This window comes from Setaria italica, chromosome VII (genome assembly GCF_000263155.2).
Source record: "Setaria italica strain Yugu1 chromosome VII, Setaria_italica_v2.0, whole genome shotgun sequence".
NCBI lineage: Eukaryota > Viridiplantae > Streptophyta > Magnoliopsida > Poales > Poaceae > Setaria > Setaria italica.
In genome coordinates this window covers 30,856,914-30,925,793 of record NC_028456.1, presented here as the reverse complement: position 1 = coordinate 30,925,793, position 68,880 = coordinate 30,856,914, and the positions used below count along the sequence as shown (strand labels likewise).

At 48.0% G+C, this 68,880-nt stretch overlaps 8 protein-coding genes and 1 pseudogene across 8 annotated transcripts; 4 read left to right on the top strand and 5 right to left on the bottom strand.

The window, feature by feature from the left end:
• Positions 1-17,478: 17,478 nt before the first annotated feature.
• Positions 17,479-19,095, bottom strand: LOC101754420 (S-locus-specific glycoprotein S6-like). Its single transcript, XM_022828559.1, has one exon. The coding sequence runs from the start codon at positions 19,063-19,065 to the stop codon at positions 17,479-17,481; it is 1,587 nt and encodes a 528-aa protein (XP_022684294.1). The 5' UTR covers positions 19,066-19,095.
• A 1,580-nt stretch (positions 19,096-20,675) lies between these two features.
• On the bottom strand, positions 20,676-24,078 carry LOC101754027 (receptor-like serine/threonine-protein kinase SD1-8). The gene is made up of 6 exons (XM_004978206.4): positions 22,669-24,078; positions 22,358-22,509; positions 21,894-22,110; positions 21,559-21,790; positions 21,207-21,339; positions 20,676-21,117 (listed from the first exon to the last, which is right to left on the bottom strand). The coding sequence occupies exons 1-6, from the start codon at positions 24,074-24,076 to the stop codon at positions 20,797-20,799; spliced, it is 2,463 nt and encodes an 820-aa protein (XP_004978263.4). The 5' UTR covers positions 24,077-24,078; the 3' UTR covers positions 20,676-20,796.
• Positions 24,079-26,254: 2,176 nt separating this feature from the next.
• LOC101753609 (receptor-like serine/threonine-protein kinase SD1-8) lies at positions 26,255-29,706 on the top strand. Its single transcript, XM_022828679.1, has 7 exons — positions 26,255-27,542; positions 27,668-27,805; positions 27,928-28,058; positions 28,144-28,366; positions 28,471-28,705; positions 28,822-28,954; positions 29,039-29,706. Exons 1-7 carry the CDS (start codon positions 26,255-26,257, stop codon positions 29,351-29,353), a joined length of 2,463 nt encoding a protein of 820 aa, XP_022684414.1. The 3' UTR covers positions 29,354-29,706.
• A 5,004-nt stretch (positions 29,707-34,710) lies between these two features.
• On the top strand, positions 34,711-38,061 carry LOC101768203 (receptor-like serine/threonine-protein kinase SD1-8). Its single transcript, XM_004976883.3, has 7 exons — positions 34,711-36,096; positions 36,201-36,308; positions 36,403-36,584; positions 36,668-36,878; positions 36,967-37,204; positions 37,305-37,452; positions 37,538-38,061. The coding sequence occupies exons 1-7, from the start codon at positions 34,758-34,760 to the stop codon at positions 37,838-37,840; spliced, it is 2,529 nt and encodes an 842-aa protein (XP_004976940.1). The 5' UTR covers positions 34,711-34,757; the 3' UTR covers positions 37,841-38,061.
• A 4,249-nt stretch (positions 38,062-42,310) lies between these two features.
• On the top strand, positions 42,311-46,687 carry LOC101753200 (receptor-like serine/threonine-protein kinase SD1-8). Its single transcript, XM_022828558.1, has 3 exons — positions 42,311-43,606; positions 43,719-43,859; positions 46,644-46,687. Exons 1-3 carry the CDS (start codon positions 42,322-42,324, stop codon positions 46,685-46,687), a joined length of 1,470 nt encoding a protein of 489 aa, XP_022684293.1. The 5' UTR covers positions 42,311-42,321.
• Positions 46,688-47,358: 671 nt separating this feature from the next.
• On the top strand, positions 47,359-48,604 carry LOC111258049 (cysteine-rich receptor-like protein kinase 10). Its single transcript, XM_022828776.1, has 3 exons — positions 47,359-47,579; positions 47,727-47,865; positions 48,089-48,604. The coding sequence occupies exons 2-3, from the start codon at positions 47,734-47,736 to the stop codon at positions 48,461-48,463; spliced, it is 507 nt and encodes a 168-aa protein (XP_022684511.1). The 5' UTR covers positions 47,359-47,579; positions 47,727-47,733; the 3' UTR covers positions 48,464-48,604.
• A 428-nt stretch (positions 48,605-49,032) lies between these two features.
• On the bottom strand, positions 49,033-52,173 carry LOC101752787 (G-type lectin S-receptor-like serine/threonine-protein kinase At4g27290). The gene is made up of 6 exons (XM_004978203.3): positions 50,862-52,173; positions 50,465-50,775; positions 50,163-50,373; positions 49,828-50,065; positions 49,584-49,731; positions 49,033-49,502 (listed from the first exon to the last, which is right to left on the bottom strand). Exons 1-6 carry the CDS (start codon positions 52,159-52,161, stop codon positions 49,200-49,202), a joined length of 2,511 nt encoding a protein of 836 aa, XP_004978260.2. The 5' UTR covers positions 52,162-52,173; the 3' UTR covers positions 49,033-49,199.
• A 4,414-nt stretch (positions 52,174-56,587) lies between these two features.
• Positions 56,588-59,828, bottom strand: LOC101767534 (G-type lectin S-receptor-like serine/threonine-protein kinase At4g27290). Its single transcript, XM_022828778.1, has 7 exons — positions 58,483-59,828; positions 58,271-58,378; positions 58,004-58,185; positions 57,707-57,917; positions 57,381-57,618; positions 57,151-57,298; positions 56,588-57,062 (listed from the first exon to the last, which is right to left on the bottom strand). The coding sequence occupies exons 1-7, from the start codon at positions 59,822-59,824 to the stop codon at positions 56,760-56,762; spliced, it is 2,532 nt and encodes an 843-aa protein (XP_022684513.1). The 5' UTR covers positions 59,825-59,828; the 3' UTR covers positions 56,588-56,759.
• A 5,031-nt stretch (positions 59,829-64,859) lies between these two features.
• LOC111255703 lies at positions 64,860-68,153 on the bottom strand (annotated as a pseudogene).
• Positions 68,154-68,880: the final 727 nt, after the last annotated feature.

The window sequence follows — 68,880 nt, the reverse complement described above, 5'->3', positions numbered from 1 at the left end:
TTGAGGATGGCGACACCCCTTCTCCGACTCACAGTGTACCCTCATAGGTTGAAAGCTGTAGGAATATAATCTTTTGTTGTACTCCTCGGTAACCTAAGTTTTGGATAGTGATGTAATAAGTTAGCCTTGAGTTGAGTATTCCTCCTGTGTTTTGGGGAACAACAATGCAATGACTTCAGTGAAATCAGATCTTAACTTGACCTTTGACTCTTTTTGCGACACGCTTTGGATGCCAGGTTGTGTGAGTTTGTGCTGTGACCACACACCCCTTTCTGTGGGTCTGTCCAAAGCTTGGCTGACCCCGAGTCGCAAGGTCGGATGCGCTCGACCCCTCGAGGCAGTTCTCCACCTCGCCCGAGCCCTTGTTGTGCAGTTCGCTTCGCCCGACCACTAGTTTCACTGTTTCGCTTAGCCCGACCCTGTCGGGGATACATCCCCAGTACCCGCAAGGAAGGAAGAAGTCAGACTCCTACTAGGATTCCCCTGTAATCCGACTAGGACTAGTCCCGAGTACTCCTACTAGGACTCCTCCTTGTAATCCGACTAGTACTCTGCCCCCTGGACTATATAAAGGAGGGCAGGAGTACCTAGCTCGGCAGGTCAGACCTCAAGGTCATACCTCAACACCCAAGCCCAAGACACACAACAACAACTCTAGAGGATCAATCCCTAAGATCAATACAAACCAACACAAAGGACGTAGGGTATTACGCGATCTAGCGGCCCGAACCTGTCTAAATCGTGTTCCTTGCGTCACCATTGATTCCTTGATTCTCGACGACCCTTACCGCATAAAAGACCACCTAGGGTACTGTGCCGGATCCACTTCGAATTTGCTTGATTAAGCATGATTCAGCCGCATGATACGCGACACTCACGCCTAAACCAAGTAAACACGAAGTGCCGTCGGATTTCATCCGATTTAACCACTTGAACAGGACCGAATAGCAAACCCACACGAAGGTGAGCGGTTCCAGAGAATACAACAAGTCCACCGAGTTAACAAATTAACCATTTAGTTTGGTTATGAAACAACATCAGAGTTTACAAGATTAGAAGAAAAACCACAAAAGGTAAAACCACTAGCGGAAGCTAACTCGTCGAGGTCGGACATCCCTGGTGAGGCCAACCAGGATATCAGTGATCCCTCTCCTCGCCGTCCGAGGAGGGATCCCACTCAACCGTCCAACCCGGAGGGAGTTGGGGCGGCCAAGTGCCAGCAAAAGGAGGCTCAGAGGCAGCAACTTCACCTGAAAAAGAAGAGCCACAACAAGGCTGAGCTACTAAGCTCAACAAGACTTAACCGACAGGGAGCGCGCTAAACTACCTCTTCTAGACATGCAAGGCTTTTTGGCTAAGGGGTTTGTTTGCCAAAAGCGCTAGGTGTATCCCTACTTTCAAGTTTTAGCTCCGGTTCTAAGTTCATTATCCGGTCTAAGTTTGCAACCTATTCCAAACAAACATAGAACCAACAAAAGGGTATATACATCATCAACAAGATCATGTCATCATCAGATTCCTTTTTTTTTTACTCAGGGTGACATAGCGATCAAGCAGTCTCAAACTGTGAGAGTCAGACGAATCGATTCGAGTTTCTTAACCATGCATGGCGAACCTAATCTCACGACATCCGCGCACCACAAGGGTCGCTTCCTGTGTCGACCGTCCCCATCAATTCCCAGGCGCGTGTCAGGTCCAAACTTCCCTTGGCATGCAATGCTCCACAGTCTCGGTCTCTACCGTACTGTGACCGCACCTGCACCCACATGATGCACCATGGGAACCTCGTTCCAGGGACAACAGGGGTATAAGCCACGCCCTAGTTCAATCAGGTACTAGTATTCCCTATCCCATACTAGGTATGAGATTAGTACTTTCAAACACTTGATCACGAACACCACCACTGTCGGGCCTTAGCGTTTCATAGACAGACGGGGCGATCAACCGACCACCAAAGAGTTACCCAAAACCCTGCCCCGTCCATCGTCCTTATAGTTGTAACAGAAGGGTAAACAACCAACTCCTACAGCTCGCGAGTGACAGGACATCACTCGGCTTTTACCGTTTCCTATTTAAGCAAGCATCTACTCGGTCCAACAGCTAGTGTTCAGATCAAGGGAGCTAGGTTATGCATCTACGGTTCCAAACAATTCCTATACGTAAATGCACAAGCATGTAAAGAAGGCATGTGCAAGTTTGGTAAAACATAACATAGGGGATTCATGCATCCGGGGCTTGCCTTCAAGCAAGGAGGAGGGGAACTGCTCTTTAGCTTGGGCAGCTTCGGCTTCTGGAGGCAGGAGCTCAGCTACACCTCCGCTTCTGGCGCCGGGTGCAACTCGTAGAAGCCGTCGGCGAGACGCAGCTCTACACGAATGCAATGCATGGATTAGCATTTAGACGGTTATTTCAACAGCAACACTTGCAAGTTTGAGCCCAGAAACTTGCGGCAAGTTACAGGAGGGTGGGGAGATTCAAAGGAGTCGATGGAGATCAAGGTATAAGGGTCGGATGGGGAGGAACTTACGATCTGACCCTTAATCTAGAGAAACAGATGTGCTAGGGGTTCTCAGACTCAACGCTGAAAAGTCTCCAAGTTTTACACATACACCCTCGGTTCAAAGAAAAAGATACAGCCGAGCCCTCGGGCGAGGCGGAGAAGGGTCGGTGGAACAGACAGGGTCGGGCGAGACGGAACCGGGATCGGGCGGATAGGAGGGGTCGGACGAGGCGAACAAGGGTCGGCAGCCTACCTTCGTCTTACAGAGAAGGCTTGGGCGGAAAGACTAAGGCTCGGGACAGCGGCGAGGATGTCCGGCGGTGTTCCGGCGGTGGCGGTGCTTCTTGTGGATCACAAGCAAAGTCTTGGGCAGCACTGCAGCAGTGGCTGGTGGATTGAGGAAAGGTGGTGTTTGAGCAGAGAGGAGAGTTCCTCAGATTCTGGTGGTGGCGCTGTGAGCACGAACAGGGAGCAAGAGAGAGGGCAACGATGGCAAAGGGGAACTCCGGCGGGGCTTCTGCATCCCATTTTATAGCTGCGCAGAAGAGGGAAGGGGGAGCGGCTCGAAGGCCGGGGAAGAAACGATGGAGTGCTCTGCCGGGGTGGCGATTGAGCGACGAGGGCGGTGGAGCAGGACTTCGGGGATGACACCGGCGGTCATTGGGCACCGACGTCAGGGCGGCGCAGGCGCGGGTTTGCCGGTGGTTGAGATTTGGCGGAGGTGGGCGTCGTCGTGCGGTGGATCTGATGGAAGTGATCGGGAAAATGGCGCTAGAAATGAGGGCGCACAGGTGAGAAGACAGGCGGCTGCGGTCGCGCGGGCAAGCACGGAGCAACAGATTGTCGGGGCGGAGCTTCTGACAAGGCGGAAAAGGAGCTGTCGCTGCCGCGGTCTGGGTTGGCGGGGGAGGAATCGTCGCGTAGCGAGGACCGTTGCGGCGCGACTGTGGCAAGGTGACGGAAAAGATGGGCGGCATCGGGCTCTGCAGCCGGGATCTGGCGATGTGATGATGGGCGTGGGCGGCGAGGTGCTGCAGAAAGGGTAGCAGAGGAGCTTCCATCGCGATTGGGGAAGGGGCGCGAGAATCCATCCGGTCGTGGCCGGCGACGAGGCGGAGCGGCGGACATCGGAGGAGTTGAGCCACGCGGCTGGGGAACTCTGAAGCGGGCATGCAACTCGAGTGCGCCTGTCACGGGAGATCTGGGGGAAAAAGATCTCGTGGGCCCACCGGTCAGTCTCGGTGGTCCACGGCTTGAACTGAAGGGCGACGCTGTGGGATGGCTTAGAAAGATCTGACGGTGGGTTGGGGGTCGGCGGGGTCGGAACTGGGGAGACCATGGCGAGGGGTCATATTGAAGGGTCGGAAGATCTGGAGGCTGAACACTTAGGCTTGGAAACTGAGACAGGGGATCAGGGACTCGAATTAAGATTGACGCGAAGGATTTTCGTCCGAGGCCGTTATAGGTACCTCCTAGGCGGGTTGCCGGTCTAAAACACCGACAGCTGGCACGCCAGGTAGGGGAACTCGTCGAGTTTCTCAGCACGAACTCAATGGCACGGTCGTCATCAAGCCCGTCTTCGCTATCGAAGCGGGCGCAACCTTCGTTTTTGGATCCTGGCTCTGCATCGCAGACGGCGCCGGATCATTCCAGTGCCAGATCGTCAACTCCGACGGCGACCTCGGGTTCCACCGCGATTCGAACTCGAACTCCAACGGTGACTCTGGGTCCGACTACAACTCGGAGTCCGACGGCGACTCTGGGTCCAACAACGACTCGAAGTCCGACAGCGACTCTAAGTTTGACTACAACTTGAAAGTCTGACTACATCGCAAGCTCGCCGACGACTACGGGCGGCTCACTGATGATTTCATCGACTATGTCGTAAGCACGCCGACTACTCCAGCCAAGCATGGTCTACGCTCAAAACGCATCCATGTCTCGAGGTCTTGGATTAGTCCGACCCTCTAAGCCGGGGGTCGAGCGATTCGAAGCCTTGCGGAAAGGGGTCGGGCGCATCCGATCCCGGGACCAAGGGTCGGGCGAGGCGGAGTTCCACCCTCAAGGGGTCGGGCGCATCCGACCCCGGGACCAAGGGTCGGGCGAGGCGAAGTTCCACCCTCAAGGGGTCGGGCGCATCCGACCCCGAGACCAAGGGTCGGGCGAGGCGGAGTTCCATCCTCAAAGGGTCGGGCATGTCCGACCCCAGGACCTTGGGTCGGGCGAGACGGAATGAACTACTCCTCGCCCACGACAAGACAACCACGATCAGCTTACCGACCACTCCGTCAGCTACGGGCAGCTCGTCGACTTCAACTCGTCTCGACTAAAAATTAGTCGGGGCAGACTTTGCATCACCAACAACTAGTCAGAATCGCCTCCGACTAGTCGACTTCGTCAACGACCGTCACAACTTCGTCAACAATCATCCACGAATCAAGCTAAGTCACTTTTCTAAATTATTTTCTGGCTTATTTTCCATTTGCGCGCAACACGCGCTCTACTCGCCGGGAACTCTTGCGCGCAACGCGCGCTCTATTCGCCGGAGGGCAGCAAACTCTTTCGCGCTACCGCGCTCTCTTTTTATCGCAACAGCGAATTTTCCTTATCTTCTCTTGAGGTCACTACTCTTCTCGAGTAGTACACGCCTTAACTCGTGAAAGCCTCAGGCGCATCTGTCACGCCTAAGCCCATACGCGTATATGAGGCCGATCTCACACACGCAGCGGCAACGGCTACCCAGAGATTGAGAGCCTAAGCGTAACAGGCTAACTACTCGGGAAGAGTATGACTGAAACAAGAGCTTGACTCGCAATCGTGCAGTCTCTTTCTTGTCGCAGCAGCGACTCCTCTCACTTTTGTCTTCTCTTAAGGTCACTACTCTTCTCGAGTAGTACACGCCTTAACTCGTGAAAGCCTCAGGCACATCTGTCACGCCTAAGCCCATACGCGTATACGAGGCCGATCTCACACACGCAGCGGCAACAGCTACCCAGAAACTGAGAGCCTAAGCGTAACAGGCTAACTACTCGGGAAGAGTATGACCGGAATAAGAGCATGACACAACTTTCATACTGATCACTGGATAAATTTCAGCAGTTTCAAAATTCTACAAATATGCTACATAATGTACGTATTTTTTCTTTCAGGTCAAGCTTTGGCGACGATGCTCGTCGCGACGCCCACTAAGCATGCCTCCAACGGCACAGGCTAGTTCCCGAACTCGGGGGATAAGCACCAATCAGTACTCGGAATATCTCCAATGGCTCAGCTAGCTCCCAAGCTCGGGGGCTGAACGCTGCAAAGCTACTCAACGTGGCTCCAACAACTTACCTGGCGCATAAGCATGGGGGCTGGACGCCACAAGACTACTCGAATGATGACCTGAGTGAAGACTCAAGACCCTCGGGTTGATTATTCAATCAATCCAAGGCTCGGGGGCTGATAAGCTACACCCAACAATCGACTTTTTCAAGTCAAAAGAGGAAGATTCAAGATTTTGACCCTCAGCCTGATTCTACGATTCAACCTAAGGCTCGGGGGCTACTCCATATGGAGTGAGACTTTCACCGCCCTCCATACACGAAGACTACAAAATCATGTTGATCAAGACTTTGAGCGCACCATAGCCTCATGGCAGCTTTGAGAAGCATTGAAAGATTCAGCCTGACAAAGTACTCGAAGAGCACCAAGACTACTCGGCGAATATCTCAAGACTACTCGAAGACTGCTGCATTCGACTATGAAGCGCTCGGGGGCTTGTCGGGGATACATCCCCAGTACCCGCAAGGAAGAAAGAAGTCAGACTCCTACTAGGATTCCCCTGTAATCCGACTAGGACTAGTCCCGAGTACTCCTACTAGGACTCCTCCTTGTAATCCGACTAGTACTCTGCCCCCTGGACTATATAAAGGAGGGCAGGGGTACCTAGCTCGGCAGGTCAGACCTCAAGGTCATACCTCAACACCCAAGCCCAGGACACACAACAACAACTCTAGAGGATCAATCCCCAAGATCAATACAAACCAACACACAGGACGTAGGGTATTACGCGATCTAGCGGCCTGAACCTGTCTAAATCGTGTTCCTTGCGTCACCATTGATTCCTTGATTCTCGACGACCCTTACCGCATAAAAGACCACCTAGGGTACCCCTAGGCGGGTTGCCGGTCTAAAACACCGACAGACCCCTTGGTCTAAGGTCGGATATAGTGGAACTCCTGGGATATGGTTATGGTTCGCCTGAAGTTGTGCGCAGAACTAAGATAGTTGCTAACTAAGATGGCGAGAAGAAGTGTGTATCTCTTTAATAAAGACATGTTGTTGTGTTGCAGTATCGGCAAGAGTCGCAATTGCGGATTCAACATATGCGCTCCCACATAATTGGAATACTTCTGAGGATATGGAATTAATGGAACGTTGACTCTTGCAGATGGCGCATCGTACCCGATCTGGCTCTGTGCCCAGCAGTAGCGAGCAGAGGCAGGAGCTTCCTCCGCCTCCGCCCCCACCTTCGCTGGAAGCCCTCCTAGCGGCTCAAACTGAGCTGCTAAGGCATATTGTATAGGGACAACAATAGCAGCCCCATGGAGGGAGAGCCCATCAACAACCCCAAGTTGCTCGTTATGAGGATTTCTTGAGCACACAACCCCCTTTGTTCCAGAAGACACAAGACCCGCTCGACACTGACGCCTGGATTCGTGCCATCGAATCCAAGTTCTCCCTCCTCACCGCCTATTGCCCGAAGGAGAACAAGGCTCGGTTCGCCGCGCAGCAACTGCGTGGTTCTGCCCTCCTTTGGTGGGATCACTACCACGCCATGCAGCCGGCCGACCACGTCATCAGCTGGGAGGAGTTTAAGACGGCGTTCAGGGGCCATCATATCCCTGAAGGTCTCCTGGAGCGTAAGCTCAACGAGTTCCTGGCCCTTACCCAGGGAAATTGAGATGTCCTGCACTATGCGCAGGCCTTCAATGATCTGTGTCGGTACGCTGGATACCATGCGGACACAGATGAGAAGAAGCAGGACAGGTTTCGTAGAGGGCTAAGCTTGGAGCTCAGAGAGAGATTAAACCCGATAAGGGTGAATACGTACAACGAGTTGGTCAACTTGGCCATCTCACAAGAGGACTGCATGAAGGCTCTGGCAGCCGAGAGGAAGAGGAAGGCTCCACTGCCAACGCCCAGCCCACCTACACAACGTTTCAGAATGGTTCTACCACAGGCGCCCAGCCGACCCCAGCAGCCGGGAAGATGGGTTGCCCGACCCCCACCATCGGCAGCACTTCGTTTTTCAGGATTTCAACCTCAAGCACTGCGGCCGACCCTACCGCCACCACCGCGCCCTGCAAATGGTAACCACTGCTTCACCTGTGGCAATGTGGGGCATTTCGCCAAGGACTGCCCCAGGAATAAGAATCAGCGCCAAGGGCAAAGCAATGCGATGCTCAATAAAGGGAAGAGGCCCAAGATGCAAGTTCACCAAGGTCGGATGAACTTCACCAACGCAGCAGAGCTTCCTGAAGGTGCATCGATAATGACAGGTACCTTTCTTATTCACAGTCTTTCAGCTTTGCTTTTGTTTGACTCAGGAGCCTCACATAATTTTATTGGAAGAAAGACTAGTGACAAATATGGGTTAAAGGAATGCCAAATAAGAGGATCTTTTAGGATATCCACCCCGGGTGGGGTAATCACATCTGATAGGATGAGTGTCAATGTGCCTATCCGGCTAGGTTGAACCCTTTTTAAGGAGAATCTTGTTATTCTCGATCTGGAGGGGATTGATGTCATCCTAGGAATGGATTGGATGACTAGGCACCAGGTTGTGCTAGATATTCCAGCCCGAGCTATCCATGTCAACTCACCCCACCAAGGCCCCTCTGTTGTCCAATTGCCTCGCCGAGAAGATGTGAATTCTTGTGCGTATCCCGCAATTGAGACCCGACTGAAGGACATCCCTGTAGTCTGTGAGTACCCCGACGTGTTTCCCGATGTTTTGCCGAGCATGCCGCCCGATAGAGATGTGAAGTTTTCCATAAAGTTGATCCCCGGCACCGTCCCCATCTCCAAAAGACCTTATCGGATGCTACCCGCTGAGCTAGCCGAGTTAAAAACCCAGTTGAAGGATCTATTGGAAAAAGGCTTTATCCGACCCAGCACTTCACCTTGGGGTTGCCCAGCCCTGTTTGTGAAGAAGAAGGATGGGAGTCTACGCATGTGTGTGGACTACCGACCTCTCAATGCGGTGACTGTCAAGAACAAGTATCCACTTCCCCGCATTGATGTTCCGTTTGATTAGTTAGTTGGAGCAAGAGTATTCTCCAAGATTGATCTTCGCTCCGGTTATCACCAAATCAAGATCAAACCCTGTGACATTCCCAAAACTGCCTTCTCCACAAGATATGGACTCTACGATACCTGGTTATGTCTTTTGGACTCACCAATGCACCCGCTTACTTCATGTATCTCATGAATTCGGTGTTCATGCCCGAGTTGGACAAGTTTGTGGTGGTGTTCATTGATGATATCCTAGTGTACTCGAAGAACGAAAAAGAACATGCCGATCATCTTCATGTGGTTCTTCAACGGTTGAAGGATCATCAGCTTTATGCCAAGTTCGCCAATTGTGAATTTTGGTTAGATAGTGTCAAGTTCTTGGGACACACTATCTCTCGGAATGCCATAGCCGTTGACCCCAGCAAGGTACAGGAAGTCATGGACTGGAAGCATCCCACTTCAGTTCACCAGATCCGAAGTTTTCTTGGATTGGCATGCTACTATCGGCGCTTCATTCCAGATTTCTCCAAGATAGCTAAGCCGATGATTGAGCTGCTGAAGAAAGAGGTCAAATTTGTGTGGAACGACAAGTGTGAAGAAGCTTTCAACACCTTGAAACACTTGCTGACCTCAGGCCCGGTTTTGGCTCAACCTGACCCTTCTAGGTCATTTTGACGTATACTGTGACGCCTCTGGCACTGGACTTGGGTGTGTTCTTATGCAAGACAACCGAGTCATTGCCTATGCCTCACGGGCGTTACGACCTCATGAGCTGAACTATCCGACCCATGATCTTGAGTTGGCAGCAGTGATTCATGCCTTAAAAATATGGAGACACTATCTGATGGGCACCCACTATAACATCTACACCGATCACAAGAGCCTCAAGTACATCTTCACTCAAGCCGACCTCAACATGCGCAAAAGAAGATGGTTGGAGTTGATAAAGAATTACGATTTGGAGGTGCATTATCACCCCGGCAAGGCCAACGTAGTGGCAGATGCTCTTAGCCGCAAGACCCATTGCAATTGCTTGTCGGCAACCAACTTCGCAGAGACTCTGTGCCATGAGGTGGGAAAACTTAGGACACATCTCCCTTGAGTATGCTTTGGAGGACCAAATTGGGACGGCACAGTTAGAGGATGAGGAAGTAAGGCGAATCAAAAGGAAGATTTCATGGAAGGATGAGGGGTATAAGCAATTCCGATAGGATGAGAATGGGAGAGTGTACTTTGAGAACCGACTCGTTGTTCCGTCCGACCCCACCCTTAGGAAACAACTCCTAGATGAAGCTCATTTCTCCAAGTTCTCAATCCATCCTGGCAGCAATAAGATGTATCATGATCTCCGTCAAATCTTCTGGTGGAGTGGAATGAAACCAGAGATTGCACCGTATATTTCAGAATGCGACACCTGTCAATGTGTCAAAGCCAGCCATTTAAGGGTAGCAGGTACCCTGCAGCCCCTACCTATTCCCCCTTGGAAATTGGAAGACATCAGCATGGACTTCATTGTTGGACTACCCCTTACATCGTAGCGGCATGACTCCATTTGGGTGATTGTGGATCGTCTTACCAAGACTGCCCACTTTCTTTCGGTTCACACCACCTACACAGCCAAGAAATATGCGGAGTTGTATCTTGACCGCATTATTTCCCTGCACGGTGTGCCTAGGATGATCATATCTGATCGAGAAGCTCAGTTTGTAGCGCGTTTTTGGGAACATCTACAAGCATCAATGGGCACCAAGCTCATTCGTAGCTCGACTTACCACCCTCAAACCGATGGTCAACCCGAAAGGGTAAATCAGATCCTTGAAGACATGTTGAGAGCTTGTGTCATCCATTATGACAAAAATTGGGATAAGTGCTTACCATTACCAGACTAGCTTGAAGATGGCACCATTTGAAGCCCTATATGGTCGGAAATGTCGGACACCGCTGAACTGGTCACAAGTTGGCGAAAGATAGACCTATGGCCCTGACTTAGTAGTAGAAGCAGAAGAACAAGTGAAGATAATTCAAGCAAATCTCAAGGCCGCCCAATCTCGACAGAAGAGTTACTCCGATAAGAGAAGAAGACCCCTGCAGTTTGATATTGGTGATCATGTGTATCTTCGAGTCTCCCCGACCAAAGGAGTGCAACGGTTTGGAGTAAAAGGGAAAATTGGCTCCCCGTTACATTGGCCCTTATGAGATTGTGGAAATTTGCGGACCCGTTGCTTACCGGATCCAACTACCCGGGCAGCTCTCGGCCATTCATGATGTTTTCTATGTCTCCCAACTGAAGAAATGTGTCCAAGTCCCAACTGAGATCTTACGGCAGGAGCAGCTTCAAATCGAACCCGACCTGACCTATGCTGAGTACCCGGCCAAAGTTATTGACCGTAAGGAGAGGCGCACCCGACGACAAGTGATGAAAATGTACAAAATCCTATGGAATAACCACACAGAGGATGAAGCAACATGGGAAAATGAAGAGTATCTGAACAAGCATTTCCAAGGTTTTCTTTCCAGCCAAGGAGGTAACAACTGCCCACCCCCATTGGTCGCTCTTACACCCGAATCTCGGGACGAGATTCTTTTTAAGGGGTGTAGGCTGTAACGACTCTGGTCAAATCCTTCGAATTAATCTTAATCCGAGTCCCAAATTCCTCTGTCTCAGCTCTTCCCGAGCAGGAGTGTTCCACTCCAGTTCCCAGTCCCGACCCCTGAGAACCCAACCAACCCCGTCGGTTCCTTCTGAGTTCCCCAAGGCAGTGCTCCTTTCAATCTTGGAGCTGTGGAACAACCGAGACTGACCGGTGGACCCGCAAATCTTTTCCCCGGATCTCCCGAGGCAAGCGCACTCGAGCGGCCTGCGCCACTTCAGAGCTCCCCCGCCGCCTGGCTCAACTTCTCCGACGCCCGCCGCTTCGCCCAGTCGCCGGTCGCGACAGGATGGATTCCCGCGCCCTCCTCCCCAATCGCAGTGGAAGCCCCTCTGCAACCCTTTCTGCAGCGCCTCATCTCGCTCGCGCCCTCGCCGGCCGCACCTTGGTGCTCCGTCACCGCTGTGGCAGAGCTTTGCCGCCTGCTGCATCAAACCGCCTCGCGGTTCGCGCCCATCATCATCTCACCGGATCCCCGGCTGCAAGGCCCGATGCCTTCCGGCTTTTCCGCCGCCTCTCCACAGTCGCGCTGCCCACGAACTCGCTACGCGACAATTCCTCCATCGCCAACCCCGACTCCGACCGTGACAGTTCCTTGTCCGCCTTGCCAGAACTGTGCCCAGCAAACCGCTGTTTCGCGCTCGCCCGCGCAGCCGCAGCCCGCCTGTCTTTTCACCTATTACAACCTCGCTTGTAGCGCCATTCTCCCTGTCACACCAATCAGATCTGCCGCTCGACGACGCCTGCCTCCGCCAAATCTCAGCCCCAGCAAAACCGCGCCTGCGCCGCCTTGTCTCCAGTGCCCAATAGCCGAAGACGCTATCTCCGAAGTCCTGTTCCGCCGCCCATCGCCGCTCAATCGCCGCCATGGCAGCGCACTCCATCCTTTTCTTCCGGTCTTCGTGCTACTCCAACTCTCTCTCTTCCGCGTAGCTATAAAAGGGAATGCCAGAGTCCTACTGGAGTTCCCTTTGCCATCGTTGCATCGCCGCCTTGTTCCTCTGTTTCATGCTCGAGCGCCGCCACCTAAGTTCTTGAGGAACTCTCATCTCCGCTCAACACCGCCCCTCCCAATCCACCCAGCCGCCTGCTCCTCCGCGCTGTGCTAGAGCTTCCTTGTTGCTCACAAGAAGCTCCGCCGCCGGCGGAGTACCGCCGGACATCGCCGCCACCCAAGCCTTAGTGCTTAAGACCTTCCGCCCAAGTCTACTCCTTCCCGACCCCAAAACTTCACCTATAAACCAAAGGTAAGCTGCCGACCCCTCACCGGTTCGCCCGACCCTATCTGTTCGTCCGACCCCTTTTCCGTCTCGCCCGACCCTGTCTGTTAGCCGACCCTTACCTGCCTCGCCCGAGGACTCGGCTGTATCCTTTCCTTGACCCGAGGGTACCTGTGTAAAAGAGCGGGAACTTCTCTACGTTAAGTCTGAGGACCCCCAGCACAGCTAGTCCTCTAGTTTAAGGGTCAGATCATAAGTTTCTTCCCATCCGACCCTTTTATCTTGCTCTCCACCAACTAAAGTAAACTTCCCCACCTTTTCTGTAGCCTTGCTGCAAGTGTTGTTGAAATAACCGTCTAAACACTAACTCCTGCATTGCATTCGTGTAGAGTTGCACCTCGCTGACGGCGTCTACGAGCTACACCCGGTTCCAGAAGACGGAGCTGTAGCTGAGCTACCAGTTCCAGAAGCCGAAGTCACCCCAGCTGAAGACCAATTTTCCTCCCCTCCGCTTGAAGGCAAGCCCCGGAGCATGAACCCCAAATTTTCCCAAACTTGTGCATGCCTTCCTTCTCATGTTTGTGCATTTACGTATAGGAGTTGTTTGCAACCTTAGATGCATGACATAGTTTTGTTGATCTGAACACTAGTTTGTTGGGCTGAGTAGTTGCTATGCTTAAATAAGAAACAGTGAAAGTCGAGTGATTTCCTGTCACTCGCGAGTTATAGGAGTTGGTTGTTTTCCTTCTATTACAACTATAAGGACGATGGACGGGGCAGGGTTTTGGTTAACTCCTTTGGTGGTCGGTTGATCGCCCCGTCTGTCTATGGAATCTGTTAAGGCCCGACACTGGTGGTGTTCGTGATCAAGTGTTTGAAAGTACTAATCTCATACCTAGTATGGGATGGGGAAGCCTAGTACCTGATTGAACTAAGGCGTGGCTTATACCCCTGCTGTCCCTGGAACGAGGTTCCCATGGTGCATCATGTGGGTGCAAGTGCGGTCACAGTACGGTAGAGGCCGGTACTGTGGAGCATTGCATGCCAAGGGAAGTTTGGACCTGACACGTGCCTGGGAATTGATGGGGATGGCTGACACAGGAAGCGACCCTTGTGGTGCGCGGATGTCGTGAGATTAGGTTCGCCATGCATGGTTAAGAAACTCAAATCGATTCGTCTGCCTCTCACAGTTTGAGACTGCTTGATCGCTATGCTACACTGAGTAATGAAAGAGTCTGATGATGACATGGTCTTGATGATGAGCTTATATACATAAAGTTGGATCTATGTTTGCTTAGAGTAAGATGCCAATATAGCCTGGTTAATGAACATAGAATCTGAGCTAAAATATTGAAAGTAAGGACCTAACATAGTCGCTTTTGGCAAACAAACCCCTCAGCCAAAGAGCCTAGCATGTCTAGACGTGGTGGAGTAGTTTTACCACCGGTCGGTTAAGTCTTGTTGAGCTTAGCAGCTCAGCCTTGTTTGTGGCTCTCTTTTCAGGTGAAGTCGCAGCTCCTGAGTTTGCTCCTGTTGGCACTTGGCCGCCCCAGCTCCCTCCGGGTTGGACGGTCGAGTGGGATCCCTCCTCAGACGGCGAGGAAAGGGATCACTGATGTCCTGATCGGCCTCATCAGGGACATCCGACCCCGGCGCTAGCTTCCGCCATTTTACCTTTCCGCTGCTTTTGAATCTTGTAAAACTCTGACTTTCGTTTTGATGTTGAACTAGATTGTCAGACTTGTTTAACTCAGTGGATCTGTTGTATTCTCTGGAATCACTCACCTTCATGTGAGTTTTGCTAACTCGGTCCTGTTAAGTGGTTAAATCGGATGAAATCCGATGGCACTTCGAGTTAACTTGACTAAGGCATGAGCGTCGCGTGTCAAGCGACTTAACCGTGCTTTAATTAAGGTAATCCGAGGTGGTTCCGCCACAGATATCTCCTCCGTCAATACACCTTTTGATCTTTTAATCAAACCCACCCACCGGCTTGAAACGAAAGTCATCGGCAGATGGAAAGGCTTCATCGAGAAGAACATGAAGACCAGACCCATCACGGAAAAGGAACACACAACCTTCTTGATGATGTGGCTAGAAAAACATCTTTTCTGTGGCAAATCAGCCGGTCCCACCTCCAATACGCAAGCTTTGGCCGAAGCACTAGCAAGAGGCGCCACTGTCCCTTTGGGAAAACACTTGCTAGGGTCATTGTACTACATGCTGCATCAAGTTGCTATGAAGTTGTCATCTAGGGAACCCATCGGGAACCCTGGTGGTCCCTGGTGGTTTGTCAACCTCTGGCTCAATTTATACATGAGCAAAATCTTCAAAGAGTGGATCGAGACCAAGACCTTCCCCAATGTAGAATCAGAGACTGACCCATCGGCAAGACGCCGCTGCACCTCTTTCGGAGAAGCTGTATCTTCCTTCCCAGGCAGCAAGCTTGCTCCCTCAAGAATAGCCGAGCACTTCAGATGTTTTTACAATGGCTTCAAAGAAGAAGTAACGAACTGGTATCCATATCAAAGAGAAGATCCAACTTTTGAGAATCCTGACTGCTTTGACTCCAATACCAATACTTTTGACGAGGGAGTCATGGATATCTTGATTAAACCTGAAATTCTGCCGGTGAACTTCTTTTCTGGGAAGGACTCCCCAACATACGAGTTCTACAACCCATCGGTGGCAGCCAGACAATTTGGCTTGGGGCAAATGCCAATCGAAGTCCACTTCATCGGCTGAGTGAAATTTCGAGAACCACTTTCAAGAGGATTTGAATACAACAGATTATGCAATCTGACACCGGACTCCAACACCATTGATCTGAGCACTTGGCTGGTAATACCCTTCTCTACTTAGCAATTCAAATTATGGTGGGCCGAGTGGAAACAACACCTTTTTTGTGCAGCCCCTACGGTGTACTGCAATCAGCTGAACCCCACTCACGCCGATCCAAACGCAGAGGTAATAGTACTTTTTCCGCCAACTTTTACTTTCATGCCGCAAGTCCCCTTATCATTATCCTTTTCCTCTGTGCAGGTTGATAGCCAAGTGCCTCCAACGCGCAGTCAGAGCGGCAAATTGATAGAGACCCATCATCTGTACACGTCGTACCCCCTCATCGGCTACCACGCCCCATCAATGGAAGATATAGCCACCGGCCGACTGAAGCACAAGCTCAAAATATCCACCACAAAGAAAACAAGTCGCAGGGTACGAGCTCGTACTGAATCGGCGACAACTCGGACAGCCGACCAATCGGCAGCAACATCGGTCGAGCCTTCAGCCACACCAATCCAAGTAGATGTCCTACCAACAATTCAGGACATTGATCCCCTGGCGGCATCAGAAGCTGGGTCGGCGGTTGCATCTCTCCTGGTGGATGTCATACAGGTAATCTTACTGCTCTAACTTCTTCATATGTATTACCAATGCTAAATTCATCCCTTTTTTACAGGCCGCACAACTCACTCCGGAGCAGACTGTTCCTCAATCAGTCGATCCCCGAGCCGAAACTGTGCCACTAGCAAATCTTTAGATTGAGGTAAAGAACATGCTCTTCATTTAATCTCCATAATTCTTTCAACTAAAATCGGCTGATTCTTGGCACAGGATGCTCCAGATACATCGGTCGTCCCCTTTGAGCGACCATCGGCTGCGCGATTTCCAGAGGTAGGAAAACGAAGACCCACATTTAGATCTCATATTCTTTTTATACTCACAAATGCTTCCCTTTCCCTTCTCCAGGAGGCTGGCCCAAGCACCTTACCGGCTATTACCAGAGAGCCGATTATTGTTGAATTTTCTCCCTCTAATGAATTACCACCACCGATTCCTAAGACGGGAGTAGCAATCCTGCCAACCCAGGCAGAAGAGATACGTTTCAAAGAGGTAAGGGTCTTCTATCTCTACCAGCCGATTTCTTGCTTCTGTCGGCTAAAACATTTTTTTCCCACTTCTCTACAGGAACAGGACACGCCAAACAACAGCCTCTTCTCTTTTGCAATTGCGGTCTCCGATGATGAGGAAGTTGCATCATGCTAGATAACCTTGAGCTTAATACCAGAAGAGATCCGCGCCAAGATCCAAAACATGCGAGCCCTCCTCCAGGAAAACGTCAGCCGATTGGTGGAGGATGCCGAACCGATATGACGAGTATTCAACGAGATCAAAGGCCAAGTCCCAAAAGATGCAGAAGAGGCTCTCACACTCGCAGCGTACATCGAAACCATGCGGGTTCCAGTGTTTAGAGCCTTGCGACATATGGCCAATCGTGCTAAACTGGAGAAGGTGCGTCAAGAAGAAGAATCTTACAAGCACTGTGCGCAAGAGGTACACCGGCGGATTGGCATCCTTGAGATCTCCCGTCCGAGCATCATCAGTACAATAGACCTGCTCAAACGGCGTAGAGCAGAACTTGCCAAAGAAATGGAACAAGTCGTGAAAGCTATCGCCGCCAAAGAGAAGAAGCTTGAAGACCTTCCAACTGTCATTGTCGATTTGAAATAAGAAAGGCAGACCCTCGCTCATGAGGCCATCCGTCTCCATCGTAACATGCCAGAAATCCCAGGGTCGGTCGATGACGATCGGCGAGTGTTGAATGCGGCCGACCAGGTTCGCTTGCGAGCAATCGAGGCCATAAACAATCTCCTCGGATAGTTGTACTGAACTTAAACGGCCTTTGAATATCTTGTATAACATTGACACTTTTGACGTTTCTATCTTTAATACGAATATGAACAGCTTTTCCCGCAACCTTTTGACTCAACGGTCACTTGCTTTAAATGCCCTCCTTTTACTAACCGTTGTCCGTCGTCATCTTGTTCTATAAATACGAGTTCTTTGCATTCCCTCCAAAGGCATTCACATAGCACCCATTAAACTCGCCCCCTGTAAACACTTCCAAGTCTTTGATCAGGCAACCCAAATAGCTTCCTCCTCTTCTGTCAATTAGGTACAAGGTTAACTCTTTCATTCTTCGACGACGCTTCCTAACCACAACCAGGATCAACAAAGCAATAAGAATCGCGACAACGGCAGCCGCAGATGCACCAGCAACCACCGCAGTGGGAAACTGCCGAGACGACGACGAGGGCGAGGACGGCGGCGGCAGCGGGAGCTCAATCTTGGCCAACCTCAAATACATATCCTGGCCTTGGTCGACGTACCGAAGATCCACAATATCATCCGTCCACATGACGCAACCGCTGCCGCCGCCGCCGCCGCCCCGGATGTCAGCCGCGGCGTAGGCCAAGCACGAACAGTTGGCGAGGCACCTGGCCCTGCATTCGTCGACGGTGATGCTCTTGTCCACCGTCGCGTTGTGCGTGTCGGGGAGCTTCACCGCGTGCAGCAAGAGGAAACCATCCGTCGTCCGCCCGCCGCCACAGTCCAGCTTCACGTTTCGCCGGCATCCGCCGGAGGTATCCTTCATGTTCCACGCTGATGGCGACGCCGGGCTGAACCCCTTGAGGCAGCTGCAGAACGACGTCGCCGCCGCACTGGAGTTGCACAGACCAAACGCCCCGCACTTGCCGTAGACGTCGCAGACATCCCTGGGGCCCTGGTAGTAGGTCTGCCATGCCTGGGTTTTTGCGTCCCACACCAGGCGCTTGACCATGCCGGTGTCCGTCAACACGACATAGGTTGGGGCCGAGCCGGGTTTCACAATGTAGCCGTAGGTTACCTGCCGCCAGTTGATCTCCATCCGATACTCGATCAAGCTCGAGTACGACAATACCTCCGGGATGCCGCTGAACCACAGGCCGTTCCACGGGCCCGTGCGGAACGTCTTGGCGTTGCCTTGCCACACGACATTGTCGGGGAGGCCGCCAGTGGTGTCCAGCACCCGGCGGTAGGCCCCCAGCGACGGGTCGTCCGCGGAACGCCACGACGTGAGGTGCCACTCGGCTCCGCTCCAGAAGTCGTTGCCCACCTTCATGCCGGATAGCAACACGTTCGACGGGTAGTCGAAAGAATGCCACAACATGGTAGTGCTGCCCCGGTTGCGGAGGACGAGGTCGCCGGAGTTAATGAGCTGGGCCTCCACCGGCGAGTTGCTGGTGGAGTTCGACGACCACACGATCTGGCCGGAGCTGTCTAGCAGGAGGAGGCTCCCAGCGTCGCTGACCATGAGCACGCCGGAGTTGTCGTTGACGGGGCGGCCACGGTTGGCCACCCAGCAGACGGCGTCTATGGACACGGAGAACCAGATGCCGAGGTACCTCTTGGTTGACACCCCGGGGGAGAAGAAACCCATGGTGAATGCGCCATCGGCGGAGACAAGCGTCTCGTTGTCAGTGATGTTGCGGCCCTTGCTGAACGTGTCGGCAACGGCTCCGGCCGCGAAGGCTCTGGGAGGAAGTAGTAGGAAGAACGAGAGGAGGAGGAGGTAGCTGCAGGTTGCTTCCATTGTTGAGGATGGCTATTGCATGCTCATCGGGCCGTGGATATGAAAGGAAGGTTAGAGCTGCACGCATGGTTCGGTGCTTCCTACCTTATGTCAGCCTTTTTCTTTTCTTTTTTTTTTTGGCAAAGAAAGGCTATGTATGAGCTTGCTATATATTGTATTTAGCTCAAGGTGGTGTTAGAGGCAAAGAGATTATCAAAGTTTGAGGCCTAGCTAACACATTCTTTTAAGACAATAAAATGAGTCAAGTTTTGGGTGAAGAGGAATTAGTGCATTAATTAGATCCATCCTAAAGCTCGCTAGGTCAAAATTTGACCTTTTGCACCTTTTTTTTATTGTTATCCTCATCCGCCCTAAGAGAGATGATTTTGGATGTCTAAAATTTGCAACTGGAATTGCAAGTCAATTGCCTACTTGCAATTCTTTGAAGGCAGCTCACAGTTTGTTCCAACGTATACATTCTATTCTTTTATGTTGTGTGAGCCTGTTCAAGTAACAAGAACAGATCAGTGATTGAGGTATTACGATTGACAATTGGAAGTCAACTTGTTTGGTTGCCTTTTGTTTATTCGACTTGATTGGCTTCGCTTTGTTGAAAATGCTTGAGAAGATCATGGTGGTGCTCAAGCTCACTCTCATGTGGTGGATGCATGGCACCACGTCCTGTCGTGATGGTGGAATATCAATGGCGCGGCCTTACTCTGACCAGTACTTTGTTTTTCGAAAAGTTAGCTGGAGCGTTGTCATATCATATAAGAAGAAGTAGTTTCGAAATTACATAGAGTTTATCACATAAATTAAGGCACAAACTCGGGCACCCAATAGGAATCACACTAATCATAGAAACTAAGTTGCACGACCCGGAGCACTTGTCGGAGCTTCAGTGGTGCATCCAGATCGGTCTCCTTTGCGCGCAGAGATCGCCTGGCGATCGCATCAAGGTGGCGAGCCTGCGCGCGAATTTGGAACGATGATGACCGCGGGCTCGGCTAAAAAAAGTACATACACGCCGAAGGCCCATAATACTGTGGTTCATCCCGGCCTGTTAGTAAGTGGATGCTGATGGGCCTATTTTTACCGTAGGTTAGATCGGCCGGCCTACATACACTTCAGCGGATAGCCCGCGTTGGTCGCGCATTTGGTCAGAAGTCAGAAAGAAAGTCAACTGCTTTGTCTCGCTGTCTTCCTCTTCATGACTGCAGCACAGACACAAAGTCACTAACCCCAAGAAAGTTGACCTCCATTTGTGGATCTGATCGACATGGCAGTGGATGAGTGGAACATTTTGTATTCACAGTAGCAGACTTGCAAACACGTTGAAGATTGACTCTCATGTCAACGGTCAACCAGTAGAAAATAATGCAGTGTAAAAAAAAACATGAGCTCTGTCGTAATACTCAAGCAACATGAATCCATAACGCAAGAAAGAAGGATCAGTACGGCTTCACGTCATTTTTTAGGCTACTAGTGTAGAATGCTAATTACTCCCTCCGTCCTAAATTGTAGATCGTTTTAGATTTTTTAATACGCAAAATGCATCTAAATATGTCTAGATGCATACAAATATTTATGAACTACGAACCAAAACAATCTACATTTCAAATGGAGGGAAATAATCAGAGGACGGATCCACAACACGGTAATCAGAGGACGGATCCAACTCACAGATCAAAATTTGACCACCACACCTGCGGCCATGTGGTCCCCTGTCCAGTCAGCTTCGGGCTGGGCTTGCTAAGTGAGATAGATGGAGTCGCCTTGTGCGCCAGACGCGTCCTCCTGCGTCGAGAGGTTGGCTTCGCGGAGAGGAGACGACGCGGCCATGCCGTCGATCACCTGCCTATCCGACTGGCGGATCCGTGAACTGCTGCTGTTCGTCGTCAGCATCGCGACTACTTCAGCCATGGATGTCCTGTCGGCCGGCGATTGCTGCACGCAGAGGAGACCGATCTGCACGCATCTCTCCAGCTCAAGGAGAGTCTCAGGCTCCGGTTGGGCCACGGCTGCGTCGAGGAGGTCCTCCTTGATCTTATGTTGATTCCAAGATTCCTGGGCCTGCAAAAAAATGCAGCAAAGTTAAGATCGATTCGTAAACAGAGGGGATTTTAACTTCTTGCAGAATTTCTTGTTAGCAGTATGCTCACATCGGAAATGAGCGTTGGGCTGGCATTGTTCCTTTGGCCACTGATGATCTCTAGCAGGACGACTCCGAAGCTATACACGTCACACTTCAGTGTCAAGCGCCCATGCGCTGCGTACTCTGGAGCCGTGTATCCCCTTCATCAGTTAGTAGTTAACACAAACACACGTCAGTTTTTTTTAATACGTCCACAAATGGAACAACTTAAAAGGAAGCCATATGCTTAGGAAGCAACTGCATCCTAGTTAACTAACGTCATATGCATGTTTATTGCAATCTTTAGTGTTGAATCTTAGTAAATCTGCTGCATTTGGATTGAAACATTAGGAGACAGGAGGTAAAGGTTTCAGTCATACGCTGTTTGTACTTGTGTCGGATTTGTTTGGCCATCGACGAACACTTTCGCTGTTCCAAAATCTGCAATCTTGGCTCTCCAATTGTCGTCTAAAAGTATGTTGGATGGTTTCAGGTCCCTGTGTATCACTTCCTTGCTTAGTCCATGAAGATAAGCAACCCCTTTGGCAACTCCTACAATGATTTCTAGCCTCTTCTCCCAATTCAACAATGCGCGGCGTGTGCGATCGCTTGCTGTCAGTCCCATCAATAGCATATGAGCGCTTTTGAAGCGGCAAAAGATTAATGGCTATACAACATATTAATAATACGTGCAGTGCAAGAAAATGGTAAGTACCAAATATGTAAATGTTCAAACTCCTGTTCTTCATGTACTCGTAGACTAGTATGCGCTCATTTCCTTCCTTGCAATAAGCAAGGAGCTGAGCAAGATTTTCATGCTTGAGATTTGACATCACTTTCACTTCTCTCATGAAAATTTCACTGCCGTCGTCGGTAGCAGAAGACTGTGTGAGCTTCTTTACAGCAACCTTTCTACCATCAGGTAAATTCCCCTGGTGATTGTACAATTATGCCATGTTGTCAAGCTCTTAAAACTTCTAACTTTTTCTATACTTGAAAGCATGAGGGTATGATGCTATATCTCTAATAACTTCTAAGTATTGTTTTTTTGAACGGACGGCAAAAGCTTTGCCAAATTTTTATTAGGAGGAAAAAAAGTTACAAACCAAAAAAGCAAAAAGTGCTACAACTAACTTCTAAGTATTTCTATGACATTATTGAACAAATTTTAACACTGACCTCAAAGACGACGCTGAATCCTCCTCGACCAATGGTATTGTGTATGGAGAAATCATTTGTAACCTTCTTCAGAAAAGACAGTTCAACAGACTGGACGGTTGGAGCAGGACTGCCCTGTCCAATAGAAGGTTGGGACGGAGCAGCACTGTGCCCTTCAGTAGAAGGGACAGTGGAAGAATTATGAAAAACTGCAAACACTCGACATATAGAGGATAATGTTAGAATACTGAACAGTTGCCTTTCTTTTGGTAATGTTAACAGTTCCAAGTTGAAATAATAAAAGGGAAATCCAAACAAAGATTAGAAAGTACCTGAGATTATAGGTTTCCGGCGCCTCCTTATCACAAATAGGGCAACCAAAATAATGAGAACAACGGCGACGGTCGCTGCTGATGCACCAACAACCGGCGCAGTAGGAAATGGCCGCCGTGGCGAGGGCGCCGGGAGCTCAGACTTGGCCAGCCTCAGGTACAGATCCTGCCCTTTGTCCACGTACCGAAGATCGATGATATCATCCCTCCACATGACGCAGCCGCTACGGACATCCCCACCCTGGATGTCCGCGGCGGCGTAGGCCACGCACGAACAGTCGGCGAGGCACCTCGCCATGCAATCCTCCACCGTGGTGCTCATGTTCACCGTCGCGTTGTGTGTGTCCGGAAGCTTCACCCCACGCACTAGCAAGAAACCATCCGTCGTCGTCCCGTTGGCACAGTCCAGCTTCACTTTTCGCCGGCATCCGCCCGAGGTATCCCTCAACGACCACGCCGACGGCGACGCGGGGTTGAACCCCGTTAGGCAGTTGCAGAACGACTTCGCGGCCGCGCCGGCGTCGCACAGGCCGAACGCCCCGCACTTGCCGTAGGCGTCGCAGACGTCCCTCGGCCCCTGGAAGAAGGTCTGCCACATCCGGGTGCCCGCGTCCCACACCAGGCGCTCGGCCATGCCGGTCTCCGTCAGCACGACACGACTCAGGGGAGCGCCGGGCTTAGCAGTGTAGCCATAGGATATCTCCCCCGGGCTCGTCGTCACCTGGCGCGTGACCAAGTCCATGTACGTCGTAACCTCCGGAACGCCGCTGAACCACCGGCCGTTCCACGGGCCAGTGCGGTAAGTCCTGACATGGCCCTGCAATACGATGAGGTCGGGTAGCCCGCTCGTGTCCAGCACGCGGTGGTAGGCTCCCGGCGACGGGTCATCGCCGGAACGCCACGACGTGAGGTACCACTCGGCGCCGGTCCATATGTTCTTGCCCAGCTTCATGCCGGACAGCAAGGTGTTCGACGGGTGATCGAACGATTGCCACAGGATGGTGCTGCTGCCTCGATCGTGCACGACCAGGTTGCCGTTGTCAAGCAGCTGAGCCTCCGCTGAAGAGGCGCCGCTCGAGTTCGTCGACCACACGATCTGGCCCCCGCCATCTAGCAGGAGAAGGCTTCCCGTGTTGCTGATCACCAGCACGCCAGAGTTGCTATTGATGGGGCGGTCACCGTTTGCCACCCAGCAGACGGCGTCGTCGGATACGGAGAACCAGATGCCGAGGTATCTCTTAGTTGACACCCCGGGAGAGAAGAAACCCAAGGTGAATGTCCCGTCGGCTGAGACGAGCGTCTCGCTGTCGGTGATGTTGCGGCCCGTGCCGATCGTGTCGGCGACGCCGGCGGCGAAGGCTATGGGAGAAAGTAGCATGAACGAGAGGAGGAGAAGGTGGCTGCACATTGTTGCACCCATGGTTTTGGATTTGAGAATTGAGATAGCTCTTGCGCGTCGAGCTGGATAGGTGAAAGAAAGGTCAGAGCTCCATTCATGCCTTCATGCATCGCTCACCATTTCGGATATATAGCTTAAAATTTTGGATGAATTAGCTGGTGAGCCAAGAGATCGCGTGAATTTGAAACTCACCTGGCTACCAAACGCTATTTTTCTCTTTTTTCTAAAAAGTTTTGGTTGAAGAGGAAGCGATGTGCACTTAACTCAATCAAGAAGCTAGGTAAAACTTTGACTTGGTCATGTTTGATTTCTAGCCTATTGCGTAAGATTGAAGACCATACTTGTTTAGGATATTACAAGTGCCAATCAGAACTGCTATTTCAACTGTCTACTTGCAATTTTGTACCCAACCTGTTTGTTTTACATTCTACATTTCTATTCGATACGCCCGTTCAAACTTCAAATAAGATAAAATAGCTCAGTGATTGAGATAAAAATAGGATGAACGAATTAATTCAGTCAACTTTTTTGGTTGGTTTTTTATTTATCATCTTTATTACATAATCCGATGGGATAAAAAATATAATCCATTTAGAATTGTGCTAAGCCATACTTCTTTATCCTTGACCATAAATATTTAAAGTTTTATATAGATCCACAACACAACACTAATCTTTATCCAGTTAGGATCGATTTTAGTTAGCAATTACTCTATATACTTTTCATCCATATTCATAGTGCTTTCTTCATTTTGCATCATACCTTCATATGTACTTGATTTGCTATGTATTTAATACAATCCTTAGTTTAAGCTAGCTATGTGTTCAACATGGAATCGGTATTCTCATCACATCATGTGTACATGTACATATGGTCTTGTGACATAATTCATGCACATATACCTCAAGTTACTATTTTTATATTTAAACAATAAAAATAGATAATGTAGGATTATATATTGGTGTACTTTGGATTTTTTGATAATGGCGTACGTAACATCCCATTTTTAGGCCATTTTAAATTTTGCAAAATACAAGCCTTTTGAAAAAATTCCACAAATGGCAACTAATTTTCCTAACTAGAGAATAGCTATAATCAATTTCCAAACAAACTCTTGCATTTTTACCACATTGTGTGTGTTGCCAGGATGAAAGCCTACCCTTGGGCTTGATCTTGTTGTGAGGAGCCAGAAGGCGATGCCGGTGAGAACTCCAGCAAAGCGCGCCGCCTCCCCTGTCTTCCCAGCGGAGCGCCATCTGGCTCTAGCTGACATGGCCGCCACGTGGCCTACTGCTACTGGCCAGCTCGGCCCACTGGCCTGTCTACCCTGCCACCTCACTTCCTCCCTTGTCCCTGCAAGTCCACCGGACAGCCCTCACATCCCGGGACCCTGGACCATGGGTCCACCTTCTCAATTGACATCAACCTTATTTGGTGTCACCTGTCAATCCAATTTTCTTAATTGACTTGACTCCATCAGAAGTCTTGCATAGTTGCATGTGCCGCTTGCATATCCTTTTTCAAATGGATGATCCCAAGAGACATTACTTCTTGGAAGTTTCACCTTCAGTTAGGTATTTTCTGCTATTGATTTCCCCCGGTTTGAAGGCAGTGTCTACATGTTAAACTTATGCAGAGTGCAATTCTGACCTAACGCTAACCGACCAATCATACATCAGGTCAGCTACTCGTATAGATTTTTCAGTACAATTTTAAAAGATTGGAACCAGTAAAAATGAGTTGTGAGTCTTAAGATGATTGTGCTATGCTGCTAGCCAACTATCTCACCATTAAAAGAATTTAGGCTGATGTCAGTTATGAGAAGTCAAGAATTCAAGATACTCGGGTGTGACAAAGCCCTGACCCATATCCGACCCGATCAGAACTATTGTTGTGCAACTTCCGTTTGGATGCTCCAAGAGCCAGATTAGGCTACAATGGCGACAGAAAAATCTAGGGTATAAAACTTCTCGGATTGGCTCTTAGCCTGTTAATCTGCTATTGGTGTATGTGCATAATAAGAAGCTTAGGCAGTAGGTCACTAGCTCTGTGTATACTATTGGCTTCGAAGATTAATTGCTGTTGTGGTTGTGGATTCCTTCTTGTATATTGCACTGCACGCCATCACGGACATCGAGACATATATGTGCCGCTCATCCCCAACATACGAGTGGTTTATCTCAAGTCATGGCAAACAGCATTCTCCTGGTTCTCTTGCCTCTCTTCCTCGTTCTCACAGCTCTTTCTGCCAATGCTGCGTCTGATATCCTCAGTAAGGGCCGCAACATCACCGACGGCGACACGCTCGTGTCGGCCGGAGGGTCATTCAGCCTCGGCTTCTTCTCATCCGGGTTGCCAAACAAGAGATACCTTGGGATCTGGTTCTCTGTCTCCAAGGATGCTATCTGCTGGGTAGCCAACCGTGATCGGCCACTCGTCGACACTTCCGGGGTGCTGCTGATCACTGACGCAGGGAGTCTTCTCTTGCTCGACGGGTCCGGTCAAGTCGTGTGGTCATCGAACACGACTGGCGCCACCGCGCCAGCTTCGGCGTGGCTGCTCGAGTCGGGCAACCTCGTCGTGAGTGACCGGAGGAGCAGCGCCGTCATGTGGCAGTCGTTCGACCACCCGTCGAACACCTTGCTCCCCGGCATGAAGATCGGCAAGAACCTGTGGACCGGGGCCGTGTGGTACCTCTCGTCGTGGCGTTCGGCCGGTGACCCGTCGCCGGGGAGGTACCGGTACACGACCGACACGAGGGGCGTGCCCGAGAACGTCCTCTGGGACGGCGACGCCGAGAGGTACCGGACGGGTCCGTGGAACGGGCTGTGGTTCAGCGGCGTCCCGGAGATGATGACGTACTCGGACATGTTCACGTACGAGCTCACCGTCAGCTCCGGCGAGATCACGTACAGCTACGCCGCCAAGCCCGGCGCACCCTTCTCCCGGTTGCTGCTCACTGACGGCGGGGCGGTGCAGCGCCTGGTGTGGGACGCGAGCACGCGCGCGTGGAAGAGCTTCTTCCAGGGGCCGAGGGACGTCTGCGACGCGTACGGCAAGTGCGGCGCGTTCGGCGTGTGCGACGCCGGCGCGGCGTCCACGTCGTTCTGCAGCTGCGCCCGGGGGTTCAGCCCCGCGTCCCCCGCGGAGTGGAGGATGAGGGATGCCTCGAGCGGGTGCCGCCGGAACGTGACGCTGGACTGCGCCGGCAACGGGACGACGACGGACGGGTTCTTGCGGCTGCGAGGGGTGAAGCTCGCCGACACGAACAACGCGTCGGCCGACACGGGCGTGACGTTGGAGGAGTGCGGCGCGAGGTGCCTGGCCAACTGCTCCTGCGTGGCCTATGCTCCTGCGGACATCCGCGGAGGCGGCGCCGGGAGCGGCTGCATCATGTGGACGGACGGCCTTGTCGATCTACGATCCGTAGATGGAGGGCAAGACATCTACCTGAGGTCTGCAAAGTCTGAACTAGGTATGTCTACATCAAAACAGCTAGGCTGATTGCATCTGTTAACGTTCCTGCATTTCTCTGCTGCCGTTTTGACATCTGCTAGACAGATTTTGATTCTTGACACTCATTGTTCGGAAAACTGACAGATGTCATCAAACCACCCCGCCGGCCATTTCGTACTCCACTGGTGGTTGGTGCATCCATAGCTTCCATCGTTGTAATTCTCCTTGTTATTTTGATGATTTTCTTTCTGATCAGGAGATGCTTGAGACCTAGAATATCAGGTATTGTTGCAATCTGTTGCTTCCTTTATTTCAATATTGAACCACTAATACTTTCTTTTATTAAAAAAATGTGAATCTTCAGCTTGCAAGGCTAATCCACTGCATGTTGATCCGTGTTCCAGCTGCTCGCAGTATTCAGCCTATTCCTGCTCCGACTGTCCCTTCCGTTGAACTGTGTAGCATGAAGGCGGCGACAAACGATTTCCACAAACACAATATCATTGGCCGAGGTGGATTTGGCATCGTTTATGAGGTGAATATTTCGCTCGGCTTCACTATGTGAATACTTTTCTGTTCAAAGTCTATGCCATAACATGTAATAAGTATACAATCACCAGGGGTGCCTATCAGATGGGAAGAAGGTTGCCGTTAAGAGGCTGATTATACGGTCTTCGCATACCGGTGATGAATGCGAGAAGGCTTTCGATAGAGAAGTCGAACTGATGTCAAAGCTCAGGCATGGAAACCTTGTTCAGCTACTTGCTTACTGTAAGGATGGAAACGAGCGTCTACTGATCTACGAGTACATGAAGAATAGGAGCCTTAATTTCTATATACATGGTATGGGATGTAAATCTGCAATGCACTCTGTAGTGTGGAGATATATGGTTATAGTAAGCTCCTCTCAGTACAAAGTTCTCATTGCCTATGTATGGAACTGACAGGAAAAAACCCTGAACTCCGTGCTACTCTGAATTGGGAGCAAAGGCTGGAAATAATTATTGGGATTGCAGATGGCATTGCTTATCTTCACAAAGGACTAAACAAGGGAGTCATTCACAGGGATATAAAACCATCTAACATACTTTTGGATGGCAACTGGAGGCCAAAGGTAGCAGATTTTGGCACCGCAAAATCGTTCATTGAAGATCAGACAAACCCAACATTGTTTCAGACACCGTATGAGAGCTAATCCACTCTCCCCTTTCATGTATAATGTTCCATTATATATGTGCATTTATCATTTTTCTGTTATTTTTTCCAACATATGAACTGACAAGTTTGTGTTTACCAAGGGGGTATACAGCTCCAGAGTATGCAATGCAAGGGTACCTGACGCTGAAATGCGATGTGTACAGCTTCGGAGTTGTCCTGCTGGAGATAATAAGTGGTCCAAGGGATAGAACCATGCCACCACTCATTCTTGATGTGAGTATTACCGGTAACAAAAAAATTCTATAGCATGGTCCTTTTCTTTCAAGAAACAGGCATATTTTTGTTGCTCTTTTGCAGGCTTGGGAGTCATGGAATCAGAATAGGATCATGGATCTCCTCGATTCAGCTGTGAAAAAGCCTGAGCCTGATGAGCTCTTGCTTAAACTAGAGAGATGTGTCCAGATAGGCCTTCTCTGTGTGCAGCAACTGCCCGATGACAGGCCTACGATGTCCGCAGTGGTTACAATGTTAAACAGTGGAAGTCCAGAGATTAACCCGCCAAAAATGACAATGTTCAACAGAAGAACTGGATCACTTTTACACGACGCAGATTTCTCAAAGCAGGAAGCATCCAGCATTGGCACACATAGCATCACGGTCGATCTCACCTAATGACCTAAATGCCCATGTTGAGGGCAGATGGGGACAAGGGTGTATTTGTTATTTGTCAATTGGATCTAATCAGTTCACCATTACCAGGGTATGTCACTAATGTTGTGGACAAGCAAGCTGCTTGTCACCCTTTTTCTTTGGCGAATAGCTTGTTACTGCTCCCTTCTTCTATAAATATATGACGTTTAGGACAAACTAGTTAGTTCAAAAATTTATGGACGGAGGTAGTATTTACTAGCACTCATGCTGCCTGAAATTGGCATGTAGCTTTGTGCTGCTCTTTTACCCCTCCCCCCTTTGTACTGCATATGCTTCCTTCCTTTGTTTAGTTGCAGCGGTTTAGTTTCCTCAAATATTACTATGGCACAATTGATAATTTTTTATAATGGTAAATCTGTGAATTTATTGATGACATTTTATTAGAGAGAAAGTGACACCCAGTAGATGCAGCGCTGCTGTGCTTAGCAAAAAGGTGCAGTGTGGCAAGACCGCAAGAGAGACGAGAGCGCGCTTTCTATAACGTTTAAAAGGACAGGCCAAGCAAATTCAGGCCCAATATAGAGAGCCCATACACATAGGCTTCACACGGCCCATCCCATTGTTCTATTTCAGCCTTCACGGGCTGTAGGCTGTAGAGTCCTTTTGAGACCGAATCGGCCCAACTCTTGCTGAACAGAGAAGTAAAGTACTCTTGCTGTAGACTGTTGTAACAGAAAATGTCCCGTTTAATTTGGGCCTTTTCGGAATTCGCAAAACAAAACGATTCCGACCAACGGTCAATCTCCCAGCCTGATTCTATGTAGCCCGCTCGGATCACGATTCACGACTGCCGCTGCACGGCGGCCAAGAGGAAGAATCTCCATCTCTACGTGGTTGTGGACGACCAGGACAAGGCATACAGCGTGCATAACCTGGACGTCGCCGGTGCGGATCGACAGCCCGCGTCCCCGGATCCCGACCGCCTCCCGGAGCCTCTTTTCCTCCTAGAAGTTTCCCTGACGCCCGGACAGTTACCAGTTCGCGACCCTCAACGGCAAGATCATCGCCCTCCGACCGAATCGGCCGCTCACTCTCGTCCATGACGCCGAGACCGGGGCATGGCCATCGGCGCGCCCCCGCTCCCCCGCCTGCGCTTTCTGCTCATGGCTGCCTCACGGTACCTGCCGCCGGCCGGCTCTACACCGCCGGACCGCCGCGGTTGTCACTACGGGCCTCCTGCAGCCTTGTGGAAGAGCGCCTCCCATCCGTGCTATCAAGTTCCGTTGCCGTCGTCGCACAGCTCCAGCGTCCCACGCCACGCACACGCATGCGACGGTGGCGCGTGGCATGGGCCCTGTTAAGCGGGCAGGGACTCTCCGGTGACGCCTCTGCACGCCGTACCGCCCCGGGCGAGTGCTGGAACGTGTAGATCCGCTCGCCGGGGGCGCAGAACGGGAAGCGGGAATCCCAAGCGCCTCCGTGAGATGCGCGCGACAAGGAACGCCGGATTCGGGGGTGGACGGTATTTCATTTACCGTCCACCCCTTGGCCTCTCGTGTCCGTAGGATCAGACTCTTGCGGCCGAGATTGACGACGCGCGGCGCGGAGCTTCATCCAGGGAGAGAGAGCCGCGGGCATTGGGACCCCCGGACGTCGTGCTCTGCTCCGGCGGCCTTTGCTCTTCACCACGACGACAAAGAGCATGCAAAGGATGGATACGGAACTCGACCTCGAGGTTCAGGCGCCCAGCCGCAAGCTCGTCGCCATGAGCACGCATGCATTGCCTGTGCGCGCGGCCGTGTCCAACCCGTTTGTATGCGCGAGCAGCGCCACAGAGCACGCTGGCGCCGGAAGAGCTGACGCCGAACCGCCGCACGGCCGCGACGGCGTCGAGCCGGAACGCGCCCACCGCGCACCATCTTGCCGGGCCCCTCGCCGAGGATCGATCAAGACCTACCGTGTCCTACTAAAAGCAACGCCACAGTGCGCAGACAACCGACGTCAGTGTCATGCCTAGCCTAGGGAGGGACATGCCTAGGCCAAGGGGTGCGAGCCTAATGAGCGCACCTACAGCACGTTGCTCATGCATCATGGGCCCTGCAAGAACAAGAAGCTGGACAAGGCCGTCGAGGTGTAGGGGCTGGGATGAAGATGGAGGCGCTGGACGCCCGCGGTCATCACTCCGGGCCTCCGGTAGCCTTGTCGAAGAGCGCCTTCCACCCGTACTTCCAAGCTCATCCATTGCCATCGTCGCACAGTTTGAGCGCCCCGCGCCACGCGCACGCATGCGCCGGTGGCGCGCCACGCCGGGCGGTATGGCCCGTTAAGCGGGCAGGGGCTCTCCGGCGACGCCACTGCACATCCTACCGTCCTGGAGAGTGCTGGAACGTGTAGGTCCGCCCGCCGGGGGGGGGAAGAAAATTCGGTGCGTCCCAGATGCCAAGCGCATCCGGTGCACACCCAACCCCGCGGGGCCGACAAGTGGAGCGCGAATAAATCCGACGGACCGACGGAAGGCAAAGCGCGTCTGGGAAGGTAGGCGTCCAGCGGCTCATCGCGCTCGGCTCGGCTTCGGGAACCGCGTAATCGCTCGCTCGGATCAACGGCTCTACGCGACACGGACTGACTCACTGCTGGCAGCAGCAGGCGCGGAGGACATGCATGCTGCCGTGCCTTGCCTACGTGGTGTGCTTGGCCCAAAGATCACGTACAACACTGTCTGTCTCTACCCTTTGACATTTGCGCAGGTCAGATCGGAACGAGATCCCGGGCGCCTCCGTGAGATGCGAGCGACGAGGAATGCCGGACTCTCCACCCCCTTGGCCTCTCGTGGCCGTAAGATCAGACTCGTGCGGGCGGGATCGGTGTGAATAGTTGCAGGCAGCGACAAGTTTCGACGGCCATTGTGCTGGGGGGGCCGCCGTTGAACTGTACGACGCCCTGCGGTGAAGCTTCATCCGGTGAGCCATGGCGCCGCCCAGGAACAAAAACGCAACGCCGCTGGCTTTAGAGCCTCGTGGGCAATGCCGGTTCTTGCGCGTCAGCGCGTCCGTGCGAAACGTTGGCCTGTCGTCATGATCGTGCGGACGTTGACGGCACAGCGCGGTTGGGCTCGTCGCCTTGAGCACGCGCACGGTGCCCACGCGAGCAGCGCCACCGACACGGGGGCCGGCGGCCCGGCGCCCGTGGAACGAACCGCGCGGTGGCGACGGCGTCGAGCTAGAACACGCGTCGGACCATCCTGCCGGGCCCCCTCAATGCGTTCCTATGTTGACCGATGCCCGTACTGTAAGCAAGATGCATAGATGGAGACATCAGCAGCCATAGCCAAGGACTAGCGGCGAAGAGATTGCTTAAGGAGGAAGCAGAATACGACGCTCGTCACCGCCTATCATCCTTGGAGACGGAGGCACGGAACCGGCATTAACGCAGCTGTGCCGGGCATGTCCGCCCGCGTCTCAAACGCCTCCGTAATATCCACGCTCCTCGGCACCGATCCACTTGCGCGCGCGCCAGCGTACACCGGACGGCGGCGACCATCACTCCGGCGGCCTCATCCAAGACCTCCATTGCCATCGCAGAGCTAGAGCGCGCGACGCCCATGCATGTGCCGGTGGCACGCCACGCCGCGCGGCATGGCCCCGATAAGCTGGCAGGGAACTCCTGGGCGACGCTGTACCGACCGGGCGAGTGTGGGAACGTGTAGCTCCGGTCGCCGGGGGCGCAGAACCGGAACCGGCGCTCCGGGGGGCGCCGCCGTGAGCTGCGCAGCTGGACTGGACGGTATTCCGTTTGCCGTCCCACCGGACGGCAAATGGAATACCGTCCACCCCCTTAGCCTCTTCAGGTCGTTGGATCAACCTCTTGCTGGCCGCCGCGCTGCTGCTCCCCTCCCCTGCACAATGCGTTGCGCCGAGCTTCATCCCGTGAGCCCCGGCACCGCCCAAGAAGGAGAGGCGCGAGCAACGCCACCGAGCACGAGCTGCCCCTAGCTCGCGCGGTCGGCGGCGGAGCTAGCTGGTCGCCGAACCACGCGTTCGCGTTGGCGTCAAGCCGGAACACGGCGCACACCATCCTGCCGGGTCCCTCGGCGAAGATTGTGGCCTTCGTGGTGCGCGCAATGCAATGCATCATGCATGGACTGTACCCGTCCGGCATGAATATTCGGCCCGGCCAACTCTTGCTCAACAGAAACACTCGTGGCTGAAAATGTTCTCTACTCCATATGAGTTCCTCCCAGACTCGGCCGTCGTCATCAGCTTGGGTCAATGCCCGCTGCTCATCCCCGTGTTGGACAACCGATGACACCGACGCATGCAGTCGCCGTGATCCACACCAAGTGTGTCCAACAGATCCAAGTGGAGATCTTTTTTCAAGGACAGCAGCTCTTCTTCTCTAATGCACCGGCCGGTGCCCCCATGGCTTCCTGCTCGACGTGTACGCGTCATTTTCCAACCGTCGCTTACTTGCGAACCACTCAAATTTTGGACGAAACATTGGAGTAAGGGTACTGATAGATGATCAGCTAGACAAGGTCAAGTTTTTAATGAAGGGTTTGCTGCTTCACGCTGTTTTCTAGATCGAATGATGAAACTGTGACAGGGATAGATGTCCTGATGAAGAGGTAGGCAAAGTCAGCAGTCCACAACCACCGGGCAAGAAGATACTACAAGATTCGTATGATTTCAACAGATGTCTACTCTGTTGCACAGTCATGAGGTAATAAATCTCATCTGATCCTCGTCTTGCATACTCACGAGGATCGATAGAGGGCGATGTCGATCGTGTGGTCCACAGGCTGAGCTATCGCAGCATTGTAAGTTCAGAGTTCAGACCAATGGAAGTCCTAGGGTTTTCAACAGCGCCCTCTGTCACGCCTGGATAGACACCGACAGTGAAGCTAAGATGCAGCTAACCTAATCGATGTGGTTTCCATTTCCTGTGAGCGAGGCCCTAGCTGCGTCTGTTGATTTCTGCCTCTTAGTAACATGGCTGTGGATGTCCCATTCCTATGCCCCTATGCTTGTTGCTTGACAAAGCAAGAAAGTGTTAATGGATGTGACTTCCCTTTGACATACCAGTTTGCAGTCACGTATTATCCATGAGCCCCCTAACTTCTTTGCACACCACCACATCTCGCAACTTATCCGTCCAGGACCAAGTCAATCAAGCTCTGTTTTTTTTCTTTCTTAATTGCCGCGTATTACTAATCAGCATGTAGGCGAAATTACAAATTTTTGTACTTGTACATGTTATTGAATTGGCCAAGAAATTAGGCGCGAAAAATAATTTTAGTACTGGTTTCCTGCTAAAGATGCAACCCACGGAAAGCAGTAGTGTAGTGACTTGTGAGCTTTTTTCTGATATATAGCACTGTCCAGTGAGTGAGACAAGGGAGCTTCCATGCGCAAGGGCGAGGCATCTGATGGTATCATCCATTATGGAGGCACAAACAACCACCAGATTTCCCAACCATCCCGCCATGATTTTCCCCGTGCTCTTGCTTTTTCTCAGAGCCTCCGCCGCTGCCATTGCATCCGACACGCTCAGCAACGGCGGCAACATCACCGACGGCGAGACGCTGGTCTCGGCCAGCGGCTCCTTCACCCTGGGCTTCTTCTCCCCTACCGGGGTGCCAGCCAAGAGATACCTCGGCATATGGTTCACCGCGTCGCCGGACGCTGTCTGCTGGGTGGCCAACCGCGACACCCCGCTCAGCAACACCACCTCCGGCGTACTGGTGCTCGGCAGCACGGGGATCCTTCGCCTCCTCGACGGCTCTGGACAGACCGCGTGGTCTTCGAACACAACGAGCCCTGCTCCTGCCGTGGCGCAGGCGCAGCTGCTCGACTCCGGCAACCTGGTCGTGCGCGGGCAGAGCATCGGCGGCGGCGGCGTGCTGTGGCAGTCGTTCGATCACCCGTCGAACACCTTGCTCGCCGGCATGAGGCTCGGCAAGAACCCGCAGACCGGCGCCGAGTGGTCGCTCACGTCGTGGCGCGCGCCCAACGACCCGACGCCGGGGGAGTGCCGCCGGGTCATGGACACCAAGGGACTCCCGGACTGCGTCTCGTGGCAAGGCAACGTCAAGAAGTACCGAACGGGACCCTGGAACGGCCTCTGGTTCAGCGGCGTCCCGGAGATGGCGTCGTACTCGGAGCTCTTCTCCAACCAGGTCATCGTCCGCCCCGACGAGATCGCGTACATCTTCAACGCCACGGCCGACGCGCCCTTCTCCCGGCTCGTGCTGAGCGAGGTCGGCGTGCTGCAGCGGCTGGCGTGGGACCCGGCCAGCCGCGTGTGGAACACCTTCGCGCAGGCGCCGAGGGACGTGTGCGACGATTACGCCATGTGTGGCGCCTTCGGCATGTGCAACGTGAACACGGCGTCCACGCTGTTCTGCAGCTGCATCGTGGGGTTCAGCCCCGTGAACCCGACGCAGTGGTCGATGAGGGAGTCCGGTGGCGGGTGCCGGAGGAACGTGCCGCTGGAGTGCGGCAACGGGACGACGACGGACGGGTTCATGGCGGTGCGGGGAGTGAAGCTCCCGGACACGGACAACACGACGGTAGACATGAGCTCGACGCTGGATGAGTGCAGAGCAAGGTGCTTCGCCAACTGCTCGTGCGTGGCCTACGCCGCCGCCGACATCCAGGGAGGAGGCGCTGGCAGTGGCTGCGTCATGTGGATGAATTACATTGTTGACGTCCGGTACGTAGACAAGGGGCAGGATCTATACGTGAGGTTGGCAAAATCTGAATTTGGTAAGCTAGCACAAGTTATACGAACTATAAAAGATTGAATCTTGAAGGAAATTTTCATCATCTTAATGCTACCGTCGATGTTTTCCTGTAATACATTTATGCAGCTAAAGAGAAGAGGATGGATGTGGCAAGAATCGTGCTTCCAGTTCTGGCGTCTGCTCTCGCACTTACATCCGCAGGCTTGTACCTTGTTTGGATATGCAGGCTTAGAGGTAGAGCTATTTCACTATTCAGAATGATCAGAAGGCAATGTTTACTGATCTCTTGCTACTGCTAATGGACGATACTGATTGATGTTTCTGTTAGGCCAACGACGAAACAAGAATATTCAGAAGAAAGAGATTCTAGGATACTTGAACGCTTCAAATGAACTTGGTGATGAAAACCTAGAGCTTCCATTTGTTAGCTTTGGGGATATTATTACTGCAACAAATAATTTTTCTGAAGCCAATATGCTTGGACAAGGTGGATTTGGGAAGGTTTATAAGGTAATAAAAAAAATATTTTGAACAGTACTAGTATGAAATCTACGTCACTGTCTTTTCAATTTGTGGATGATTACATCATGCAGGGTATGCTGGACGAGAACAAAGAAGTTGCAATCAAAAGGCTTGGTCAGGGTTCTGGACAAGGTGTAGAGGAATTCAGAAATGAAGTTGTTCTGATTGCCAAATTGCAGCATAGAAACCTCGTCAGACTTCTTGGTTGCTGCATTCATGGAGATGAGAAGTTGCTAATTTACGAATATTTATCAAACAAAAGCTTGGATTCCTTCATTTTCGGTATTTTTCATCTCTTTTTTAAAAAATAAAAAGGGAGCAGCCATAATTACTACTGGAATTTGAGTGCTTACTTATAAGATCATTGCAGATGCTGCGAGTAAAAAAGTCCTTGATTGGCCAACAAGGTTTAAGATAATCAAAGGAATATCAAGGGGGCTTATTTACCTCCACCAGGATTCAAGATTGACGATAATTCACAGAGATCTCAAACCAAGCAACATACTGTTGGATGCAGATATGAGCCCTAAGATATCAGATTTCGGTATGGCAAGAATCTTTGGAGGAAACCAGCATGAAGCAAATACAAATCGAGTTGTTGGGACATAGTGAGTAGTCCATACCTCAGCTTTAAAATTGATTCTTTATTTTCCTGCACATGCATAATTCAAATTTTTTTGTTACTTAGTACTTACATTTTTTAAACAGTGGTTACATGTCTCCTGAATATGCAATGGATGGTGCCTTTTCTGTCAAGTCTGATACGTACAGCTTTGGTGTCATACTCTTGGAGATCATAAGTGGTTTGAAGATTAGTTTAACTCACATCACAGACTTCCCAAATCTATTAGCTTATGTAAGTATGGTAGCATGCTTGAAATTTGCAAAATGCAACAACTTTTTCTGTATTGATATTCTATGAATTAATTCAACTGGCACAGGCTTGGAGCTTATGGAAAGAAGGAAAGGCAATGAATCTGGTGGATTCATCCCTTGTTGGGAGTTGTTCACCAAATGAAGCTTTGAGATGTATCCACATAGGACTCTTGTGCGTGCAAGACAATCCAAATAGTAGGCCGCTCATGTCATCAGTGGTGTTCATGCTGGAGAATGAAACTACAGCACTTTCAGCCCCAAAACAGCCTGTTTATTTCTCACAGAGGTATTCTGAAGCCCAGGAAACAGGAGAAAACACTAGTAGCTCTATGAATAACATGAGCGTGACAGTGTTAGAGGGACGCTAGATGGTTAGGTTCTGCAATGTTTGTGCGTGTAAATAATTTATTTTTTACAAGATCTGTAATACATTAATACCTTACATACTTTTATCTTTTACAATAGTCTTTTAAAAAAATAGTTATATACTCCCTTAGAAAAAAAAAGTTACATTGGTTCTGTTGCATCTGTTATTGTGTGCAACTATAGGTGTTAGAATACCCCTCAATAAAAACGGTATCATAGTACACTATTACGTTCTCAAATATTTTGTGGTATTGACATTGGTAATCTAATGTGAGATGTGAAGTGAGCCAAAGCATTGGGCTCTTCGCACCAATACATTATGGGCTTGAAGTTGTCGCACCCTCAGCAAGCTGCACTGTTGCACTGGGTTCAGAAAAGATTTGTGCTGGCTCAAGAGATTTTTAGTACTAGCGGACAATGATGGCACACGCCAACACAAAAGGGTCTAGGCCCACTCCGTCAAAACCCGCTAGTACAGATGCAAGCTGGCGGGTGACATAAGCACCCACCAGCACAAATGACCTTCATTTGTGTTGGCAGGTGACATAAGGACGCGCTAGCACAATTTTGTTATATAAATTAAGCGTGTCCTTATGTCACCCGCCAGCACAAATGCTTTTCAATTTATATGGACGGGAAATTTAAACTAGTTAAAAACTTTGTTTTACATATCATGATATATTTTAAACATATATTAGATTATGCATATGTTGTTGCGTAGGCGTTGCAAAAAATTTATAAGTGATTTACTATTTTCTAAGGTTTAAATGATTATAAGGAGGTTTATTGGAATTAATATGTATTTGAACTAAATTTTTCACAAATAAGATAAAAAAATTTCAGAAAAATGACGTTAAAGGCACATGTTTCATTTTAACTCAAACCATAAACAGGGTGAGTGTGTTTGCAAAGTTTCCCAGTTTCGTAGCTTTCAACCTTATTGGTGAGGTCACTTACTCATCACCATTTATGCTGTGGTATACCAAAATGCTGCGCTCATAAAAAGACATGCACAAATGACCTCAGGCACGCACGGCGGCAGCGGCCAGCCCCAGGCGCGGGGGCGTGGGCGGCGGGACGCGCCGACCTTTTTTTTCTTTTTTCTTTTCTTTTTCTTTTGATATTTTATATATTTTCTTTTGTTCTTTTAGTAGTGAATATGAATATTTCATATTTATGTAATATTGTTGTGGAATGTTTAATGGTATGAAAATTTATATATTCTTCATGTTTTAATTTGCTTTATGGTTGGAGAGATATATTTTAAATTGGTGGGAAATAATAATTTTAGAATTGGCGGGAAATAAAATTAGAAAAAATGGTGGGGAAAATTAAAAATACGAAAGGGAAAACTATATGTGCTGGCGGGTATCTTAAGCGCCCGCCAGCACAGATCAGCATCTCTGCTGGTGGGCGCAAGCGCCCACCAGCACAAATCCATTTCTACTGGCGGGCGCTCACCCGCCAGTTGCTCATTTCTATTAGTTCAAAGTTGTTGGCGGTTAGGCAACCTGCTAGTACAAATGTGTTTTACCTGCCAGCACAAATCTTTTATGGTGTAGTGTCGTACGTTGTAGTCACAAAATGGACAACATTCGTGCTGTTTGTTCGTGCTATTTATTTCGTCAGTTAAGAGCCTTGTTAATTAATCAGACGAGTCTTATTTTTCTGGTTTACAAGAATGTCAACTGATACAACTTTCTGTTGGTTCCCGTTCATCGTTTCCTAACAAATTGGTGTATTTTCTGATATTTTTTTCGAGAATATGCAGGACCAGTCAACTGAAGGCGTACTTCTGAAAGGAAACTAAAACAATCAAAAACAGCAGAGATTAGACCAGACTAGGTAGGTGCAGCAATTTCCCCTCTGCTCGGCTGCACTACTTTCGGTCGGCTGCGGCTGCAGCTGCAGCGGCCCAGCAAGCTAGCCGCTCGCTGTGTTGATGTCCTTGGCGCTGCTGAAGTTCACTCAGGTGACGCGCTACTTTGATCAGGGAATGTCACGAAAGGAGAGGATTCATGCCGCTGAACGGTGAAACGGACGCATAATCTGCTATTCCCTCTTCCCTGTTGCATGCGAATCTTCCAACCTTTTTAATTTCCTATAACAGATAATATAACACTGCGCTGTTTGATGATCTGCCATGTTATGGTCAAGAAATGGAGAACATTCCAGCTGTTTCATTGTTCAGTTAACAGGCTTTTTAGCATACTAGATTAGTCACATTCTTTTTTCGTTTATAACAGAAAGTCAACTGATCTGACTTTTCCTTGCTTCGTTGCTGTTGTCTCTCCTCTAAGGTCACAGCTAGCATTCATGCACGTACTAGTGCAATTTTTTTTTGAAAGGCCATTTCTGCAAAATAATGATGGTTAAACAAGAACAGGCAATGCAACAACCGTCTACCGGTTCCAATATATCCAAATTAGACACAAGATATTGCGGAGCACATAAAGTGTTTGAATAGGTTGTTCGGCTTTCGACTTTTACCTCCTTTAGTCCCGAGAAATTCTGTTAGATATATGGGCTTGGCCCATATAAATTTTTTTAATAAATTTCAAAAGTCTATAAGCGTTGGAGGAGTACACCATTTATTAGTCCCGTATTGCTAATAGACAAGGGTGTGGGGGGTTTTCCTTCATATAAATACGGACCACCCTCCTCATCATGGAAAAGATGTACCATAGGCTGTTATATGGGAGTCCTCTAGGTTTGGGAATTCCTAAGGTGGTCTATACAAGGTAGGTTTTGCCTCTTCTACGTTGCTACACCACCACTGCAGCCTTCTCCATTCCGTTGCATCAGTGTGCATCGGTAAGTGGGAGAGAAGGTTTTCGGAACCACTTGTCCTTGTGATCCTGCACTGGGAGAGGGAGAATAAGGTTTTTAGGAAGCACTCCACGTGACTGCTCAAATTCGTCACCACGGCTCATCCTCCGTCCAATCTTGGTGTTGCGGCGTACTGACTACTGCAATCCGTAACACCGTTGTTGTCCCGTCTGCATTGCTTGTCATCACGGCTTCATCATCTGCATCTGCTCAGTACGCACCATGTCTTAATCTAATCTTTAATCTTGTTTTCTGAGATCATAATTATAATGTTCCTGTTGACTTGTATGATAGAGAATTATATGCTAGGGTTTTCTCTTGTTATGATTTATTCTGTTCGCAGTTTAATACTGCAATTGCCAAATCATCCAACAGATTCATCAGTACACACCTACAAAGAAGTACAATATTCTGGGTGACAGCAATATGTTCTTTCTCCATAAATTTCGGTAACCTTAGTTAATTTCTTGGCTTCTTGCTCCACTGCCAAGAATTCGCATCACCCCAGCTTGCCATTATCGATCGATGTGCGTGCTCTCAACGAGTTCCTTGTCCTCCTTTAATTTTCTTACTGTATCCAACGAATTAGTGCAGAGAATTATGGGCTATAACGTGGGAGTGCCTTGAACTTAAACTACAACTTGACACCAAGATACTATTACAGAACGCCTCGCCTTGCATTGTACTAAAGTCAAAATGGGCTCCTATATTGAACTTGTTTATCCGGTATAGTACTTTGTTTTTTGGGTTAAGTCGGGAGAACATGGAGAAGCATGTTTACACAGATGTGCGATCACGCTTTACTCCGTCTGCAAGATCAATTTATAATTGGTATGTTTGATATATGCAACTGTACATTTGTCAAACATTGTAGCTAGGATTCCCTTTCATCTGTAATATAATCTACAAGGACCAAGTCATCACTTTAGCTGTCATTCATTGTAGTTTGTTTTTTCATCTAGCCAGCCGGCAAAATTAAATTTACATCACCGCTTCCAAGATCCGGTTTCGGACGGCGGATACTGCCGTTCTACTCTTATTCCTTGTCCTAATTACTAGTTAGGGCATGCGCAATATACAAATTGCTTAGGCATGAGTAGTGCTTATAAGGAGAGAAAATACCACAACATCGCCAAGCACATGTCTAAAAGTTAACATTTCCAATATAAATAGGCTTATTACCATGAGCACTAAGAAAACTTAAGCATATGACTTGACGAAGAAATTCCGTTTCTTTACTCAAGCATTATGTTGTCTCAACACCTCTTTTGTACTGTTCTACATGTCCTCGTACCCATTAGCAATCAGGGACAGAGGAGCTAGATGTGCAAGCTAGCTAGGGCAAAGGAAGAGAAACAAACTTGATTCACGCACCGGTACCCGACGTGAGCTCCCTTACATGCATGTTCCTGAACTGTCAGGCATGTATAATCATTCGAAAATTGAACCATTTTTAATTTAATCTTACAAGTGGAACATACTATGAAAAAATAATCTAAAGAGAAACAACATATGGCAAAGTCAAACATTGACCTAGCTCTCCGTAGTCCTGTTGTGCTTCCTAAGTATGGCCGGATCATAGAAAGAGTGCACGTATTTATAACCTGTGTTTCTTGTCCACGGCTCCATGCGCAAGAGGCATCCTAGCTAAATCATGGAAGCAATCTACAGCCACCTTCTCCTCTTCTCACTCTTGCTACTTTCTACCAAAAAGTTAGCCTTTGCGGCGGACATTCTCGGCAAGGGCAGCAACATTACTGATGGCGAGACACTCGTCTCGTCTGATGGCACATTCATGATGGGATTCTTCTCCCCCGGGGCTTCAACCAAGAGGTACCTCGGGATCTGGTTCTCGGTGTCTACAGACGCTGTTGTCTGGGTGGCCAACCGTGAGCGCCCTGTCAACGACAAGGCCGGCGCGTTGGTGGTCAGCGACACGGGGAGCCTTCTCCTGCTGGACGGCTCCAGGCAGATCGCGTGGTCATCCAACTCCACCAGCACATCGCCAGTGGAGGCCCAGCTCCTAAACTCCGGCAACCTAGTGGTGCGCAACAGAGGCAGCGCCACCATCCTGTGGCAATCGTTCGACTACCCGTCGAACGCCATGCTGTCCGGCATGAAGGTGGGCAAGGACTTCTGGGACGGAGTGGAGTGGTTCCTCACGTCGTGGCATTCGCCCGATGACCCGTCCCCTGGCGCCTTCCGCCGCCTGCTCGACACTAGCGGGCTACCCGACAATGTCGTGTGGAAAAGCAACGCCAAGACGTTCCGCACGGGCCCGTGGAACGGCTTGTGGTTCAGCGGCATTCCAGAGGTGCTGACCTACACGAACTTGATCGAGTACCAGATGGAGATCACTTCGCGGCAGGTAACCTACGGGTACATTGTCAAACCTGGCGCCCCCTTAACCTATGTCGTGTTAACGGAGACAGGGGACGTGAACCGCCTGGTGTGGGATTCCAGCACCCGGTCGTGGCAGACCCAATACCATGGGCCTAGGGACATCTGCGACAACTACGGCAAGTGTGGGGAGTTCGGTGTGTGCAACGCCAGCGCCGCATCGACGTCGTTCTGCAGCTGCCTCAAGGGGTTCAGCCCCGTGTCTCCCTCGGAGTGGAAGGTGAGGGAGGCCTCCGGCGGATGCCAGCGAAACGTGAGACTGGACTGTGGTGGCAAGCAGCCGACCACGGACGGTTTCGAGCTAGTGCACGGAGTGAAGCTTCCTGATACGCACAACGCGTCTGTGCACATGGGCATCGCGGTGGAGGAGTGCAGGGCGAGGTGTCTCTCCAACTGCTCCTGCGTGGCTTATGCTGCCGCAGATCTTCGAGGAGGAGGATCTGGCAGTGGATGCGTCATTTGGGCAGACAGCCTCATGGATCTCCGGTACGTAGATGGAGGGCAGGATCTCTACCTACGGTTGCCAAGGTCAGAATTAGGTATGTGCACCTACACTATACTACTAGTATATACAACAGCATTATTTGTTGTTCTCCTTTATTTGCTGTCGCTTTGTATTACTTGATGCACTTCAATAACAATTGGAAACAGGATCAGCACCAGGACCAAGACCAGGACCGCCAGTGAAACTTATCGTGGTTATGGCATCAATATCCACCGTAGTTCTCCTTATTCTTCTCGCACTGGTCTGGCTAATCTGGACTGGGAGCGTGAATTGGAGGGACATCATATGTATGCTTCGATGCCTTCAACACTTTTCTCTGTCTTCTTTGCTGTTTCTCCATGCTTTGATGTTTTAGATAGAATTTACAGCAGAAAATTGAAGGCGATCTATCTGATAAAAACTATGATCAATCTGCAGCTGCTTGCACTACGCCTGGAACCATACGAAGGGCAACAAGAAATTCTCCCACGAATAACAGAATCGGTGAAGGTGCTTTCGGCATTGTATTATAAGGTCTGTTTTGTCTCAAACTGGCTTGAACCTCGCTCGCTACACCAAGCTAAATCTGCGATTAGTGAAGATGATAGATAGAATTAGGCCATTCTTTGCTGCGCTAGGAGATTTTCTGCTTCCCCAATATTTTTTAAAAAAATGACAGTCTGTTCACACGCTCTTATATATTTGTAGCCTTCAGAGTTTTACACACGTTGACTCATACCCAGACTTAAAGAACAAATTTGAATGTGCTGCATAGATGAGCAGTTGAAAATTTGTATTGTGGTACCGGTATCTACAGGCTACAGAAAAGCATACACAAATCTTGTAAACAGTATACTATACAACTAGAGACGCTCTAATGGTATGTTTAGTTTGAAAACTCGATTGATCCTACTTGAAGATTTACACTAGGACATGCGTCCATGAGAAATGAGGTGATGATGGATCCATCCATCCTATTTTTCAAACAGACATCAATTATTAGATTCATAGTTAGCATCGGATGACCATACTCCTCAAACAAGATACACCATAAGTAACCAATGATTCTAGAGCTTGCGAAAGATGTGCACCTAAGGCGAGTGTGTTGTCTTAGTGAGGGAGAATAGACTTTCACTTATTGGTTTGTTCCAGCTAACACTTCATAAAGTAGAAGCATGCGGATCTTGTCCTTTCTTTCCATCTATGCAACTATAATAAGAGTTATCTTACTATTACTAATTGGAGGTTCCTTTTGAAGCCTCCAGGTGAAGCCACCTAGGATTCCTAGGTGGACACTCTAGAAAAAGAGAGAAATCCTAGAAATTCTCACAAAAAAGCAAAACATCCGACCATCAATCGATAGATTCAAATCATCATAGCCATTGGATCTATTATGTTTTCTAAAAAATTACCCACCTACGCCATTGGGAAAATAGTCTAAAGTAACCCCCTAAATCTATATATAAATTACCCACCTCCGCCATTATATAAAATAAACTAAAGTAACCCAATAATCTTCATCAAAATTACCCACTTACGCCATTATAAATAATATTTAAAATAACCCCCTAATTTGCAACTGAATTGCCTACCACTATTACTTAAACTTAAACTAACCCTTTAAATTTGCATCTATATTACCCACACATGTTATTATTAAAAATAACATGAGGTAACCCACGTTTGAATCAAATAACCTTAATTAAAAATATACAGCAATATATGATTCTAAATCGTCTATATCTTGCACTATTGGTATACGATATAATAATTAAGGTCTATGTGCATGATGTGTGTCACCATTTATAAGGATATAAAGTGATGGGAATATAGATTTCTATGCTAAAATTGTTTCTCAAACTTAGGGTTCATTAAACAAATTCAAGCGCATACCTGCGATCCAAAGTGAAAAGTTAAAGATTATAAATATGGATGAAATATTATAGAGTAATTACTAACTTAAATCTATCACAATTTGATGAAGATTTTAAGTATATATCTACATAAGTATTGTGTTTGAATATTTAACAAACGAGAGGTAGCTTATGGTAATAGTTTTGTAGCAATATAGTCTCATTTTTTCCACTGGAGACTCCGCATTGCCACGAGACAAACTAGGAAAATGAGAGAAATTCTCATAAAAACTAAAAAACATCAAACACCAATCCTGTAGACTCTAATAATCATAGCCATTGATCTATTATATTTTCTAAAAAGTTACCCACCACTGTCATTGGGAAACTATTCAAAAATGAGTTCTAATACTATATCTAAATTACTGAGCTCAGCTATCATAAAAAATAATCTAAAGTAACCACATAATCTTCATGCAATTTAGTAATACACGTCATGATAAATCATAACTTAAAATGCCATTCTAAAATTTTATCTACGTTACCCACGTATGTCGATATTAAAAATAACCTAAAGTAAACACCTAAATCTTAATCTAATTATCTTCATGTGCATCATACAGAAATATCAAAAAGTAAACTAATATATGATTCTAAATTACCTATTTATATCATTGATAATATAAAAATACTAAGTTAAAGTATATACACATGATGAGTGCCATCATTTAGACCATTTATACATGTATGTGAGGAATCGATGAATAATATTGATTTGCATGCTAAACATAATGTATGGAGGATTGGAGGTGTGATACTAAATGGAAAAAATATGAATATGGATGAAAAAGTGCATAGAGTAATTATTAATTAAAAATTAATCACAATTGGATAAAGATAGGTACATATCTATATAATTATTATGTTGAAGTATTGGAAAAATAAGAGAGTAGTAGGTAAACAATTTTGATTATTAGCTAAGAGTTTAATTTCTAAATAATTTTCATATACAATAGCTTCTAAAAACATTAGTCCGTGCGGGAGCACGGGTTGATGGACTAGTAAAGCTTAATCCAAGGCACTAAAGGGGATAAACATAGTAGTGTATTCATTGGTTGGAGGAGAGTTAATATATTGAACACCTTCACCAAACCTAAAGAAAGTAGTGCTGAGATTATCACACCAGATTGTAGGAGCGGAAGATAATATCCTAGTTCAGAATGTAACAATTGAATCCAGGTCCTGCAATGTTTGTTGAGGGCTCGAGCTACCTAGAGATGTGATGCACTCTATTTGATCACAAATACCTATTATCTTGAAATCCATATATTCTTCAAAATAAAATTCTTGGTCTTCAAAGGCTGCAAGTTCTATGTCAATTTATAACCGATGAGTTAATAATAATTGGCAAGATACACCATAAGTAACCTCAAACCGATGATTACTGCAAGTTTTATGTCAATTTATAATTTCAAAGCATGTAATGTGACTGACCTTATTTCCCTTATGCTAACAAGAGTAATTGGCAAGAAGCAAGTTCTATCTCTAAAAATTAGAAAATTATTACTTGAAGGGAAAGTTGCCTAGACTACTTTGCCTCCTACATGGACTTCCCAAGAGAACTATTGCCGTGAAGAGGCTTAAATCAATTCCTAGTCCTCCGGAGAGAATCGTCAGGTATTTCACAAGAGAAGTGGAAGTGATGACCGCACTCAGACTCAGCCAGCATCCAAATATCCTCCGGTTTATCACCTATTGTGACGACGAAGAGGAACACATTTTGGTGTACGAATATATGCGTAGGGGGAGTTTGGAAAGCTATATATTCGGTAAGTACTGATTATATTTTCATATGGACGTTCTCTTTTTCATACCTACATATTTCAGGATGAGTTATGGACACGTACTATATATGGATGTTCTCCTTTTCATATATCCACTTACAGGTACAGAGCGTGTGTTGCTGAAATGGAAAAGGAGGCTGGAAATAATTCTAGGCATTGCCCGGGGTGTAAACCACCTGCATGAGGGCGTCGACGTTGTAATTCTTCACAGGGATTTAAAACCAGAAAATGTGCTGTTGGATGACGGATGGAACGTTAAGGTGGCAGATTTCGGGACAGTGAAATTGCTCGTTTCTGGAGCAGAAGGGGCTCAGACAAGAATAGGCACACCGTAAGGAACATTAAACCTTACTCATTGACCAGCTTATACCTATTTTTTCCCAATAGCAGTAATATTTTTCCCTCTTCATTTGTATTCTTATTAACTCTCTCTTTTTTATGTGAAACTCTTTCTGATCATAAATCTCTGATACACCAGTGCATACATGGCTCCGGAGTACGTTCTAGATGAAAACCGGACAACACTAAAATGCGATGTCTATAGCTTTGGGGTTACATTGTTGGAGACACTCAGTGGCCGAAGGAATTCTATGGGGCTAAACAGCCTCATTTCATACGTAAGTAATTGGACTTTTGTCGCCTTGTCATTCTCTCCAGTCAATGTTGTTAGTTATAACTTGTAAGGTGAACAAAAATATATAATCATAAGAAATAATCTCTTTGGTCTTTGAAACCACAGTAAAAAATAGGGCATCCTTGGCGTAATATAAGAATAATATATTAAATTTAGGTTTTTAGGGAAAATTTCAAGGGTAGTACTAAGGAATTAACCTTTTGCAGGCCTGGGGGTTGTGGGAGGACATCAACCGCGACATTATGGATCTTCTTGATCCCGCGGTTACACCTCTACCGACCGAGCTCGTTCCTCAGCTACGCAGGTGCATCCAGATTGGGCTTCTTTGCGTCCAGGGACTTCCGGACGACAGGCCACTCATGTCGGAGGTTGTTGGAATGTTAAATGACAACAGCTTAAACCTTGCTCCGCCCAGAGCGCGCATGGTTCAGTTGCCTGAACTTCGAGAGGCAGACGCCGCAGTGCCGATAGATTATGAGACTGTCAGTGATGCCAATCTCCGCTGGCAACACAATAACGGCCCAAGGCTACTGGCTGGGCCAAGGATAGATGGCCATGACGATGGGAGCGCACTCCTGTAACTGTAAAGTTGCAGTCTTGCAGAGCAACTGCTCGCAATATTCTATATTATTGTATCTTTGTTGTGCTTTTATTTTGCAGGTATCTTTGTTGTCCTTTCACTATTGAGTGTCATTTCTTTTTGAGCAAACATTATTAGAAGGTGAGAGATTTTTACAGAAAAGATAGAGCATGTGCTTCTTTGGTATTTCTGATGACCGTCTAAGTGAGATTGAAAGATTTCACATTATCTTGGGCATGCAAAGTTTCCTCTGAGAAAAATTGAATCTGAGCAAGTTCTTAAAATGGTGTGTGCTACTGTGGACCGGGAAAATAGAACCACCACAAATAAATGTTTCCCACTGTGTATTCAAATTACAACGGCGTTCAAATAAAATTTGCCCAAGGAAATTGTGAGCATGCCAAGGATGTGTTTTGGTTGCCTTCTTACAGCTTTCATCGTATATCTTGTGGAATAAGGCTAAGTGGATACAAAGATCTAAAACGAAAATGGTTTGCATGAAGCACCACAAAGATTCAGAACAAGGTCACACGACGTGCCCTGCAGTAGTGTTAGTTTGTTAAACAAGTACTGTTCCAGGCATTTAAGGAGGTGCACCAATAACGATGTAACTGTTGTAAAAAAATATGTATGCTATTGACATATCACACATCACCCATCGAAAAAAAGAAAACATATATGTCAAAGCAAAGTGATTCACACGTACTAACATAGGAGTATATGTATAAGCTAACCATCTACCGTCCCTCCAACACTGTAACACTAATGTTATTCACAGAGCTGCTAGTATTTTCTCCTGTTCCTTGGGCTTCCGAATACCTTTGTGAGAAATACACAGGCTGTTTTGGGACTGAAAGTGGCGTGAATTCATTCTCCAACATGAACACAACCGATGACATGAGGGGCCTACTGTTTGGATTGTCTTGCACACACAACAGTCCTATGTGGGTGCACCGTAAAATTTCAGTGGGCGAACAAGTCTCGGCAAGGGATGAGTCCAACAGATCAATTGTCTTACCATCTTGCCATAAGCTCCACGCCTGAACCAATGAAATTAATTCCATAAATACCAGCAAGTTTTTGTTGTACTTATAAAATTTCAAGAATGCCACCATACTTACATAAGCTAATAGGTTAGGAAAGCCCGTGAAGCGAGCTGAAGTGATCCTCAAACCGCTGATAATCTCCAAGAGTATAACACCAAAACTATATGTATCAGACTTGACAGAAAAGGCACCATCCATGGCGTACTCGGGAGACATGTAGCCACTGTAGAAAAAAATCATTAGTACTAAGCATAAATAATTTTAGCAAGTATAGGAAAATAAAGATTCATGTCAAACATTGATGCATGGATCAACTCACTATGTCCCAACAACTCGATTAGTATTTGCTTCTTGTTGGTTTCGACCAAAGATTCTTGCCATACCGAAATCTGATATCTTAGGACTCATATCTGTATCCAACAATATGTTGCTAGATTTGAGATCTCTGTGAATGATAGTCAACCTCGAATCTTGGTGGAGATAAAGAAGTCCTCTAGATACTCCTTTAATTATCTTGAACCTTGCAGCCCAATCAAGGACCTTCTTATTTGCAGAATCTATATACAATGGAACTATAAGCAAGCGGGCGGTCATTTCAAAAAAAAAAAGTTAAGCAGGCAAATTTTCTTTGCTATAAATAGAATTGATTTATACCAAAAATGAAGGAATCCAAGCTTTTGTTTGGTAAAAACTCATAAATCAGCAGCTTCTCATCTCCATGAATGCAACAACCAAGAAGCCTGACGAGGTTTCTGTGCTGCAATTTGGCAATTAGGACAACTTCATTTCTGAATTCCTCTCCTCCTTGTCTAGAACCCTTACCAAGCCTTTTGATTGCAACTTCTTTGTGGTCGCCCATCATACCCTGCATGGTTTTCGCAATACTTAAATTGTACAAGCATGACAATCAATATCTGCGTACTACTGTGGTTTTGTAGAAACTTTGTTGTGGTTACCTTATAAACCTTCCCGAAGCCTCCTCGTCCGAGCATATTGTCCTCAGAGAAATTGTTTGTTGCAGAAACAATATCTCCAAAGCAAACAAATGGAAGATCAAGATCTTCGTCACCTAGTTCATCTGACGCGCTCAAGAAACCACGCATTTTCTTATGGTTGTTTGGATGGCGGCCTTGCAGGAACTTCAGTGGAGTGGCTCTACCTCTAAGGATGCATATCCAAACAAGGTACATGCCTGCAGACGCGAGTGCAAGCAGGGACACCGTAACTGGAAGCACGATTTTCGCCTTATCGCTTCTCTTCTCGTTAACTGCAGAAATATGTTAACGAGAGATTAGATGATGATACTTGCTTCGTCATTCAGACATGGATAATTGTGATGAGCCGTGTGCTTACCTAATTCGGACTTTGCCAACCTCACGTAGAGTTCCTGCCCATCTTCTAGATACCGGACATCAACAATGTCATCCTTCCACATGACGCAACCACTGCCACTTCCTCGGATGTCGGCGGGGGCATAGGCCACGCACGAGCAGTTGGAGAGGCACCACACGCTGCACTGCTCCAGCGTCGCGCTCATGTCCACCGTCGCGTTGTCCGTCTCGGGGAGCTTCACTCCCTTCAACACCCTGAACCCATCTGTCGTTGTGCCATTGCCGCACTCCAGCGGCACGTTCCTCCGGCACCCGCCGGAGGTCTCCCTCATCGACCACTGCGACGGCGATGCGGGGCTGAACCCGTCTATGCAGCCGCAGAACTGCGTGGCCGCGTCGTCCTCGTTGCACAGGCCGAACGCGCCGCACTTGCCGTAGTTGTCGCAGAAGCCCCTCGGCGACTGCATCCAGACAGTCCACCCTCGTTTGTCCGGGTCCCACGCCCGGCGTTCCAGCACGCCGTCCACGTTCAGCACGAGGCAGGAGAAGGGTGCGCCGGCCGTGGCATTGAAGACGTAGGCGATCTCGTTGGGGCGGACGACAACCTCGACGGAGAACCTCCCGGAGTACGACGCTATCTCCGGGATGCCGCTGAACCACAGGCCGTTCCACGGCCCCGTGCTGTACTTCTTGACGTTGCCCTGCCACAGGACCGACTCCGGAAGGCCCTTGGTGTCCAGCACCTGACGGTAGTCCCCCGTCGCCGGGTCGTTCAGCGCGCGCCACGACGTGAGGGACCACTCCTCGCCGGTCTGAGGCTTCTTGCCGAACCTCATGCCGGCGAGCAAGGTGTTCGACGGGTGGTCGAACGACTGCCAGAGGATGCTTCCGCTGCTCTGCTCGCGCACGACCAGGTTGCCAGACTCAAGAAGCTGCGCCACCGCAGTGGCAGAGGAATCCTTCGTGTTCGAAGACCACGTGGCGTGGCCAGAGCCGTCGAGAAGGCGAAGGCTTCCGCCGGTGGTGACCACCAGTACGCCGGAGGTGTTGTTGAGCGGGGTGTCACGGTTGGCCAGCCAGCAGACAGCGTCAGCGGGGGACGCGGTGAACCAGATCCCGAGGTATCTCTTGGTTGGCACACCGGTCGGCGAGAAGAATCCCAGCGTGAATGAACCACCGGCAGAGACCAGCGTCTCGCCATCGGTGATGTTGCCGCCGTTGTTGAGCGTGTCAAGCGCAATGCTGCCGACAGAGGGAAGGAGGAGGAGCACGGAGAAGATGAGGGCAAGAAGGTAGGGCAATTTTATGGCTGCCGCTGCCATAACTGATGATAGTTCTTGTCCTTGCACAAGAAATGTCATACTGTTATACTCGCTTTAGTCAAAATGAACTTAGACGACGTTTCAAATGAGGTGCCAGCTAATCGCTATTGCCTATTGGTCGCATATTTTAGCACTATATGATAAATTTCCATGCTCATGCCAATTAAATATGCCATAGCAAGTTGTGCACGCGATGATTGGTCATCCACACTGACTGACTGAGCTTGTGGAGGATACGTGACTGCTTACTAGTATGCCAATAGAAGTCACATCCAGTAGCAATATATGACTTTCTCAACTACCAATAATAGAATTAAATAAATTAAGATGTTCCATCTCATCTTAATATTGTTACAAACCTGCCAACTTAATTTGTCCCCTACAAAGTATTGATCAGGGGTCATGTTTTACAAATGCCAATGTTTTCGACCTCAGGGTATCGTCATGGACGTGCAAGACAAGATGATGAAGGGGTGGTCACTTGCAGGGTTTAGGATTTCAGTTTGCATTTCCCTTTTATCAGTTGTCACCAAGGAAACATCAAAGAAAATGCACGAAATTTTCGCCAAGATTTAAGTTAAAAGTTCGTATTATACTTGCTGTATTTTTTGGCCAAAAATTTATTGCTGTTCAGAACCAAAAAGTCCAAAATTCGTGAAACCTCGCTTGAAACTTGCTCAATTGTACAAACATCTTGATGTTGCTCGTGCCTTTGCCTAAGGAATGGATGTATAGTAGTAATTCCAATGTGCGACTGTATAATGGTTTGGAGAGATAATTACACACACACACAAAAGGTGGTTTGGAGAAATGTGGATGTATAGGATTTTTGGTTTGACAAGTGGGCTGGTCATGGACCATTCCATCCTAACTCTAATCTAATCAATTGGTTTGGTTTAACCATTTAAGCACACTAGTAGAGAATTGGCTTTCCATGCGCCCCCTTTTGTCCCGGTTTAAAGTTGGTCCGGGACAAAAGGTTCACCAACCGGGACTAAAACTCGGTCACTGGTGGGGGGCTCACCAATCGGGACCTTTTATCCCGGTTGCAAAGTCTAGTGGGAAAAAAAGACTCTGAGAGGCCTTTTATCCCGGTTTCAAACACCAACCGGGATAAAAGACCCCCCTTTTATCCCGGTTTCAAACACCAACCGGGATAAAAGACCCCCCTTTTATCCCGGTTGGTGTTTCAAACCGGGATAAAAGGGTCCCCAACGAGGTGACTGGAAGGTGACTGGAAGAGGATTAGATCATCGAACCCTTTTATCCCGGTTTGTAATACCAACCGGGATAAAAGGGAGTCTTTTATCCCGGGTGGTGTTTCCAACCGGGATAAAAGGGTCCCCAACGAGGTGACTGGAAGGTGACTGGAAGAGGATTAAATCCTCGAACCCTTTTATCCCGGTTTGTAATACCAACCGGGATAAAATGGGGTCTTTTATCCCGGTTGGTGTTTCCAACCAGGACAAAAGGGTCCCCAACGAGGTGACTGGAAGGTGACTGGAAGAGGATTAAATCCTCGAACCCTTTTATCCCGGTTTGTAATACCAACCGGGATAAAAGGGGGTCTTTTATCCCGGTTGGTGTTTCCAACCGGGATAAAAGGGTCCCCCACGAGTTAATACAAAAAGATAGCATCCCCTACATACTCAGATGTGGTGTGTAGGTGGGATGGCAAGGAAGCTATGTGCAAGGCTGGAGGTTGTGGGTTTGAATCCCACAAACCGCGCATGCGCATATTTCGCGTGAAAAATCTCGTGACTTGTGACTTGCGCGTGTGGGGGGGCCTCCTGGGAGCTCGGGATTTTTTTTTTTGCAGCGCCGACCGTGGTGCCAACCGGGATAAAAGGGGGTCTTTTGTCCTGGATTTTTGGTATATTTGCACCCTACCAACCGGGACTAAAGCCCAATTCTCTACTAGTGGCAATAAAACAGGGTGATCCATCACCATCTTATCTCTCACAAGTACGTAATTTTATTTTTGCGAAACACTACACAGACTTAGTAATAATGAAGGATGTACTCATCCCACAAAAGTTCATAAAATGATCGTATGATAGATCACTCTAGTAGTGGGGTAAACTGTGCGTTAGATGGGCGATATTGCCCTTTTAAGTCAAACTTAAAGCTTTGTTACAATGGTCGTTAAATTACTACCATATGTCAATATGGAAATATAACTCAAAGTACCTCCGATACACACCTAAAAGTTACCCATTTTTATTATTAAAAAATATTAACTCAAACTCTCAAAGTACCTTCGGTACCCATTCATCGGATCCAAGATATCTCGCATATGATAAGCTCAATTGGAAGATACTCTCTCCATCCTAAATACAAGGCATCCTAGAGATTTTAAGATATATTAGCAGGAGTAGCAAAAGACGCATGTACCCTGAGTTTTTGGTAGTTGCAGGTAACAAGGAACTTATTTTTAGCAATAATCCACTAATTAGCCACTCTTATCTTGTCAGTGTTAGGAAGAATTAGATAAGCAATCATTCAAATATATCTACAATACCTTATGTTTGAGCATAAATTTTGAACGCTTGGATGTCTTGTATTACAGAACGGAGGGAGTACAGTGGCTAACATAGTACATATGGAAGTCTACAATCCAAGGTGGAGTGCAGGTTTCCAATTGGCTGCTGCATGCTACAAGAAGAAATGCTCACCTTAGAAAAGTATGATGGTAAGAAACTATGAGAGGGGTGAAATGAGCGTAGCTCATCTAGCAATGTTTCTTATAGTACAACCTTGTATTTTTCTAAATTTATTTTTAAAATTAATGACACTTTTATTTCAAATTATGCAGAATAAATGATGAAATAACACTTAACTTGACGGTCAATTGCCGTTTCTAAAAGAATGTCTCGATCCAAGGTGGCCAGGTGGACAGGGACAAACAAAATCTCAGGCTCCCTTCCTCGAGAACTTGAAAATCAGAAAACAAACGCCCTTTAACTATCTCATAGTAGTACTACAAAACATTTTTTCCACGTTATATATATTTTTTATTCTACTTGAATAAAGTTTCTTCTATTTTTATTTAGTTAAAGTGGCAACGGCCGGATGGTGGAGCTCGGGTGAAGGTATAAACCTTTGTTCCGCAAACTCTGCTCTATTCATTTTAGATATATATAATCTTATTTCACTCAAATAAATTTCATTCCAGATAATGTTTGCACTGTGACAATTGACAAGACAGCCAGACAGGGGAGAGGGAGAATACGGGGAGGGAGTCAAAGGCTCGCATCCCTACTGTGCTGGGCTCTTCCAGACCAGTTTGGCTACGCTGTTGACTAAAAGATTGATTCCTAAACTTCATGGGGCCACGCCACGATGTGAGAGTGACACCGGCCAAGTCGTCGGAGACCATGCGAGTCACCGCTTCGCTGCTGCTTGTGAGGGTCCTCCTGTCTATCAATTTAGAGCCCGTTTGGTTCTCTAGTCCCTCGCAAAATTCCTATCACATCGAATATTTAGATAATAATTAGAAGTATTAAATATAAACTAATTACAAAATCAATTGCATAGATGGAGACTAATTTACAAGACGAATCTATTAAGCTGATTTGACAATGTGATGCTACAGTAAACATGTGCTAATGATGGATTAATTAGGTTTAATAGATTCGTCTCGCGAATTAACCTTCATCTGTGTAATTAGTTTTGTAATTAGCTCATATTTAGTCCTTCTAATTAGCCTTTAAATATTGGATGTGACATGAACTTTGGTCCGGACTAAAGATCCAAACACCCGTTACTAACGCCTGCTCCTGTGCAATTCATCTGGTCTGCCCTTCGCTTGTTCAGTTCTTCGGCCCTTTTTTAATTTGGTCGACGTCGTCCTCGCTTTCTTGATTAATTAGTATTTGAATGCTACCCATCAATGTGATGAGAGCCATGCTTCGATTTTTTTTCTTTTTTGACGGCCAGAAAATCCCAAGTAAAAACCAGTGGCTCAGCTGACTGATGCTGATTCCAAACGTTGGAAGCCTAGAACACTAATTGCGTGCACATGTTGTTGAGGAAATTATGAAGAAAAAATCAAGATTCCATGGCGTGAGGCAAAGGATTTCGTGGCTTTGCGGCCAGAAAATACCGAGCATGGGTTGGGCATGGATTTACGTGACCTGGAACGGGGCTTACTGACCTCTACCGCAAGGACAAAATACCGAAGAGTTGTAAGCAGATCACGACTTGTGAGTTGTGCAGTTGTGTACATTGGCCAAGAGAGGATGGTTTCCACGACGCCGTGATTCAGTGTGATGGCGCAAAAAAGTTGCTCAGAGCTGCTATGCGAGCACAGCCGAGAGCACAGTGTCAGTGGTTTCTACAGTCAGAAAAGATTGGCAGCGTTTTCGCTAGCCCATCATCCATCACCGCGACGCCCCCCCAAGCCGCAAATTAGTTGGGCCTCCAGTGACGGACACGCTAACTCTCAAGCTCATAGGCCCATAGGAGGAAAGTATACGCGGCGCCCCCAATCTAGGAGCTCACGGCCCATAAGAAGGCCAAGATGCAGAACGAGTTGCATGCATAACAATGCAACTTTCTTAAAAAAAAAACGAAATACACTGCATAATCTAAACCATCTACCGTCCCTCCAACACTGTTGTGAGAGTCATGTCATTAATAGAGCTGCTAGCATTTTCTCCTGCTGTTCCCTGGGTTCCCGCGTATGAGAAATACACGGGCTGTTTTGGGACTTCAAGTGGTGTAGTTTCGTTCTCCAGCATGGTCACCACCGATGACATGAGCGGCCTGTAATTTGGATTGTCTTGGACACACAGCAGTCCTATCTGGATACACCGTAAAGCTTCGGTTTGGAAACAACTCTTAGCCAGGGATGAGTCCACCAGATCCATCGCTTTGCCATCTACCCATAAGCTCCACGCCTGAACCAATGTGAATGAAATGTCACTGGAAATTCAGTAATTTGCTTTGTTTTAATGGTGAAAAGTTTAAGCATACCGTAGTACTTACATAAGAAAGTATGTTGGGGAAGCCCTTGTAGTTAGTTAAAGTGATCTTCAAACCACTTATAATCTCCAGGACTATGACACCGAAGCCATATGTATCTGACTTGACAGAAAAGGCGCCTTCCATTGCATATTCAGGAGACATGTAACCACTGTTCAAAAGAGGGTACAAACAATTTGAATTAGTATAGGGCAATGGAATTCATTATAAACATCAAGGTAGTGATCACTCACTATGTCCCAACAACTCGGTTCGTATTTGCTTCCTGCTGGTTTCCACCAAAGATTCTTGCCATACCGAAATCTGATATCTTAGGACTCATATCGGCATCCAACAAAATGTTGCTTGGTTTGAGATCTCTGTGAATTATAGTCAACCTTGAATCCTGGTGGAGATAAAGAAGTCCTCTAGATATTCCTTTGATTATCTTGAAACGTGTGGGCCAATCAAGGAGATATTTATTTGCAGCATCTAAAACAATGGTGTTCTATAAGTAAGCATTTCCAGAGGTAACTATATGTCAGAGGTTCTTTTTGGAAAAATGTAAGTTCAAACGTACCAAAAATAAAGAAATCCAAGCTTTTGTTTGGTAAGTATTCGTAGATCAGCAACTTCTCATCGCCATGGATGCAGCAACCAAGAAGTCTGACGAGGTTTCTGTGCTGCAATTTTGCAATCAGAACAACTTCATTTATGAATTCCTCTACACCTTGTCCGGAACCCTGACCGAGCCTTTTGATTGCAACCTCTATGTTCTGTCCCAGAGTACCCTGCATGATTTCACCATTCTTAAACTGAACAAGCAGTGTCATAAGTAAAATTCTCATATTTTGGCCTAAATGTTTTTTTTTCTAACCTTGTAAACTTTCCCAAAGCCACCTTGCCCGAGCATATTGTTCTCTGAAAAATTGTTTGTTGCAGCTGCAATTTCTCCAAAGCTGACAAATGGAAGCTCTATATTTTCATCACCAAGTTCGTTTGGCGCATTCGAGTATCCTAGGATCGCTTTCTTCAAAATATCCCTGTTCCGACGTTTGGCTGACAAGAAAAGCAATACCATTTGTTATTAAACATTATACTAGTACCTAAATAATTCTTTGTTGTGAAGTGGCTCTGATTCTACCTCTAAACTTGCAGATCCAAACAAGGTACATGCCAGCGGCTGCGAGGACTAGCACAAACGCCATAACTGGAAGCAAGATTTTTGCCACAATGTTCCTCTTCCCTGTAGCTGCAGAAATGTATTACAGGAAATCTGAATCATAGCAGATAAAACATGAATGTTGCCTCAGAATCTAGACTGGGATAGTAGTAACTGAAACAGCTTTTGCTTACCTGATTCAGACTTTCCCAACCTCACATAGAGATCCTGCCCATTGTCTATATACCGGACATCAATAATGTTATCCTTCCACATGACGCAGCCGTTGCCGCTACCGTCTCCTCGGATGTCGGCGGGGGCATAGGCCACGCACGAGCAGTTGGCGAGGCACCTCGCCCTGCACTGCTCCAGCGTCACGCCCCTGTCCACCGTCGCGTTCTCCGTGTCGGGGAGCTTCACGCCGCGCACAACCGTGAACCGGTCCGTCGCCGCCGTCCCGTTGCCGCACTCCAGCTGCACGTCCCTCCGGCACCCGCTGGACAACTGCGACTGGTTCACGGGGCTGAACTCCTGGACGCAGCTGCAGGACGGCGTGGGCGCGGCGTCGACGCTGCACAGGCCGAACGCCCCGCATGACGCGTACTCGTCGCAGGCGTCGCGTGGCAACCACGGGTATGGTCTCCACACCTTGCTTGTCGGAAACCACACCAGCACCCGCACCTTGCCGACCTCGTCCAGAACGACGCGGGCGGAGGGCGCGCCGGCCGTGGCGTCGAGGGCGTAGGTGACCTCGCCGGGGTCGTCCACCATCTGGACGGAGAACAGCTTGAAGTCCGAATCCATGTCCGGGACGCCGCTGAACCAGCGGCCGTTCCACGGGCCCGAGCGGTATTTCTTGACGCTGCCTTGCCAGGTGACGATGTCCGGCAGGCTCTTGGTGTCCATGACCCGACGGTAGCCCCCCGTCGCCGGGTCGTTGGCCGATCGCCACGACGTGAGGGACCACTCCGCGCCGGTCTTCAGGTTCTTGCCGAACTTCATGCCGGCGAGCATGGTGTTGGACGGGTCGTCGAACGACTGCCAGACGACGCGGCCGCCGCTGCTGTTCTCGCGCACGACCAAGTTGCCGGAATCGAGCAGCTGCGCCACCGTAGAGGCAGAGGTCCCGGTCGTGTTTGAGGACCAGGCGGTCTGGCCAGAGCCGTCGAGAAGGCGAAGGATCCCGCCGGCGGTGACCACCAGTACGCCGGAGTTGTTGTTGAGTGGGGTGTCACGGTTGGCCACCCAGTAGACAGAGGCCGCACCGGACGCGGTGAACCAGATCCCGAGGTATCTCTTGGTTGGCACACCGGACGGGGAGAAGAAACCCAGAGTGAATGAGCCACCGGGCGAGACCAGCGTCTCACCATCGGTGATGTTGGCCCCGTTGTTGAGCGTCTTAGACACAATGCCCGCACTGGAGGCTCTGTGGGAAAGAAGCAGGATGGGGAAGATCAGCAAGGGAAGGTTGGGGAACTTGGTTGTTGTTGCCGCCATAACCGACGATTTGTCCTTGCACAAGAAACATCTCATCATCAGGGTCTCATCTGAGGCCGCTACATATACAAAAACGTTGGCGCTCACCATTGGTCACACATGTTTACCACATTAACACATACTAAAACAGTCACATCTCCATTGCACGCCGAGTCTATCTTCTGAAGGTCTTGTTCTCTCTCACGGGTCCAGTGGACGAGGAGCAAATGTATGCTCCATTTGTTTGAGATTATAATCCACCCAGATTATATAAGTTGATTATGAATCAAGGATACTACAGTAAAAGATCGTATTGGGACCACATTAAGACCACAAATAATTTGAAATAAGCTACCCAAGCCCTACCATTGGGTAGGTTATTTAAGATTATTTGTGATCCCACGATGATCTTTTACCTTACTATCTTTGAACCGTAATCTAGCTTATATTAATCTAGAGGGGAAATAAACTGACCCTAAGACTGATTGACTGAGTTCACGGTTGATACGTGAACGCTTACGAGTCAGTCAATGGGAACACATGTCACATCCATATTAACCTTTTTTTCTCCCTAATAACTAATAAGCGAAGAAATTGATTGCCTAAACACACACAGATCAACGCTTATCTGGACCCTTTTAAATGCTAAACAACTGGTCGGCGTGTAGTTTAGAGCCTAAACAATGAATTAAGCGCTAGACGGTTTAAATGGTCAACGGTGGTCAAAATGGTGTAAATGTCACACTTCAATTTGACCTAAACACGAGCAGTCCTCTCTGCGCACATCTAGAAACAACATTTTAGGTGATGGCAGGAGAAATGAAGTAGAGTCAACCAGAGGGTGATATGGTAGTTATTCAATATTGACTGATGAATAATGAATAGTGAATTGATTTTTTAAAAAAAATTGTTCATCAACCAATGAATTTGACAGCAGAATGGAAGACTATTTTTACCTCTGGAAGACATATCCCGGAATTTTCTTGCAAAATATATAGCTATTTAATTATATTTATTGTCACGTTGATTAAACCGTCTAGTCGGTCATCTAAGATCTCTCCATATATCTAAACGTTTACCGTCGTCCAGAAAAATACTTGCAAAGATACAAAGAAATAACCAAGGCATTATTTCTGTCGAAATCAAACGGATGGTAGCTTCACGGGACACAACCGGTATCATAATAAGCGGGGCCGACTCGACGGGCTTGCTTGCAGCGGTTCATCATTGGCGAGGGCCTATATATATCTCCGCTTGCCGACTCATCACCAGGTACTACGTACTACCACTGCATCAGATGCTGTTAAGGCCACGTGATGATATCAATTCTGAGCACCAAACATACTCTCTCCGTTCCAAATTATAAGTCATTCTAACTTTTTTGGAGAGTCAAAACATTTCAATTTTGGAACGGAGTAACTCAGGGGGTGTTTGGTTCCACGGACTAAAGTTTAGTCCTTGTCATATCGAATGTTTAAATGGAGTATTAAACATAAACTAATTATAAAACCAATTGTATAGATGGAGGCTAATTCGTGAGACGAATTTATTAAGCCTAATTAATTCATGATTAGCACATACTAGTCCATCGACCCGTGCTCCAGCATGGGCTAATTAAAATCTATTGTATTTGAAAATTATTTATAAATTAAACTTCTAGCTAACAATCAAAATTGGTTACCTACTACTCTCTCATTTTTTTCAATATTTCAACATAATACTCATATAGATGTGTACTTATCTTTGTCCAATTGTGATTGATTTTTAATTATTAATTACTCTATACACTTTTCATCCACATTTACATTCTTTTCATTTTGTATCGCACCTCCATACATTGTGTTTAGCATAAAAATCAGTAATTTTTCATCACTTCCTCACATACATGTATAAATGGTCTATATGGAGACACTCATCATGCGTATATACATTAACCATGACATAAATATGTAATTTAGAATCATATATTAGTTTACCTTTTAACATTTATGTATGATGCATATGAAGATAATTAGATTAAGATTTATGTGTTTACTTTAGGTTATTTTTAATAATGATATACATGGGTAACTTAGATACAAACTTAGAATATCATTTTAAGTTATGCTTCATAATAATATGCATGAGTAAATTGAATGACGATTATAAGGTTATTTTAGATTTTTTTTATATTGGACTCGGTAATTTTGACATAGGTTTAGGGTTTATTTTAGAATATTTTCATAATGATAGTGGTAGGTAACCTTTTGGAAATATAAACCAATGATTATGATTATTAGAGTTTACAGGATTCATGTTTGATGTTTCTTATTATTGTGAGAATTTCTATGATTTATCTTTTTTTTCTAGTAAGTCTCGTGATAACTAATGCGGAGTCTCCAATGGAAAAAAAATGAGGCCACATTTGCTACAAAACTATTACCTAGAGCTACCTCTCATTTGTTAAATATTCGAAAACAGTACGTATATAGATACATACCTATAATGTTCATCTAATTGTGATAGATTTTATTTAGTAATTACTCTATAACATTTTCATCCATATTTATAATCTTTAATTTTTCACTTTGCATCACTGGTATGCGCTTGAATTTGTTTAATGGACCATAAGCTTGAGCTATAATTTTAACATAGAAATCTATATTCTCAATAGAATACAGATAGTGTATGAAATAAACGATTTAAAATCATATATTGGTGTATATTTTTAATTAAGGTGATTTGGATTCAAATGTAGGGTTACCTCATGTTATTTTTTATAATAGCATATGTGGGTAATATATATGCAAATTTAAGGGGTTATTTTAAGTTATTTTTGGAGTATTAGTGGTTGGAAATTTAGTTGCAAATTTAGGGGTTATTTTAAATATTATTTATAATAGCATAAGTGGGTAATTTTGATGAATATTAGGGGGTTACTTTAATTTATTTTATATAATGGCAGGTGGGTAATTTAGATATAGATTTAGGGGGTTACTCTAGGCTATTTTCATAATGGCATAGGTGGGTAATTTTTTAGAAAACATAATAGATCCAATGGCTATGATGATTTGAGTCTACCGATTGATGGTCAGATGTTTTGCTTTTTTTAAACATTTTTAGGATTTCTCTCTTTTTATAGAGAGTTCACCTAGGATCCTAGGTGGCTTCACCTGGATGCTTCAAAAGGAGCCTCCAATTAGTAATAGTAAGATTTACTGTAGCATCACATTGTTAAATCATGGACTAATTAGGTTTAATAGATTCGTCTCGCGAATTAGCCTCCATTTGTGCAATTGGTTTTATAATTAACTTATGTTTAGTCCTCCTAATTAGTATGTAAATATTCGATATGACATGGACTAAATTTTAAACCGTGGAACCAAATACCCCCTCAGATCATTGGCGAGGACCTACATATATCTTTCCGGTCGAAATCTAGTAATCAACCGGTCATAGTCGAAATTAAAAAGGAGATTGAGATCCAACGGCTCTGATATACCTACCCTTTATTATATATTTTTTATAAAATAAAAAAATAAATTTTAACCAACAACCACCTGGCTCCTGCCGTGCTAGGTAGACATTGCACGGCAGTTCACGAATTGTTGGTTTGTTGAGTGGAAAAGCTAAGTGATTTGAATTGGTTTGGGCAGAGCAGTAAACGGATGAGATTGTATTTGGTTTCTAAAGTACGCTGATGATTCATATGATCGGAGATCGGTGTGGGTTTCTGGTTCCCGAACCATTACCAGATTTACTGTACCATTGAGCGGATCGCCGCCTCCGCAGTGCGGGCTCGTTGCCGTTGGCAATGGTGCTGGCTGCCTCACCTGCTAGTTCCAGGTAGACCTAACGTTCTAGCGCAGCTTGCTTGCCCGCGCGGCTCCCGTGAGTCCGCACGCTGCTGCCATCTTTTTGCTATATCTCCCTCCCGTGGGCCGTGGGCCCACCTAATTCTAACGTCCATTGATAGCGCTGGTGGAGACGCGACGTCGGGTGTTTGGATACGAGGTACTAAACTTTAGGAGGGTCACGTCGGATGTTGGGACGCTAATTAGAAGGACTAAATATGAGCTAATTATAAAACTAACTGCCGAACCCCTATACTAATTTGCGAGACGAATCTATTAAGCCTAATTAATCCATGATTTGATAATATGGTGCTACAGTAACCATTTGCTAATGATGGATTAATTAGGCTTAATAGATTCGTCTCGCGAATTAGCACAGGATTCTGCAATTAGTTTTATAATTAGCTCATGCTTAGTTTTCCTAATTAACATCCCAACATCTCGTATCCAAACAACCTGTGTTCCAAACACCTCCGTAGTCGTTCGCTCTGACGCCGTCCAACTGGTCTGCGACCTGGTCCTCGCTGATGTGACCAGTACTCCGCTTTCCATTTTACTGTCCCATCTTCAATGCGTTGTCTGACGACAGCTAGGTTTGGATCTGATGGTCGGAGAAGGCGTCAAGCGTATGTGCTTTCTTTCTTCATTTCTCAGTGTCACAGAGATCGACCATATATACGAAGATGGGCATGGCCTACTTGCCCGTTCTCATCCTCAGTCCTCACCTCGTGTGTTCCTGAGCTCTGATTGCCAATCCAACTACCAGTTGACACAAGCAAAGCATCTTCTGTAAAGTTCTGTGATGCGGTCGTGGGTTCCTATGGACCGTTATATTTTTTAGCAAAAGTATGCTCCGAATGTTTTGTAGCCTGACTCAGATTCCATGAAGACCAATCCAAGACATGGGTCATAGCGGGAGCTAAGTCCTCTCAATTTCTGTGTCTGTATCTTTGTAGTAGTCATAGCGGAGTTTTGCCTCCCCGTTCCTGAGGATGAGAGTGTACAGCTTGTATAATACGTTTGTTTTCAGCCCGTCAGGCCTCCCCTCTTTGTTAATACAGCAGCGACCCTCCTGCTCGTTTTAAAAAAAAAAATTCCACAAGAGGCCTTCAAGTGACGCCTGGCCCAACGTTGGATGCTGCTCGACCTCACCTCAGGTTCAGACAATCAGTTTCAGGTATAAACCGATCGAGAACTACTGATAGGTTCGTTTACCATGGCAAAATCACAAGACAAGATTCAGAACAAATTCACACAGCAAATAAAGAAGATCTACCAGGAGGCAGAACAAATTTCGCGCGCGAGACATCGTCTTATGCCTCTTTTTTGTTTAAACAAGTACAGTTCGATGCAATAAGGAGGTGCACTAATAACCAAGTAACTATTCTAAACACATGAGCTACTAATGCGCCTGTCAACTGTAGTATGTAACCAAACAATTTACCGTACCTCCAACGCTGTGACACTCATCTTATTCGTAGACTTGTTTGCATTTTCTCCTGTTCCTTGGGCTTCCAAATACCATTGTGAGAAGTACAGAGGCTGTTTTGGGACTGAAATTGGTGTGGTTTCGTTCTCCAGCATGGACACAACTGATGACATAAGTGGCCTGCTGTTTGGATTGTCTTGCACGCACAAGAGTCCTATGTGGATGCATCGCAAAGCTTCAGTTGGTGAACAGAACTCAGCAAGTGATGAGTCCACCAAATCAATTGCCTTACCATCTTTCCATAAGCTCCACGCCTGAGTGATTTCAACCAAATTCATAGAATATCAATACGTTTTTGTTGAATTGTAAAAAGAATTCAAGAATGCCACCATACTTACATAAGCTAATAGGCTAGGGAAGCTCGTGAAGTGAGTTGAAGTGATCTTCAAACCACTTATAATCTCCAAGAGTATGACACCAAAGCTATATGTATCTGACTTGACTGAAAAGGCACCGTCCAATGCATATTCAGGAGACATGTAACCACTGCATAAGAATCATTATTAGCACTAAGTAAAAACAATTTAAAAGTAAAGGAAAATAAATATTCATTTCAAGCATTATTGCATGGACTACTCACTATGTTCCCAACAACTCGACTAGTCTTCGCTTCTAGTTGGTTTTCTCCAAAGAGTCTTGCCATACTGAAATCTGATATCTTAGGGCTCGTATCCAAATCCAACAGTATGTTGCTAGATTTAAGATCTCCGTGAATTATTGTCAACCTTGAATCTTGGTGGAGGTAAAGAAGTCCTCTAGATATTCATTTGATTATCTTTAACCTTGTTGGCCAATCAAGAAGTCTTTTACTTGAAGCATCTACGGAGATATTGTAAGTAAGCAGAAACATTTACGTGGTAACTATGGAGGCTTTCTTTCAATGTAATCAAAACATAGGATCAAACCTACCAAAAATGAAGGAATCCAAGCTTTTGTTCGGTAAATACTCGTAAATCAACAACTTCTCACCTCCATGGATGCAGAAACCAAGAAGTCTGACGAGGTTTCTGTGTTGCAATTTGGCAATTAGAACAACTTCATTTCTGAATTCCTCCGCTCCTTGTCTAGAACCCTTACCAAGCCTTTTGATTGCAACTTGTTTGTTATCCGCCAAGATACCCTGCATGGTTTCGTCATTCTTAAATTGAACACACACTGCAAAATTTTCTGTACTACTGGTGGTTTTTTATAGAATTTGTTGTGGCTGTCTTGTACCTTATAAACTTTCCCAAAGCCTCCTCGTCCAAGCATATTGTCCTCAGAAAAATTGTTTGTTGCAGAAACAATCTCTCTAAAGCTGACAAATGGAAGTTCAAGATCTTCCTCACCATGTTCATCATTTGAAGCGGTCCGACCACCACTATTTCGACGTTGGCCTTGCAGGAACATGCCATCAGTGTCATCTTTTTTTTTTTCGCGAAGATCAGTGTCATCTGTCAATATGTGCAACCTTGATCATTCTGAGTAGAAATATGGCTTTACCTCTAAGCTTGCATTTCCAAACAAGGTACATGACAGCTGTAACCGTGACTGCGAGCACAGATGCCGCCGTGACGGAAATCACGATCTTTGCCACATCCCTCCTCTTCCCTTTAGCTGCAGAAAATATGTAAGCGAATGAAATAGATGATGAAAGTCTCCTTTTTTAGGAAGATTTTTTTTAGGAAGAATGATGAAACTCTCTTAGTAATCACAAAAATTGGTAATTGTAACTCGTGCTTACCAATACCACCAAATTCAGAATTTGCCAACCTCACGTATAGATCCTGCCCCATGTCTACATACCGGACGTCAACAATGTAATTCGTCCACATGACGCAGCCACTGCCAGCGCCTCCTCCTCGGATGTCGGCGGCGGCGTAGGCCACGCACGAGCAGTTGGTGAAGCACCTTGCTCTGCACTCATCCAGCGTCGAGCTCATGTCCACCGTCGTGTTGTCCGTGTCCGGGAGCTTCACTCCCCGCACCGCCATGAATCCGTCCGTCGTCGTCCCGTTGCCGCACTCCAGCGGCACGTTCCTCCGGCACCCGCCTCTGGACTCCCTCATGGACCACTGCGTCGAGCTCACGGGGCTGAACCCCACGATGCAGCCGCAGAACAGCGTGGACGCCATATTCGCGTTGCATAGGCCGAACGCACCGCACATGGCGTAGTCGTCGCATACGTCCCTCGGCGCCTGCGCGAAGGTGTTCCACACGCGGCTGGCCGGGTCCCACGCTAGCCGCCGCACCACGGCGACCTCGCTCAGCACGAGCCGGGAGAAGGGCGCGTCGGCCGTGGCGTTGAAGAAGTAGGCGATCTCGTCGGGGCGGACGACGACCTGGTTGGAGAAGAGCTCCGAGTAGGACGCCATCTCCGGGACGCCGCTGAACCAGAGGCCGTTCCAGGGTCCCGTTCGGTACTTCTTGACGTTGCCTTGCCACGAGACCGATTCCGGGAGGCCCCTGGTGTCCATCGCCCGCCGGTAGTCCCCCGGTGACGGGTCGTTTGGCTCCCGCCATGATGTGAGCGAGCACTCTGCGCCGGTCTGCAGGTCTTTGCCGAGCTTCATGCCTGCGAGCAAGGTGTTCGACGGGTGATCGAACGACTACCACAGCACGTCGCCGCTGCTGCTCTGCTCGCGCACGACCAGGTTTCCGGAGTTGAGCAGCTGCGCCACGGCAGGAGCAGGGCTCGTTGTGTTCGAAGACCACGCGGTCTGGCCAGAGCCATCGAGGAGGCGAAGGATCCCCGTGCTGCCGAGCACCAGTACGCCGGAGGTGGTGTTGCTGAGCGGGGTGTCGCGGTTGGCCACCCAGCAGACAGCGTCCGGGGACACGGTGAACCAGATGCCGAGGTATCTCTTGGCTGGCACCCCGGTAGGGGAGAAGAAGCCCAGGGTGAAGGAGCCGCCGGCCGAGACCAGCGTCTTGCCGTCAGTGATGTTGCCGCCGTTGTTGAGCGTGTCAAGCGCGATGCTGCCGGCAGAGGTAAGGAGGAGCACGGAGAAGATCAGGACAGGAAGGTAGAGAAATTTGATGGTTGCTCCCGCCATGTAACTGATGATACTACTTGTCCTTCAACAGGAAATTAATTTCATGGTCTCACGAGATACTGTTAATATACCCCCTCCAGTCAAAATAAATCAATTTGACTGCAGGTATAGCATTCTCTGTTTTGTTTTTCAAATAAGAGTAAAATGCATCAAATAAGAGTAAAATGCATCAGTGGTATAGGAACTTCGCAAGGAGTGTCATTCAGATCCCCGAACTCCTAAAATGCACGTTAAAATCTAAATGACATGCATGGCACACTGATTGTGTGGTGACGTGGATCTGACATGTGGGACCCACATCTGATGTCCACCTTTCTTCTCTCCGTCTCCCCCTCTCTCTCTGCCGTCGCGCTCGCCCCAACCTCACGCTGTCAAAGCTCACCCCATCCGCCGCGCCACCCGACCTCGCCTCCTCCGCCGCGCCGCCGGGCTCGCCCCGCATCAGCACCGCCCGACCAGTCCTCGCCGTCGTGCCACCAGACTCCAGAGCTCGTCCCGACTCACTCTCATCCCCTTCCCTACGGCCGCCGGCAAGCACCTCCCCTGATCGATGGACTGACTTGTGCCCCCGTGCTACTTCTCTTGCGCCTCTATCCTCTGCTCCTCGCCCGCCTCCTTCCTGTGTGCTGCCATAGCCGAGCAGCTGCAGCAGCGGCTCGTCCGGGAAGCAGCAGGGTGGGGACGTCGGCAGCCACGAGCGGCGCGGCGGAGGTGAGCCCGAAGCGGCGCATCTCGGCAGACAGCGGCCGCGACCGCCGC

Coding starts and splice junctions, on each gene's coding strand:
- LOC101754027 (XM_004978206.4), bottom strand. CDS start 24,076: ATGTGCAGCCACCTTCTCCTCCTCTCGTTCATGCTACTTTCTCCCATA. Junction 22,111..22,357: donor GATTCAGCGTCGTCTTTGAG/GTCAGTGTTAAA, acceptor TACAATCACCAG/GGGAATTTACCTGATGGTAG. Junction 21,340..21,558: donor CCGACACAAGTACAAACAGC/GTATGACTGAAA, acceptor TAACTGATGAAG/GGGATACACGGCTCCAGAGT.
- LOC101768203 (XM_004976883.3), top strand. CDS start 34,758: ATGGTATCATCCATTATGGAGGCACAAACAACCACCAGATTTCCCAAC. Junction 36,585..36,667: donor GATTTGGGAAGGTTTATAAG/GTAATAAAAAAA, acceptor TACATCATGCAG/GGTATGCTGGACGAGAACAA. Junction 36,879..36,966: donor CTTGGATTCCTTCATTTTCG/GTATTTTTCATC, acceptor AGATCATTGCAG/ATGCTGCGAGTAAAAAAGTC.
- LOC101767534 (XM_022828778.1), bottom strand. CDS start 59,824: ATGATGAGATGTTTCTTGTGCAAGGACAAATCGTCGGTTATGGCGGCA. Junction 58,379..58,482: donor GTTGGGAAAGTCTGAATCAG/GTAAGCAAAAGC, acceptor ACATTTCTGCAG/CTACAGGGAAGAGGAACATT. Junction 57,299..57,380: donor AACCGAGTTGTTGGGACATA/GTGAGTGATCAC, acceptor TCTTTTGAACAG/TGGTTACATGTCTCCTGAAT.
- LOC101753200 (XM_022828558.1), top strand. CDS start 42,322: ATGGAAGCAATCTACAGCCACCTTCTCCTCTTCTCACTCTTGCTACTT. Junction 43,607..43,718: donor GTTGCCAAGGTCAGAATTAG/GTATGTGCACCT, acceptor AATTGGAAACAG/GATCAGCACCAGGACCAAGA. Junction 43,860..46,643: donor GAATTGGAGGGACATCATAT/GTATGCTTCGAT, acceptor AATTGAATCCAG/GTCCTGCAATGTTTGTTGAG.
- LOC101753609 (XM_022828679.1), top strand. CDS start 26,255: ATGGCAAACAGCATTCTCCTGGTTCTCTTGCCTCTCTTCCTCGTTCTC. Junction 27,806..27,927: donor CTTGAGACCTAGAATATCAG/GTATTGTTGCAA, acceptor TCCGTGTTCCAG/CTGCTCGCAGTATTCAGCCT. Junction 28,955..29,038: donor TGCCACCACTCATTCTTGAT/GTGAGTATTACC, acceptor GCTCTTTTGCAG/GCTTGGGAGTCATGGAATCA.
- LOC101754420 (XM_022828559.1), bottom strand. CDS start 19,065: ATGGAAGCAACCTGCAGCTACCTCCTCCTCCTCTCGTTCTTCCTACTA.
- LOC111258049 (XM_022828776.1), top strand. CDS start 47,734: ATGGCTCCGGAGTACGTTCTAGATGAAAACCGGACAACACTAAAATGC. Junction 47,866..48,088: donor TAAACAGCCTCATTTCATAC/GTAAGTAATTGG, acceptor AACCTTTTGCAG/GCCTGGGGGTTGTGGGAGGA.
- LOC101752787 (XM_004978203.3), bottom strand. CDS start 52,161: ATGGCAGCGGCAGCCATAAAATTGCCCTACCTTCTTGCCCTCATCTTC. Junction 50,374..50,464: donor GCTTCGGGAAGGTTTATAAG/GTAACCACAACA, acceptor AAAACCATGCAG/GGTATGATGGGCGACCACAA. Junction 49,732..49,827: donor AATCGAGTTGTTGGGACATA/GTGAGTTGATCC, acceptor TTTTTTCTACAG/TGGCTACATGTCTCCCGAGT.